General features: G+C 36.9%; 4 protein-coding genes across 4 annotated transcripts in view; all 4 read left to right on the top strand.

The window, feature by feature from the left end:
- The first annotated feature begins 27,353 nt into the window (after positions 1–27,353).
- Positions 27,354–27,827, top strand: LOC113279168. Its single transcript, XM_026527872.1, has one exon. The coding sequence runs from the start codon at positions 27,354–27,356 to the stop codon at positions 27,825–27,827; it is 474 nt and encodes a 157-aa protein (XP_026383657.1).
- A 7,805-nt stretch (positions 27,828–35,632) lies between these two features.
- Positions 35,633–38,043, top strand: LOC113281880 (F-box/kelch-repeat protein At5g15710-like). Its single transcript, XM_026530783.1, has one exon. The coding sequence runs from the start codon at positions 36,067–36,069 to the stop codon at positions 37,399–37,401; it is 1,335 nt and encodes a 444-aa protein (XP_026386568.1). The 5' UTR covers positions 35,633–36,066; the 3' UTR covers positions 37,402–38,043.
- A 29,843-nt stretch (positions 38,044–67,886) lies between these two features.
- LOC113281878 lies at positions 67,887–69,568 on the top strand. Its single transcript, XM_026530780.1, has 5 exons — positions 67,887–68,050; positions 68,144–68,208; positions 68,302–68,467; positions 69,052–69,116; positions 69,346–69,568. Exons 1-5 carry the CDS (start codon positions 67,957–67,959, stop codon positions 69,544–69,546), a joined length of 591 nt encoding a protein of 196 aa, XP_026386565.1. The 5' UTR covers positions 67,887–67,956; the 3' UTR covers positions 69,547–69,568.
- A 1,393-nt stretch (positions 69,569–70,961) lies between these two features.
- Positions 70,962–72,089, top strand: part of LOC113281879 — a 1,354-nt gene continuing 226 nt past the window's right edge. Inside the window, exons 1-3 of the mRNA XM_026530781.1 lie at positions 70,962–71,525; positions 71,615–71,688; positions 71,826–72,089. The exon at positions 71,826–72,089 is cut by the window's right edge and continues 226 nt beyond it. Of these exons, the coding sequence (XP_026386566.1) occupies positions 71,426–71,525; positions 71,615–71,688; positions 71,826–72,089 (438 nt within the window). The 5' untranslated portion in view covers positions 70,962–71,425. The remainder of the gene's footprint in view (positions 71,526–71,614; positions 71,689–71,825) is intronic.

Raw genomic sequence — 72,089 nt, 5'->3', positions numbered from 1 at the left:
AGAAAGATTTTTGCCGTGACTTGCACGGAAAGAAAAACAGAGATTAAATTGTCTTTTATAGGGTTGTTGTGGTGTATAAAAGCATGAGTCGAGTTCCAGGGAGGGACATAAGTTTTAGAGGAAGTTTAGAAGAGTACAGAACCAAGAGAAGGTAGAAAACATAGGTCAAAAATTTATTTCTACTGCTGTAAATACTAAAGAACAATTACGCCTCAGAACTATCGTTTAAAAACTATTACCTTTTCCTTTGAAAAATTGTTGCTTATGCGATACATATCTTGTATTGTTTTCTTCTGTAACATCGAGTTTGCAACACTTTACGAACTTCTGTGTTAGCACTTTTTTTCTTTTTCTTTTAATCAGTTTTTGAGTTATAAACCATTATTCTGAGTTGAAAGAACTTATTACCACTTTCTACAACAATTAAAATCATATCACTCTAGTTATCAAATCAAGCAACTTCAAGTTTTGTAACTAAAATATGGTAACCAAATTTGACATACGAATACCTGGTGCGTTCAACCGAGCAATCTCTGAGATCTCCCCCTTTGTTAGGTTTTAGTGATTTATATATGGAGAATACTATAATTGATAGACAAAGATATCACATTACATATCAATCTCTTAATTCTATCTTCATATGCTTGATTCCAAATTTCAACAGAACAAAGTCCTGCAAATATTCAAAGATAAATGTCGTTATTAAGATATTTGAATAACAAAAACTTTACCCCCCCTAAAGGTAAGATAGGTATATATCCAACCCGAACATATTTATTATTCAATTCTGTTGTATGATCAGAATTTCGCGACAACGATAAGCTCGCGAAATTCTTAACAACGCATTACAAAAATGTCGCAGAGCACTTTGAGAAACGACACAATAGGTGATATTAGCTTAAACATAAGAAAAATGTAATAACTTTGCGAAGATTAGAAGATCTGTGAAATTAACATTTGTAAGCTTGCGATATCATCGCAAGCCAGATCCGAAATTAGGGGAAATCTAATTTGTATATGAGCTATCATCCACTATATAAACATCTATATAAAGAGAAAGGTAGGAGAGAGAAAAGGGTACTGGTATTATGATTATCTTCTTATTATTCCCCAAAAACCAGAGAGAGAGAGAGAGCTCCAAATACTCATTAATGGAGTTTCAATGTAATTAATATGTAATTCAATGATCATAGTGAAACCTAACCCCGTGGATGTAGATCAAATTGATCGAACCATGTAAATCTTGTGTCTTATTTTCTATTTTCATTATCTTTATCTTTATTTTCATATCAAATAAGTTTAGGTCTAGAAATTATAGTTATGATAATACAAGGGGTGTGTTGTGGGACTTCCTATTGTCATGTTTCTTATCTGGATTGTAATTCGCAGGGTGATAAGGATGCCAACAAAACTCTCAAGAAATCTCGCCACCTTAAAACCGTTGAAACTTCTGTTCCATTCCACTTACTTGTCTCTTCTAAATCTCCTGCGACATCTTCGCAAGTTAAACCATTATCTCCAATTCGCGAAAAAGCTGCCTCAGATTTCATTTCTTCAACTGACCTTTCAATGATTGAAACCCCCCTTATTAATACTTTTGTGAATGAAACTTCTTCTCCTCATATTGATGATGTTTCTCAACCTTCTATCATTGCCAGTTCTCTACCTGAGCCTCTTCCTTTTTCGAAAGAAGTCGTGGAAGGAATATATATTGCTTTCAAAGTTTTGTCCGAGGTTCTGGATGATGGCAAGAAGTCTCCCATTGATCCTGTCAAGTCTAGTATTTGCGAAATTCTGAGTAAGTATTTTGGCTCTGAAAGAGTTGCTTCGCAAACAGCTTTGGAAAAAGAGTGTAATGCTCTTCGTCTCGAAAATAAAAGGCTTCAGAATGTTTTCCTGGATCGTGACAATCTTCGCAAGAAGAATGATGAATTGAGAGGTATGATTTCCTTATCTGTGTCTTCAATTTTCCTTTCTAATGATTTTATCCTTTCCCTATTTAATTATCCTTGAAATCCCTCTTTCGCATGTTAAGCCTTAAACCAAAAACGAATAATGAAGAGATATCAATTTGAATCTGTTGTTGAAGAAGCCCGTGTTGATAAAGAGATTTTGATGGATCAATATAACCAATTAGATAACCTCTATTCATACTTTGTTGATCAAATAAATAATCTTACCAACGAAAATACCCAATTAGTTCGGAGGCAAGATTTATTAAGTAATGAAATGTCTCGCCTCTCTTATTCTTTAACTAAGGCTAATCTTGGGATGGAATCTTTATCAGATGAGAATAAAACTCTATCTCAAGAGAAACGAATTTTTTTAAATAAGATGGCGATATCTTCGCAACAACTTAACATCCTTCAGAAAGTATGTGATGACCAAGAGCAATCTCTTCGCTCTTTGAGAAGTGAACTTAAAGAAGTAACAGAGTCATCTATCGCTGAAAGAGATACACTCATTTAAGGTAGAATAGCTTTAAGTGTAAAGGCGAACCAACTTAAAGAACAATATTCCAAATTAGAAGAATCTTATTATTCACTTGCGAAGAAAAATGCCTTTCTTATTTCTAAAGAGAGAAATCTTCAGTTTCGACTTAAAGGTTTAGTTGGTGATAAATTTGATGATGCGATGGACCATTGGGAGAATAGTTGTCTGACCTTGATTCAACACCTTATTTCGCAAAAGGAAGGTAGTCATAACAGTTTGACTGCCTTAACTATCTTTTCTTTGTCATACCTTTTTGAGTTCTTCATCTTACTGAAATTTTGTATTCTACTTTTCGCAGAGTCTGAGAAAAATCTTCATTCCTCCATTTCTGTTTTGGAGGCTAAATATGCCAAAATTCGCAAAGAAAATGCACTACTCGTCTCTGTCCTTACTGGTTCTCGCGACCGAGCAGAAAGAAGACTTGATTATCTTGCTTACTTTAAGGATATTCAAGATAGGAATCATCAGAGAACACTTCTTCGTCAAGTTCATCTCCGGGCTGAAGTTCTTGTGAATGATATTTTATTTTCCAAATCTCTTCCTCCTACATCAATCGAACCTTTGGAAGTAGATGATGATGAAATTCCTCGTCCTGCTGACAGTGATTATGATTATGAAAGTGGTGGATAGGATAATCTTTTGGAAGATGAAGAAGAGATCCCTTCTAAGGAAGCAACTGCTGGTACTATTCAAGATGGAAGCGAAAAAGAAATCCCTTCTAAAGAAGTAATTGCTGGCGATAATCAAGATGGCGGCGAAAAAGAAGTCCCTCTCAAAGAAATTATTGTTGATGAAGATCAGAATAAAAATGAAGAAAAGGCTGGCGATAATGAGAACATTGGCGAAGAGTTTCTTTTCTAGTTCTATCTTCTTGAACTGTTTCATCTTTATTATTTTTTGCGAATAATATTCTTCAACCAACTTTGGAATCAATTTTCTCTTTTAGTATTTTGCTGGAGAGAAAGATAATGCCTCTTGTTTACTGATTCCCATACTTGCCTCTCATTATCTTTCTTGCGAGAAATGATCTGTTATGAATACTTATAAATATTTGTTTTGTCATGTGATGACAAAATCGCAGGACGTTCTTGCACTTTCATGCAAGAACCCATTGATCTTGCCTTAACTTTTTCTTTTGTATTATGGCCTCTTCAGGAATGTTGCGACAATATGACAGGCCTAGATATTCTTGCGAAAATAAATCCCCATGACATTGCCGTATTGCGACGAAATCGCAGGACGTCTTCGCACTTTCATGCGAAAACCCATTGATATCGTCTTATCTTTTACTTTTGTATTATTGCCTCTTCAGGATTGTTGCACAAATATGACAAGCCTTAATACCCTTGCGAGTAAAAAGCCTCATGACATTTGCGTCTTAAGACACTTATCATCTCCCTAATGGAGGGTGCCGCCCTTATCTCCCCCCTGGTTGCCCCTTCAAGGAGGCGTACTTCTACCATACAAGGTTAGCTCCTCCCATCCATTCTTAACAACAACCAGTTGTTTTCGCAGGCTCTTATCCCTTTTACCTATAGGTTTTATGGTTACGAGACTGCACCCTAAGTGAGGTTTTCTTCGGGCCGGGTGCAGCATAAGCCAAGACTTGTCAAGAATGGCAAGGTACGCTTCAAACGCCCCTAGCACTCTTGACTCAACCGTGTACCTCGGCGCCTTGATCAGATTCTGCACTCCTTGAGAGAGTCCTTATTACCTTAGTCGCCCAACCTAAGTCATATACTTAAGCTGAGAATCCAAGGTGCCTATCCCGGATGGGCTTTATTGACCCCAAATCTCCATGACTCGGGTTCCGGTGGAGGTGTAGCCTTTCCCCGAGCCATGCAACAGGTACCCCCTTATATGACGTACTTTAGGTCTTACATTTGCCTCTTACGAAATTTTATTCGCGAACTAGGGTGTACGCCATAAAGGTTCGCCCCTTTCTTTTATGTCATTGTTCTATGATTATCTCTGCGAAAGTTTCGCACATCATGATCTTGTTTTTTATATGAATAATCTCGCAACTATTGTTTCAGAATCCATAACTTCTCAAAGCTTCTTACGGATAATATCTTTTTAAGTACAATCTGTTCCATGGTCTGTCAAGTCTATGACCAACATCTCTACCTTCTGGATCCATTAATTTATAAGCTCCTGTTCCAACTATCTCCTTAATGATGTAAGGTCCATCCCATTTTTTTGCTAATTTTCCACCATTTTCTCGCTGATATATTGGTGTCTCTCGCAGAACTAAATCTCCTGGTTGGAATTCGCATACTTTGACACGTTTATTATATTCTCGGGCAAATCTTCGTTGATAATTCTCCATATGTTGTAAAGCTCTTTCTCTTTTTTCTTCTAATTCATCAAGTTTTTTTAAGATCAAACCTGCACTAAGATTTTTCTCCCAAGCTTCTCTCTTTGTTGTCGGAATAACAACTTCTGTTGGTAACACCGCTTCAACTCTGTATGTTAAACAAAAAGGTGACATTCCAGTAGCTTCTCTTCTAGTTGTATTATAAGCCCATACTGCATTATGTACTTGTTCGCACCATGCTCTATGATGTCCTTCTAATTTCTTCTTTAATATATCTGTAATTGTTTTGTTTGTTGCCTCTACCTTCCCATTAGCTTGCGGATACAAAGGAGTAGACTTTCCACATTTTATCTTAAATGCATTAAGTAACATTTCTATGTTCTGTCCTTCAAACTGTTTCCCATTATCAGATACCAATTGCGCAGGAATTCCGAATCTGCAAATGATATTTTCGAGTATGAATGTAAAGATATCTTTGTCACGAATATGCTGTATTGCCTTCACTTCTGTCCATTTTGTGAAATAATCTGTTGCGACTAAGTATCTTCTTTGTCCAGAACCTGGTAAAAATGGTCCCACAATATCTAAGCCCCACTTTCCAAAAGGCCACACACTGGTTGAAGATGACAATGGTGCTCCAGGTGCATGTATTTTCTTTCCGTGCCGCTGACAATCTTCGCAACGTCTTGATATTTGTTTTGCATCTTCGTGCATGTATGGCCAGTAATAACCTTGCAATTTTCCTCTATGTGCCAAAGATCTTCCTCCTCTATGATTGCCAGCATCCCCACTATGTAACATTTTTAGTACTTTTTCTCCTTCTTCTCGTGTCAAACATCTGAGTGATGGTCCATTAAAGGATTTTCGGTATAGCAGCCCATCTCTTAATTCATAATTTGTTGCGCGGCTTTTTAACTTGTGTGCTTCCAATCAATTTCTTGGTGTTTCTCCTTTCTCTAAATATGCATGAAGTTCTGTTCTCCAATCTGCGATATTGTTCGTTTGTTCTTCTTCTTCACCGTCTATTATCATAACGTTCACTTCTTCTTCTTCTTTATTGATTGATGGTGACAGAAGTGTTTGTATTTTTATGCATCTCGCAGTTGGATCTGTCATCATGCTTGAGATGAAAGCAAAAGCGTCTGCGAGTCTGTTATCCTTCCTTGAAATGTGCCTCCATTTTATTTTTGGGATTTTCGCTGACAATTCTTCAACGAGCTTCTTGTATTTTTCAAGGATGGTTCATTTGTAGTACTCTCCCTTTATTTGGCGAATAACTAGGCGAATCACTACTGATCCTATCATTTTCTAGTTTCATTTCTATTGCGAACTTTAAGGCATGTATCACAGCTTCATATTCCGTTTCGTTATTAGTGGATGCGAATTCCAATCTGAATGAAAAAGCCATCTTCACTCCTTCTGGCGAAATTAAAATTCCAACTCCATTGCCTTCTCCATTTGATGATCCATCTACCAATATCTCCCATCTATTTGGTTCTGTTAATAAGTCTTTTGGATCTCCGTGTTCTTCTTCTATATCCATCATTTCTTCTACCGTTCTTCTTCTAAAGGAAATTCTGCCAAGAAATCTGCAACAACTTGTGATTTTGGTGAAGACAAAATTTCATATTTAATATCAAAGTGGCCTACTTGTGCATTCCATCTCTCCACTCTTCCTGATTTTGAATTCTTCATCACTGATTCAATTGGTACTTTTGTTAATACCTTTATCTTGTGCGCTTGAAAATATATGCGGAGCTTAAATGATGCATAAACTAATGCTAAGATTAGCTTCTCAATCTTTGAGTAATTCTTCTCGGCAGTATTAAAAGTTTTGCTAATGTAATAGATGGGTTTCTCCACTCCTGCGTCTATTCGCAATAACACGACACTTAATGCATGCGACGTCGTCGCAAGATAGATAATAATTCTTCTCCTGATTCTGCTTTTTGTAAAATAGTTGTATTCATAAGATGTTCTTTGATCCCTTGAAAAGATTTTTCGCATTCATCAGTCCATTTGAATTTCGCACCCTTCTTGAGTATATCGAAAAAATATTTGCATTTGTCTGATGATCGCGAAATGAATCTCCCCAGCGAAGTTAAAAGTCCATTCACCTTCTGTACATCTTTTATTGTTGCTGGTGTTGGCATGTCACGAACTGCTTGCACTTTTTCTGGATCAACCTGTATTCCTTCCTTTGATACAATGTAGCCTAAAAATTTTCCCGATGCAACTCTAATAGTACACTTCTCAGAATTCAGTTTAATGTTATACTGCCGCATTTGTTCAAAAATCTCCCTCAGGTCTTGTACATGGTCTTCGGCTTCTTTACTCTTTACTAACATGTCTTCCACGTATACTTCTAATGTTTTGTGTATCCATTTTGCGAACACCTTCTCTACCATTCTTTGGTATGTCGCTCCCGCATTTCGCAAACCAAATGGCATTTTCGTGTAGAAATATAAACCTCTAGGGGTGAAGAAAGAAGTATGCTCTTGATCTTCTTCAGCGAGTGGGATCTGGTTATATCCTTTGTACCCATCTAAAGACGATACCCTATCATTTCCCGTTGCGGATTCCACCATTTGAGGAATATCTGGTAACGGAAAGCTATCTTTAGGGCAAGCTTTGTTTAAATCAGTGAATTCTATGCAAATCCTTATTCCTTTGTTTTTCTTTGGAACAATGACCATATTCGCTATCCACTCTGGGTATTTAGATTCTCTTATGATTCCTGCATCAAGCATTTTCTGTGGTTCTTCTTCTATCTGGGAATGGTAAGCTGTTGTGATTTTTCTTATTCTTTGTTTAAATGGTCTCACATTCTTGTTAATCTCCAACTTGTGACATGCAATTGATGGATCTATTCCCGGTATCTCATCCATGCTCCCTGCGAAAACGTCTTTATATTCTCGCAAAAGGTTAACAGTTCTTTCTTCTTCTTCTACATCCATCTTGGTTCCAATTCTCAATATTAGAGGTTCTTCTATAGTCCCAACGTTTACTTCTTTTGTTGGTTCTGCGGCAGTGTAACTGGACTTGGGTTCTCCCATTGGTGTTGGTTCTTTTATTGTTTTCACAGGTCCTTCTCCTTCTTCCGAAATTTCGCTGGGTATTCCCCTGCCTTCTTTTGCCCTTATCATGTATACTCTAAATTCTTCTTCTTTCTTTGCCTCCTTTGCCAACTTTCTGCGAAATTGTTTCTTTTTTGCTCGTCCTTCAAAATGCTTTACTTCAATTTGACGACATAATTTTGCATTGTCAACATCTCCTATGATTTCACCTATTCCATTTGGTGTGGGGAATTTAATACATTGATGCAACATTGATACTACAACTTTTATCGCATGTATCCATGGTCTTCCTAACAACATATTATATGGCGATTCCATATCCACCACGCATAGTGTCACGTGTGTTTCGATCTCTCCTAGTGGAATTCGTACCACTATTTCTCCTTTAGGTTTTGTTGTGGATTTTCCAAAGCCATGAACAAGATATGTTGAACTGGACATTTCTTCATCTTTAAATCCCATTCCCCTGAACGCATGATAAAATATTATATCCACTGAACTTCCTGTATCGACTAAAGTTCTGTTCAATATCCATTCTTCCGTGGATTTTGTTGTTGTCCCCTTCTCTTTTCGCGTAATAGGCACTGTAATAACCAATGGAGATGTGTGGTTCAAATTTTCTTTTGGTATATTTGCCGCCATGAATATGATTTTTTGCTTTTCCCAATCTTTCAAGGGTGATGTCTTTTCTACCGCCATAACCTTCCTTCCTTAAAAATTTCGTTTATGTATCCTTCCTTTGATGTTTTCATGGAATTCGTTGACCATTGTTTTTGTTATCATATTATACTCCAATCTTTTGTCATCTTCATTGACTTTAATCATTTTTTATTTTAACTGGTTCACTGATTTGTTTAATCACTTTCTTGATTTAAACAATCTCAACAACAATCTTCAACTTTCAATCTTTAGCCTCCCTGTTTCTAGCGCCATTATGTAGTTGCAGGAAATCCTACACTACACCCCTCACAAGATTTCATTAACATCCAACTCATTTTAGATTAACAATCTTAATTTTATTGATGAATCTTTGAACAATCTTACAAAAAAAGATAAAGGAATCAAGAATAACCACTGCTCTAGATTTTCTCTCTCCTATTTACTTGCTTCTCACCCAGAAAAAGATCTCTCCTTCCATTACCATTGAGCGGCTATTTATAGGGAATTACATAGTGGATGACGGCTAGTCTGTCCTTTATTTTCGGATATGTCTTGCGACATTCTCGCATCCTTACAAATGTTATTCTCGCAAACTCTCTAATTTTCGCAGGACCATCACATTTTCCTCATGATTTTAGCTGACGTCGTTTATTATGTCATTTCTGAAATTGTTCTGCGACGCTGTTGTGTTGTGTTGTTGATGATTTCGCTGAGACATTATTGCTGCGAGATTCAGATCCTACAAATTTCGCATGAATAGAGGCAATACTTATTATTCGCAATCAAGGACGGATACTTATTATACTTCTCAAAGGATACTTCATACTTCTTATATATTTCGAGTATTGAGTACTTCCTAAACTTCTCAAAGGATACTTCATACTTCTTATATATTTCAAGGATTGAGTACTTCTTATACTTCTTCAAGGATACTTCATACTTCGCATACTTCAAAAAATGATACTTCTTATTTACTTCGCAACATTCCGGAACTTCACAAAAGAATAGAGGCAAGTACGTATTTTTAAAGTCCAGTATTCTTTCGCTCGTTCCTTCATCAACAAAGATCAAAGACTACTCCAACAATACGTATCTCTCTCCAACAACTACAACAACGGATTTTTTCCTGAAGATCGCTCTTCAAGCAATATTCAAGAAACAAGAGGCAAGATGTAGGATCAGAATTTCGCGACAATGATACGCTCGCGAAATTCTTCACAACGCATTACAAAAATGTCGCAGAGCACTTTGAGAAGCGACACAATAGGTGATATTAGCTTAAACATAAGAAAAATGTAATAACTTTGCGAAGATTAGAAGATCTGCGAAATTAACATTTGTAAGCTTGCGATATCATCGCAAGTCAGATCCGAAATTAGGGAAAATCTTAGCTGTATATGAGCTGTCATCCACTATGTAAACACCTATATAAAGAGAAAGGTAAGAGAGAGAAAAGGGGACTGGTATTATGATTATCTTCTTATTCTTCCCCAAAAACCAGAGAGAGAGAGCTCAAAATACTCATTAATGGAGTCTCTATGTAATTCATATGTAATTCAATGATCATAGTGAAACCTAACCCCGTGGATGTTGATGAGTGCCAAATAATGTATATATTTATCCCTTTTTGTTGGCATTTAACTCATCTTTTGTGCAGTAATTCTACATTTCATCCCATATTCTGTATTTTCATTGTTTTCAAGAATAAATATTTTTCTTACTTAATTTTGCATTTTTAGGTAATAAATAAAGTCTGGATGACTTGCGGAGCGGAAAAGAGCTGAAGAGTGGTGAAAAGCCGGAAGAAATTACGCAAGGAAGCCGCAAAGAATGGTGCGCACAAGTCCAAAAAGCTAGGAATGGGCTCAAGAAGGAAGAATTGTTCTTGAAGAAGATATGGGCTTGGCATACCCAAGGCCCAAAACCCTTACCCAAACCCATTTTCTATATCCATACCCGCCTCCATTCTCAGCCGTTAGATTGGATCCATCTCATCATTCAATGGTCGCATCTTCATCGTGCATCAAAATCTGAAGTCCCTGCAAAACACCATAGTGCCTAAATTCCAAGCCTTCAGATTAGATCACATTTAGATCCTACGGTCGCTTCTTTGCCTGCGCATCAAACCTAGATACTTTCGCTTAACACTACAACACCTAACTCCATCTTGCACCGTTAATTTTGATGTATTATACATCTAACGGTCGTTACATGCTCCGTTCAATCAAGCCGTTGGATCTATCTACCATCTTCACATCCCACGGCTTCGCATTGCTAGACATCAAAACTCTATGAACCCGCATCACACCGAAATAACCCTAGGATATATAACCAAAAAAAAAAAAAAAAAACCTAATCATTTCTTCTCCTCTTTCTTCACCTCTACCCGCACCACCACCTTCTCCACACCGTACACCACCAACTCCACTGCCACCACCGCCGTACCTCCATGTCCGCTACCACCAACTCTCCACCTGCTCAACTACCGAAACCCCTCTCACTCTAACATGCCTCTCAATTCTTTTCACTGTTTTCCCCTAGTCTAGGGTTTTGAAAATAGAGAAAAAGCATTGATAGACATGGTAGAGAATTAGGTGAGGCTAGAAAAGAAATCAAGGTATGGGAAAGGAGCAGGAGACTAAGGAGAAGCATGGGTCGAAGTCAGTAGCAGTTTTCAGAGATTAGGTATGAATTGATTTCATTTTTTTATCAAACCCTAATTTCATAAATTGGGGATTTTGGGGGGAAAGTGATTGAATGTATAATTAGAGGCATGGGTCGACGTATTAGGGCTGTTATCAGTAGGTTAGGTGAGTCTATTTCACTTTTTGGTGAAACCATAACTTCACTGATTTTTTGGGATTTCCATTGTATGTATAAATAGGGGACTGTGGTGTTGTTGTAAAAGTTATGCTGGAATAGCCAGTGTCCAGAACTTAGTTCTGTTAATGTTCAATTTCAGTTTCAAATCAATTTTAGTTAATTTTCAATTTCTGTTTCATTTCATGTTTAATTCCATGTTCATTTAGTTTATGTTCTTATAATTTCTGTTTGTTTCTAATTTCAATTTAGTTTTGTGTTTAATGTTAGTTCACTGTGATATTTAGTTTCTTCAATTTTCCTAGTGCATTTTCCTGTTGATGTTTGTGTTCCATGTAATGTTAATGTACCTGTTATGTGATACATGTTTAGTGGAATGTTAGGCTAGAAATCTCAGTGCACTGATTTGATTGAGCAATGGGAGAAATTAGTGCTCATAGCAAGCTAATTCTCTTTCCATTCCATTTGTATGCTTAGGATGCACTGATTTGATTGAGCAATGGGAGAAATTAGTGCTCATAGCAAGCTAATTCTCTTTCCATTCCATTTGTATGCCTAGAGCCACTGCCTTGGCCTTGCATTGTCATCACTGTTAGCTTCACCATCTCCCCTGCCCTTGGCTTAGGCCTTGGTTCACTTCCTTTGTTCTCTGCTTGTAGTTGCAGTGTTCTGTCACCTTTTCATAATGCTTTTGTGCTGTTGCTTTTGCCCTGTGTTGCTTCCATTGTAAATTTTCTCCATTGTCTTTGACTTAGGCTAACTGCCTCTGTATTATTGCCCCACTGTTTTCTTCCCCTTGGCTTGCTGCCTCCCTTCCACTGCTTGTGCTGCTCCACTGCTGCTGCCTTTTCCCTGTCTGCTGCTGCTCCAAAGCTCACTTCAACACTGAGCCCAAGTTCAGTTCATTGAAACCAAAGGCTAAAAGCCCAGGTTCAAAGCCCACTCACTGGTAATTCCAAAAGATGAGCCCAATTCACAGTTGAACTGTTGAGCCCAAAGCTCAAATTAGTTCACTGAAACCAAGCCCAGTTCAATTCACATCAGAAACCAACTGAACCCAAGTTCAGCCCATCAAAACCACTGAAAGCCCAACTCATTCCAAGGGTATTCATAACCCATTAGCACTCTAAGCCCATTGATTATTCATAGCCCAATAGCAAAATTTAGAACCCAAAATAGCTAGAAACTACAAAACACACCCAGTCTCTGTGGATCGACCCGTACTTGCACGAGCTACAACCGACGACCGTGCACTTGTGGTATTACTGTAGGCCCGCGTTTTTATTACGCTTAATTTTCACGCTTTCCCGGGCCCACCAGATGTAGATCAAATTGATCGAACCACGTAAATCTTGCATCTTATTTTCTATTTTCATTATCTTTATCTTTATTTTCATATCAAATAAGTTTAGATCTAGAAATTATTGTCATGATAATACAAGGGGTGTGTTGTGGGATTTCCTGCAACTACATCTGTAGTAAGTAATACTACACAACATGATATGTTTCTCCCCCGTAATCAATGCTTTAATCTTTTTTATATAGATACATATATTTTTCAACACATATATCCTTTTTCAAGTGATTATAAATTACCTGTATACTCCATATATTTCTTCCCCTTTTTGTCACGAAAATGACAAATGTATAAAAAAACATTTTTAAAGGACTCTCAAGTTTATAAGAACTCAATACTGAAGTGACGAGGGTTCCAAGTACACCACAATATTTTCGATATCAACATACACAACTACACCTTGTATAATCTTGTATAAACAAATATATGTCAAAAGATTATTCTAACAAGATGATTAGCGTAATAAGTTCGAAAGTGAACCAATTTATAAGATCAAACCAAGTATTAATTAACATACAAGTGTATATACTTTAATTATAAAGGCAAAGCAATATAATGCGAAAGTAAATTAAACCATACAACACATAAGATTTTTTGATGATGAAAACTGCAAAGCAGAATACCCCGCGACCTAGTCCAGTTTTGAGTACTCTCAGAATTAAGCAGCTATACAAATTAACTACCGCAACTTCGTATAGTTGTGGCCAAGTAAACTACTCCTAGTTACTCAGTTCCTTCAGTATCTCTGCACCTATAACCAATATGGGCTATGCATGTGATCCTAAGATATAGACAACTATTTTAAGTTGTTTCACCTGCTATGAAGACTTCAGCCACTCAAATCCTTTGGATCGTAAACCGAAATTGCAAAAGACTAGCATGTTTCAGTAAAAAGGCTCTATCAATCTCCCATATCAACAAGTTAATCAGAGATATATTTGAGTAAAAAGGCTCTTTCTTTTAATTAATATAAACTCTTATTACTTAATGTTCAAGTATTTTCCTTGACACTCAAGGTAAGATCTCTTATTACTTAAAGTTCAAGTACTTCCACCACAAACTCTGCTACCTGACCTAACTTACTGGCTATTAGTCCTAACATTTATTGATTTATATGTTCATGTTTAATATTAAACACACTTTCCCAGATAGGTATTTATTTAACGAGTCAATAGAGTGTAGATGAAAAAATATAACATCTTCCTGAGAACTGGCACCTGAAGATAATACAGCTGAGATACGAAATAATACTCAAGGTCAGGCGTAAAAGACCTGAACCAGATGTCCATTGACCAAGCCACAGGCGACCAAACAAGGCAGAGACACGAAGTTAGGCGCAGAAGACCTGAGTCCAGATGCTAAGCTAAAGAAGATTCTCGACGTTGACTGCTAAGGGAGGACCTGGGAACCAACCCCAGGTCGGTACAAGCACAAGGTGGGAAACTCTCGAAGTCCAGACTGTCATGTGCTTAGTCATCTACATGTAATTATCGTGTTCATGTAATTTATAAATAGCCGGAAAGGCTGATGATGGAAACATGTTGAATCTGATAATAAAAATAGAATTCAGACAATTCTCTCTCCTCTCTATGATTCTCTTCTAACCGCCATTAACCCTAACTGACTTAGAAGATAATCAGGAAATCCATATCTGAGACGACGGAATCCTGATTGGAGATCAGAAAATATAACACCTGTAGTGATCATATCCCGAACAAAGAACATCGGTAGAGGAATTTGTGAAGGTGCGAATTTCATGTATCTTCATAGAGATGTTCATACCAGGATAAACTTTAGCAGCAACAAGGATGTTTCCAAACTGGTACCATAGACCATTTGGTGTCTCACAAAGAAATCATCAAGGATCCGGAAGGATATTACGAAAATGTTAGGATCCACTTCCTTGATTTTGAAGTGGATATTTGGACCCCATAAGTAAGATAGTGCCCTCTAATTTCCCAAGGCTTACAAAGATCAGTCGAAAAGATTCTATCTAAGATACTATTATTTTTCGATACCATAGTCTGTAATAAACTCGTATGGTGTTGGTAGAAGACCAACAAAACTATGGTTAGAAACCCATATATCTAAGGATAAGCTACTAAGATGTTGATAAACATCACAATTTGTAACGATACTGGGAAGTAAAGGAAAACCAAACATATCAGAATAAAGGGAACACAAGAAAAGAATGTTATACAAAAGATGATGAAATAAAACAAGCAAGAGATATAAATCTTCAAAGAAAGGGAATCATATAGCCCATAATATATAAAGAATCAGGTTCGAATTAAACTAATTTAAATTTTTAGGTTCCAAATCTTGCGATTGTGTAGTCACACTGAATACAAGAAGGGAAATATTATTTTCTCCAATGAGCATGCAACGAAGCAAGCATAGGTATAAGAAAAAGGAAAAACAAATAGGTACGAGGTCAAGAGTGCCAGATCAAAAGAACTGACGTAAATGTGACAATACTAGGTTTTGCGAAACGAGAAATGAACAAAAATTGAGAAGACTTATTTACCATTTTGACTAAATGACCAAAAAATGATTAACTTTATCTTAAAGGATTGGAAAAGGATTGTTCTAAGTTGATTTAATTTTTGATTTCATGATACAAACAATGAGAATTAAAGAGGTTAGGAGAGATGAATGAAATCAATAAAGGAGAGAACTATCATGCTATAAAATCCATAAAAAGGAAAAAGTAGATAGACATGGGAAGAAGAGCATTTTAGAGAGAAAACATTGAGAGCTCAGAGCAAAGTATAGAAGCATTTTCCATTAAAGTAACATGTCATGCAAGCATGAAAAGGTTCCACGGTAGTAATTGTATCCTCTACCAAAGTTATGCAATGTAGAGAGGGTCAATTGCACCACATCCATTACTACATCTGTCCTAATTTTGGTAGAGAAGCAATTTTTGCATCTAAAACAAGGTAAGATATTATCCTTCTGCAACTTAGATCCCATACATAAGAAACAACTAGGTCGGGGGATCGTAAAGAGGATTCAGGTGAAACTGGAAAAGCTTGGTCCTGATGAGATAACAATTATCTATGAAGAAGTGCCTCCCGAATGGACTATACCTATGTCGAGGAGAATGTACTTTAAGTAAGAGTATGTTTATATTAACTTGAAGATGAAATGGTTTATTTTCCCGTATTTACTATTTTAAATTTCTTTTTATTGACTATCCATGGACTATAACTTTGAATTTTTTACTACTTTTTTTTAAAAACTGTGGAAAAGAAATCAAAGTTGAACCTATTATTCTTGTATTTTAGGGAGATGCTAGATTTTAAAGGATATGAAGTAATTCTAGTCGATAAAAGAAATTAATATCTATAGAGAATTAAAGGGTATTAGTGTAATACCCGACTCTGCAGGTAGGGTTTGCCGAATAAAATATAGGCAATAGTTTTTTTTTAATTATTTTATTTTTATCAATATATAGGTAATAGTTTGTCCTTTCTTAACACCGAGGCGTTTTCAGAACAGTTGGCAGAAAACTCCGCAGTTAAGCGTGCTCTGAGGGGAACAATCCAAAGATGGGTGACCTTTTGGGAAGCTGCTGCCGGTGCCTGTTGAAAATCCCGCACTGTCGGACGATCTTAGTAGCGAAATGGGGACAGTATCAGCGGATGGTCGGGTAATCAGAGCCGACGAAAGATAACATATCGATGATGAGAGAGCACGCTGGACGGGTTGGGTCAGATACTGGTCTTATGAGGGACAGTGAACGCCGGAGATCTTGGATTGAACTAGGTTTGAATATATTCTGGAGAGAGGACAACTCTAATTTAAGGTGGTGGTATTGTAACACCCTCATTCGGTAAGTAGGATTCGCCGAATGGAATATAGGTAATTGTTTGTCCTTTTCAGGCACCGAGGCCTTTTCAGGACATTTGACTCCAGAGTTGTCAGAAAAATCTACAGTTAAGCGTGCTAATACGGGAGTAATCTAGGGATGGGTGACCTTATGGGTGGTACCTCTGGATGACCGCAAAGGTTCCCACTGAAAATTCCACACTGACGGATAACCGCAATGGCTAAATGGGGAATAGTGTCGATGGATGGTCTTACAAATGATATAAGATCCAATGACAGACCACCAGTCGAGGGTGGGAAGGTACGTTGGACGGGATTCGTCCGGGTGCTTATCCCATGGGGGGCAGGGAACGTCGGAGGTCTGGGCTTAAACATATTCGGGAGCCGAGGACGGCTCCAATTTAAGGTGGTGATATTGTAACACCCGATTCGGAAGGTAGGGTTTGCCGAATAGAATATAGGTAATGATTGGGCCTTTCCTAACAACGAAGATTATGGGTATACATGGATGAGTTATGGAAAAATATTCTCAATTAAGCGCGCTAGGACGGGAATAGTCACAAGATGCGTGACCTCTCGGGAAGCTTCTGCTATACAACCGCAGCAGTAACGTTAAAAATCCCTGCTGGATAACCGCAGCAGGTAAGTGGGAACAATATCGATGTTAGTTGGGATACAAATAAGGATGGTTTGCTTGTGCTCGGGTGGGTGAGTATGCTAGGAGGTTAGGCTAGATACTGGTCTCACAAGAGTCAAGGAACGTCTACATTATACCGAGGCCTTTTCAACACAATTGTCTCCATAGTTGGTAGAAAACTATGTAGTTATGCGTCCTCAGACAAGAGTAGTCCAGGGATAGGTAGCCTCTCAGGAAGCTACTGCTGGATAACCATAGTGGTGCCCGTTAAAACTCCGCGCTTCCGTATAATCATAGTGGCTAAGCGGGGACAATCGGTGGAGGAAAGGGTCATTACAATTAGAAAAGAAAACTTCTAACGGAATTAAAAGTGAACCTTTGAAACCAACTACAGAGAGGCAGTGCCACTATATCTCTAATAAGAACTAGATAGAAAATAATATTTCTCAAGCACCTAAAATGATAAAATACAAATAAATTGAGATTAACTAGATAGAAAAGGGTTGCTTCATTAATTTTTGCCTATGAATGGAAAGAATGAACATAGACTCAAATTGAGTCTCTAGAATCAAATCAAGAGGAAAAAATAACACCAAAATAATCTAATAACGAGGGTCGCATACTTACAATCAACTTACTAGTTTGAAACAAACTAGGATGAGTAATAGTTAATCGAACGACGAATAAATGCCTAAACTAATTCGAAGGAATCAGTAAAAATAAGAGTTGTCTCTCCCAAAAATAAAAGAAAAACAAAGAGCAGAGGAATTTAAAAGAGATGAAAAACAAACTAGAGATTAGATAGAGTTTTCATCTCAAAGGGAAACCTAGATTTAATCTGAACGAGTAATGATTAAACACACAAGAAAATCAAGGAAACATGAAAGAAAGGAAATTAAAATGAAAAGAAATAAAATGGCATTATACTCAAATCCAAATTGACACGAAAAGTCAGATCGCCTCGAAATCTCAAAACAATTCGTGTATACATCTAACAGATTTTGATCAATCACCCCGTCGACTCAGTCATCGCATCAGAGCTAAAGATAAAATCACCTAGAAACTATGGAAGAATCGTCAAGATGAGGAGAGAGAAAGAGTTGTTGCTGCATGGAAGCTCTATTATTTACTTTCTCACTAAATCATTTATCGTAAATGAATTTGGGCTATTCATATTTTTGTAGTTGGCCCACCATTTTAGATCAATATCTAGGAATTATTGCGCTAAATAATTTAGCATAAAATTGCAAAATCAATTCACACTTCTGGTTTGAATCACTTCAAACCACTAGAACTAGTCCGCGATTCACAACGACTCGCATAGATAAGTTGAATCTTAAATTAGGATCGTAAGACTCAGCCTAAGACTTGCTCATGGAAAAAGATAGTCACGATCAAGGTTGTGAAATCGTGAATCACGGAACGAATATGAAAAAGTGGGGGTCTAACAACCACACCCAATATTACGTTCGACAATCCATATGAACTAACTCCAATATAATTCCAAGAGAATCAACTAGACAGTCAGACTCAATCAAGGAAATATATCCAAGAGTTATATCTCAATTTCTCAATACAATCTGCAATCGAACAGATAGATATTTGTGAGCCCGATTGATATGAGAAATAACTTGAACGATACCAAAGCAATTGTGTCTATTATAAAGATCTAAGCAATTGTGTCTATTATAAACCCTGGGACCTAGTCCAGTTTTGAACACCACGCTGTATTAAGATGCTATAGATACTAGCCTACCACAAGTTAACTTCGGACTGGAATGTATTTGATCCCCAACCAAGTCGCATACCGATCAAGGTACAGTCGCGTTCCTTACGCCTCTGAATCCCAGCAGGACTCTACACACTTGATTCCCTTAGCTGATCTCACCCATAACTAAGAGTTGCTAAACCCAAAGTTGAAGACTTTATAAACAAATCTGTCTCCCACAAAAAAGTCTATACTGATAGATAAACCTGTCTCCCACAGAAATACCTACGAAGTTTTTGTTACGTCTTTTGATAAATCAAGGTGAAAATGAACCAATTGATAATCCGGTCTTATATTCCCGAAGAACATACTAGAAATATCAATCACCTCACAATAAATTAACTATATGGTAGTAGAAAAAGTTATTGTAGAATCACAAAGAATGAGACGAAGAGCTTTGTGATTACTTTTTATATCTTACCTATCGGAGATAAATCTCGAGCAAATCTTAGAGAAGATAGTACTCAATACGATAGAACAAGTAAGATCAAAACACGCAATTACAGAGAAAATAGTTGGGTATGGCTTCAGAATCCCAGTGAAGCCTTCAAGTCGTTAACCTATAATGGTTTTAGGAAAAACCTAGGTTAAAGGAGAATCGACTCTAGTACGCAACTACTATCACACATAAGGTGTGGGTATTAGGTTTTCCAGTTGCTAGAGTTCTCCGTTATATAGTCTTCAAATCAGGGTTTGCACTACACCAAATTGAGTAATTTGTAACACTGAATTGTCACACTAATTAGTGTGACAAACGTTGTTACACATATAGGTGTGACACCTCAAATAAGTGTAACAATAAATCAAAATTATAATTCATTTATATATTTTTAAGTTTAAAGTGTAACAAATAATCCCCCATTATATTAAATATATTAAAATTATAAAGTAAATAAAATTTACAAAACATTATATATCTTCGATTCTCCTTTTTAACATTTGAAATCAATTTTCAGTTTCGCGTCTTCTTTTCCCCAATATTTCAGTTCTCGCTCCTCTGCCTCAATTTTTTTCAATTCCCTCTAAAAATCTTACCAAAATTCAGAATGAATTGAAACCAAATCTCTTTATTTTCCCCTGAATCTACTCGATCTATATTCTCGAAGAAATCGATTTTTCTTTCCAGGTCTATCTCTCTATCTTAACGAAGGAAACCAAATCTCTTTCGTTTAATCGTTTTAATTAATAGGTTTTTTTTCTTTTTCTTAATCTTTCCTGGTTCTGTTGAAGCAGTTGATGGTTTTTTTTTAGTTTGATTTCGGTATCTGATTTCGCATTAGGGTTTGTTTTTGTTTGATTTCGAGATCCGATTTGGTATTAGGATTTTCCTTTTGGTCGAAGATCCTAAATCTTTTCGTTATTAATGATAATCATAAAACTCAAGTATGGAAGAAGGGAATACTCTTGTCAACATAAGCAACATCAATTATTTCGAAGTATAAACAAAAATTTGTCTTTTTGGTGAAGTTCTTTTTTCTTCTGAATTTTTGGATAAGTGAAAGATTAAATTTGAGTATTATATATTTAAGGTTCTATTTTTTGTTGTTGATTTCTCCGATTATTTGAGGAAACACAGCAGGTCTATTCTATTGAGCTTGAAGAATATGTTTTGATAAGGTTTACTTGTGAATTTCTGATTTTTGTTTTGTTTGTTTTTGTTTTGTTTGTTTTTGTTTTTGATAAGGGGATGGGATAGAGATAAAAATCGTTGTTGTGCAACATCATTTCCTTCAATTAGCTTGAGCTGCGAATTTTTCAAGGTTTAGCAGAACTGAACTTTTGTGTGTTTTTATTGTTGGTTCCTTTTCACTATGTGATTCGCTTTTGGTAAATTAATTCATCACTCTAACAATGCTTACTGACGATAATGTTCCATGAAAATATTTTGAATTATAACCGATTCCAATTCAAACTGTTAGGAGAAGTTGGAAACAGGGCTGAGCATATCTTATCAAAAATCAATCCATTCTCGCTGGCTACATTTCCCCTTCTGTCTTGTGGATATTTTTGTAGTTCATATGAAGAGGTATGTCTAATTACATTCCTCATATCTTCTCCATTCCTCACAAAACTAAATATACCCATTGTTAAAATATATAAACTTGTCCAGGTAAAGTCTATTGTGTTGCTTATCAGACAAGATTTTATGTGGTTCTATACAAGTCCTAATAAAAGAAGTTACATATACAAGCCCTTGTTGATTTTATATGGTTGTGTACAAGTCCTTATATGGTTGTTTGCCTTTTTGTGTAACAAATCCATTTGTGTGTTTATATTTTCCTTCTTTGCAAAATTTGCAGTTTTGAGTTGTTGCTTTGCTTTATCTTTTACTGTGATCTCACAAGTCTTATGTTAATACTAAATTAATTGAGAAAATTAAAAAAATCGTAAAGCGGACACACTCGTTGAGGCAAGCTGGATAAAATTCTTGTGAAAATGGGTATATACGCATTCACCGGCAAGTCTTTTGTTTTTCACTCATAATCAGTGTATTGTGTTAATGTCCCTATATGTTTAAATGGTACAACAACAATATTTAAAGAATCTAGTTCTTAGGCCTCTTGCAGTTAGCGCGGATTGTTGAACTGTGCCTATTGTAGAAGCACAGTTCCTAACTATTTAAACAGACTAAACCACCCTTGGAACAATTTCTAGAACTAAATCACTTTTATAATTGTTGTCTCAGGTAACGGAACTTGTTGCTGGAGTTCAAAAGCATTTTTGGAAGCCTTCTCTATTTCAAAAGAAAGAAAGGAAGAGATTTGGTTTCCTATCACCATCCATAATTCACATCTTCTCTATATTTCTGTACACTCACACTAAAAATAATAACACGTGATTGCAGTTTATATTGCATTTTTAGTTGTATATCGTAGTTGCGTTCAAAACCTATGCATAAACCACTTAGATATATTAATGATTTTATCAATGCAGTAGATGCTCTACATAGTGATGCTAAGGGTGAACTTTGCATTTTTAGAGTCTCAAGTTCAAAACAGTGACATGAATAATCCCCCTTTACGAGCGTCAAGCACAACAGTGCTAACTACCATGCATCACCGGCAGACCTACGTATAACCAGAGTATGGATCAATGTCTCCATTATCGTTCCATTTTTATTTTATTTTTGAATTATAGTATCGATCAATTTCTGAGCTTTATCTATGTCTAGTTTTTTTTAGTTAGGTTTGTTACTTAATATTTTTGAAATTCGTTATTTTCAGCAAACAACACAACAAATGTGGACTTAAGCTCAGGGTGTTTTTTCTGGAAAAAAACTTGATTCTCGTCTGATGTTGCGTCGATCCCTATTTGTTCCCAGTCCGTTCTCATGTTCTTTTATGTCCTTTTACTTTGTATGCTCTGTGCAGGAAGACCTTCTTTAACATCTGCATATGTAGACCCCTCTGCTGCACTACATCCGATATAGTACATGGAGCCGTTAGTGATTCATTTTGCTGGGATCTAAAAGAATACAAGGAAAGTATATAGTCGTCTGGTTAGGTACATGCACTAATGGACCAGTTCATTATTAAGACACTGATAATCAAGTTAATTTTCATGGAGTGGTGATCTAAACCGCGTTGTTATGGTACGATTATTGTAAATTATAGTGCACATGCAATCTTCGTTTCCATTAGTTTTTAACAACTTGTATACTTGTAGCATATACACTGTCTTGACTTGTACACATTTTCAATGAATACAATGGTTTTTATGATAATTTCATGTGAATGTTTGAGTGGGGAAGCGCTGGTGCAGGCATCTCGAATTGGGGGAAAATAAAATCTATATTTTTTTTTTCTAATTTGATCATAAATTTGTTACACTAATATGTGGGAAAGCTTAGTAGCAGATTTTAGTGTGACTTTAATTAATTTGTGTCACTCTTGTAAGTGTAACAACTGATGTGTAACAAAAGAATAACACCATATTTATTACACTTATATGTGTGACAATAATAAAGAAGTCACACATATTTGTGTAACAAAATGTCTGTTTTGGTGTAGTGTTGATAGCTTTGAAACAAAGCAATCAATATTCACCATTAGATGAAATCCCGATTTAAGATTCAAGCTAAGTTTGCTTAAACCAAAGCAATAAATCTCCACCGCTAGATGGTCTTAGCTTGTTACACACATGAAATATACCTTCATTTAGATATGGGTAACCGTACCTAAACGTGTATATTGAGTTGGCTAAACAATAACTAACCGAAGTTAGCCATATAAACACTTTTGTATTAACCATATTCATCTAACACTTCTAGATCAAATGATAATCAAATGAATCTAACTGTGTTACTCATAGAGTTGTTCAATTGTTTATATTCTCATAGAAGTATACAAGACACAATTGAAACAAAATCGGATTGATTCAAGAGAATCAATTCATGAATATTAAGCCACGGTTTGCAAAGATTGCATTCCTTAATTTATAAATATATTTGTTCATGAGTATGAAATCATACTTAACCGATCTTAGAACTTAAACCAACTCAGTTTGTAAACGGGTACGCAAACTTAAGTTCCGGACTTTGGTCTTGTCCGAAAGTTCGCAAACGGGTACGCAAACTGTCGTCCCGGACCTAACTCAGGTAGAACCGTTCGCATATGCAAACTTGGTTCCCAGAATTTAACAGATAAAACCGTCCGCATACTGGTATGAAAACTTGGTTTCCGGACCTGAATCATACCAACACAGTTTGTACACTAAGTACGCGTACTGTGATGTTTTTCCACACACGGATTTTAGTTCTAAACTCCCATTTCAATCATTGAAACATTCTTAGAAGACGACAACGACTTCCTCACACAAACCATTAGCTTATAAGAAATTTTCAAGTGATCGAATGATCAATACGAAACATTCCGAGTCGACATCAAATGACTGTCTCACACAAATCACGTAAGATGTTTTAAAGCAATTTTCACATGATCATCTTTTGAATTATTATTTAGTTTCCAACAAATAAATTGTTTCCAACTAAACTTGTCAAGAATAATGATGAACGTATCTAAAGCAAAAAACTTCCAACATATATTTCGAGAAAGATATAAGCGAGTTTAACTCAGCTTGAAATATCAAATGTGTATAATGTAAAAGTCTATATAGCTATACGACTTAGTCTCAATAGGAGATATAATAGAATAAACTTCTGAGTGATAGATAAGTTTTAGTCTTCACATACCTTTTGTTGATGAAGGTCCTCCAAGATCTCCTCAATAGATCTTCGTCTTCAATCGATGAACGTCGTAAAGTCTACAACTCAATTACACATTTTATCCTAATCTGAGACATATCTATAAGTAGACTAGAAATCAAGACTTATAGTTTTGATCAACTAAACTTGACAAACAATCTTGAGATAGCAACGCTTGCGAGTTCGACCGAGTAGTTCTCTAACATAATCGTTTTTCAATATTGAGGGTCGAAAATATTTTGAATCGTATGTTTACCGATTAATAATATTGAATTATGTTCATTTTTAACAAAGACCATATATTTTTTCCAAGTTTGCTCTTATATCATTAATAAACATATATTATATACAATAAAGTTCATCATACATTAACAAAAATCAACATGAAACGGTTGCTAGAGGTCAACCTTGTGACGAAGGAGGTCCTGAGTTCGAGCGATTCTCATTTTTTGAGATCTCATATATTTTCATTTATCTAATATTTGGACCTTTCAATTTAGTCAAGAATCGGTCAAAGAAGTTTGACAAACACGAAAAAGAGGTCCTGAGCTCTAGCCTTAAGGTTCTCGATTCAATAGGACATACGATTCATACACCCGATTCGAAACAATTTAAAAAAAAAATTACAGTGAATCATACGATCCGAATCGTGAATTCTACGATTCTAAGGCTTATTCCTATGCACATATCAAACAACATAATTTTCCAATTTTACACCTGCTATGGGTATGGAAAAGTGGCACACATAAGTGGCTAAGTGGCAAATATACCACTTAGACATTCACGATGGAGTCTCTAGCGGGCGATAGAGACTCCATCGCTTGATAGTCTTAAGAACGCTCATTAGTCATTATAGCGTCAACGCTAGTCTTTCTATCGCTATTACTCACTTAAAATTCATTTTAAACCACACTATAATTTCTCAAACTCACACGTCTTCCATACTTTTCATCACTCTTCCAATTTTTTAAAATATGAACATGGCTGAGTTCATCGAAAGCCAATATGCTGCCGAAAATCAAAGAACTGTTAACCCAACCAATGCGCAAAACCAAATAAGAGGGAGGAGTCCAAAATTTACTATTGCGGAAGATGAATGTATTTGTGGGAATTATGTTTTTCTTAGTGAACATTTTATCATTAACAGTGTACTCCAAACCCAATCTTTTCGGGAAAACATATTTTGGAAATTTCAAGAAGAAACAATAAACCTCAACAATCACGATGCATACCAGTTGAGTCACCGTTTCACTGTACTCAATCAAGAAATTAATAAGTATGTTGCTTTGGTAATGCAAGCATGTTGAAACATGAGGCCTAGTGAAACCATGATGGACATTGAAAAAAGGTGTCGGGTGGAGTGGCTCTGCATTAACGGAATATACTTCCAATATGGAAGTTGTTTTGAGATTTTAAAAGTGTTGCCCAAGTATAATCCAATATTTATATTTTAGTTTCTTAATTAAGAACCTGGTTGGGAGCCTAATAACAAACTGAGCTCCAACACCGTTCCGTATGACTATCCCTAATATTTGAAAGAAAAAAAATACATTTCTTAACATTAATATCGTATCTAGACAAATGATCGTTCAGCCTTTACAAAAAACCCATTGTTTTAATTTCTTAATTGTAAATCTAAGCCTAATTATAAGCTTTGATATTTTCTTACCTTATTAGTTAAAATTAAAATGTAAGTCTAGTTAAAATGTAAAACTGAGTTAAGAATAGAATATAAGTTTAATTTTTAACAATACGAGTCAAATTTTCGAATTCATAAACAATTGTGTTTTTTTTTATATAAACTTCGAATAAATCATTAATAATCATTTTACAAGGCATAAAAAAAAGACAATTATGATTTAAAATATAGAGTTTAAAAATAAAAACCCGGGACAATGTTCTTCATCTTGTTTATCTTTTTCGTTTCACATAACTTCCAATCATTGCCCTCATGAAAGGAGCTTCCTTTTTTTTATCTTTTTCTTCGCCTTGATTTTCCTTGCATTGAGCTCTTCTTTGCCTTTTCTTAGCTGCAGGTTTAAGTTAGTTAATATCCAAAACTTAAAAACTTCTTTGTTTTTTACTTATTTCTTTATAACTATCACATATCTTCTTAACAACACCTTCAATTACTACTATAGAAATATCAAGTTGCATTGCAAAATCAAGTTTGAAATTTTGCCATTTAAAAAATTTAGATTGAGAAAGAGAAAAATAGAAAAAAAAAATTGTGTAACACAAAAGTTTTGGTGTAAATGTTTGAGTTAAGAATTACCTATTTATAAGTGGCAGAATTCAAGATTCGGGATTTAAAGAACTAGCCATTGTAACTAGACACTCCGTCAAACCATATTCAGAAAACTGTCGGCCATAGAATCTTGAACGTTAGCGCTATTACCAACATTGCTCGCTAAACTATTGCTCGGCTATTTTCCCATAATGGCGCAACAAATTATTATTATTATTTTTTTTGATATGGTGCACATGAATAGGCCTAAACGACCATGGCCACAATTGGTGGTAGGGTCCTATTCAGGATTAATACTCCAGACTTAATACTCATTTTGATGATGCTTCTATTAAGATGATCATCACCATTTCCTTAAGACAACTTTGCACTCCTGACAGGAGGGCTTGGGATCTTTCTAAAGATGGTAAGTTCTCTTCAAAATCTTCCTACATGGGTATCAGAGGCCTTAGGCTATCCCCGTGCAAAAATCTTTGGTTAAGAATTTGGAAAATTAGGGTTCCTCACAGGATCCAAGTTTTACCTGGAAAGCAGCTAGAAATGCTCTGCCTGCTAGAACTATTTTGCATACTAGAATGCCAATGCACAATACTGATTGTGCTAGATGCTTCCATCCTCAGGAGTCCATTATGCATGCTTTGGTCTTGTGTCCCTTTGCTAGCCGAGTTTGGTTTTTGTCTTATTTTTGCATTAATACACAGTATTTTCAAAACAAATATTTCACTGATTGGCTCATGTTCTGGCTAACTGACACTGTTTCTAAACTTTCTGATGATAATCAATGTCTCTTAGTTGACATCCTCTGGTCTACCTGGACTAGCAGGAATAACCTAGTTTTCCAAAAATTAAAGGAAAATCATCTTATTGTTATCCATAGAGCAAAGGCCATGCTTTTAACTAGGAAAACCAAACCTATCGTCTCCCCTTCTGCCTAAGTGAATGTCTCCTTTCTTTGGATGGATTAAATGTAATACTGATGGTGCTTATGATGAAATCACTGGAGCTAATGGTGTAGGATATGTGATGAGGGATTCCTCCTGTAAAGCCTCTTTCTGTGCCTCCCTGGTTTTTCAAGCGAAGTCGGTAGAAGAAGCTGAAGCAAGAGCAATCTGGGCGGTTATGAAGAAAGCGTTGGAGCAGAAGTTTAACCATGTTATCATAAAAAGTGATGCAAAAAATCTTATAGACAAGTTCTCTATAAGCTATTTTGATGGTGACACTAGTATTGATACCATCTTTAAAGACATCCAGTTCTTTTCTTTAAAATTTGTAGACTGTACTTTTAGTTTTCAACCTCGATTCTGTAATGCTGTGGCACATGAGCTTGCTCAATGGGTCACAAATAAACAATGTCTCTATGTACTGGTTTGTGCCTTCTGTTTGGCTAATCCCAACAATCGAGGGAATCATTAGCCTTTTTGAGGGTCGTTATCTTAAAAAACAAAATGAACATGGAAGGTAGAGTTATGAAACAGGCACCTAGCTCAGCTGGTCATCCTCGTTCCCGAAAGTTTCATGCGTTCCAGGAGGTCCCAGGTTCGAGCCCCTAATGGCGTAATATTGCAATAATTAACATGGAAGGTAGAGTTAGTTTGCCCCCCTTGTGACACAATCTCAGCCCCCCATCCGCTTCGGCTCCTTTGGCTAGGTTACCCATGAGGCTAGCTGGTAGGCTAGCACAACAACCTGTTCAATTAATGTAGTAGTATGTCATTGGAGCTTAGCTTGTTAGGTTTACAATTAGTTTCATGTAATAATTGTTATCCAATGATATAATAAAATTTAAAAAAAAATGGCCACGACTCTCTTTTGTCTTCAATTTTGCTATTTTTGTGTAGGCAGTGACTAAATGCAATCTAACAACCTAACATTTGAATATTTGCAACCCTCAAACTAGAAACAAATTAGTTATAAACCCAAGTTATGTTGGTAATTAGTACCCACCGCTAGACTGTTCTGGCCACGACCATTCTCATCTTCTCTCTTTTAATTCTGGAAACAAAATTTTCAGTGTCCTGCGATCACAAAAAAATATTAAAAGCAGATGTTGATTAGTAAAAAATACATATGATCGAAAGAAGAAAGCTCCATCAGTAGGTCTAATCACAAAAGAAAACATATGAACCATTGGTCCATTGCTATGGAATTTAAGATTGCCTCTAGAACAATTCACTGGATCCCAATTTGAATTGCACCTATAATAATGGTAATTGAGATCAAGGTCATGCCTAAGAAATGTATAGTAAGAACGGGTCCGTAATTACAACTGACTTTTATCTCATGATGGCGTTAATGTATAGTAAGATCCTAATAATGGTAATCAGCAATTGATGTGAGTTGAGCATTGTTGGTGCAAAAATTGATCACTCCAACAATCTTTGAGATGCGTGTGAGTTGATCCAATCGCTACCGTTGATGATAAATCTCCAAAGAATTGTTGAAAAGAGATGGGGTTCCTGCAAAAACACTCCGATGCTAAAGTCAGAAGATGTTCTATGCAAGTGTGTTGTGGTGAAAAGAATAGAATTCCGTACCTTTTGAGTTGAGATTTAGCCTCTATATATAGGCAGAAAGTAGATGTAGCTTTAGGATTTAATAGTTATCCAAATAACTTCCCTCATCTGTATAAACCCCAAATAACAACCAGATTCATGATAAATTTGTTATTTTGTCTAATACTTATCATAATCCTTATTTATCTTAAATAATTATTATCTTGAATAATAATTATAACCACTTAAGATAATTATCCTCTTTCTGTTAGGATTTTGTAATTATCTTAAATAATATTAATAATTATCTATAATAATTATCCCATGGAAATTTTAACCTCTTTTATTAGGATCTTATTACCCATGTACTTTTGGGCTTCAATAATAAGCCAAGTGAGTTTCTATAATAAACCGAATTGGGCTTCCATATTAAGCCAAGTGGGTTTCCATAATAAACCCACCGGTTTCCATAATAAACCAAATCCAGGCTTCCATAATAAGCCTCGTGGGTTTCCATAACAAACCCACCGGTTTCCATAATAAACCGAATCCAGGCTTCCATAATAATCATTGTGGGTTTTCATAACAAACCCACCGGTTTCCATAATAAACAGGACTTAGGATTCCATTATAAGCCTCGTGTGATACGCATGTACGCTATTTGAATAGGGTACAAACATCGCCCCCTCTTAACTCTCGACTTGTTGATGAATTAAGAAAAGTATAATCCCGACTGTTCGTCGCAGCGTGCTTACAATGACCCTCGTTACTTTTACGATCATCATGCCGCGAATTTAGCGTAGCTAACTTTTCGGAGTGCGCTCGGGTTTAAGTCAACATTTCTAAGTATAGGAATTATACTTAAAATTTTCATGCACCTACATACTGCAGATACCTAACACACTGGAAACACGTTCAAAGTACCAATAATGTACCAAAAAATTTCTAATATAAATATACGAACGTACCCGCATGTGAGGCTTGACGTGTCCATGCGCTCTATTATTAGACCCAAGACCAACGTGTTTATTTAGCTTTAATAGTTCTTCCGTCGGTCCCTTGGTGGGATCTTGCTAACTCCACCACTTGTGTCATAAGCCCACGTATTAATCACAAAAAGAACACGTCCTCTCCTGATCACAATCCTTGTCACTTCTTTTATAAGTGACCATCAGTATATGAAGCCTGACAAGTCCGTACGTATCATTATGAGACCCAAAGCTAATACGTCTTTCGAGTCCTTTTAGCTCTTTCATCGGTCTCATAGTGGAACTCTACCGCTTAGTCATAAGCCCACGTGCTTACCTCAGTCTCATATGAATCCCTCGGTCTCATAGTGGAACTCTATCGCTTAGTCATGACCTCAGTCCATATCACCTCTTTCATAAGTGACCAACTCGTTTACTGTCAGCATCCTTCAGTTTCCGCGTATTCCAGCTATGGTCTATTTTGAACTGTGTTCAACCAGCAACGGACTCTTTGGCCATTAAGAGTTTGATTCCTTGTACAATTATAGACCTGAATCCTTATGGCACTATGAATTCGATTCCCTTTGGTCTCCACTTTTTTTGTACTTTTCAAACTCCTAGCCAATACTGCATGCGCCTCTATCCGTCTTTTATATATATATATAAATATGAACTAATAGTCATCGCAATACCACATCTGCAGCAATCCTTCTTCTCTTGCTAGCTTCCTCGGGTAAGTACAGCCTTGTCCTTTTCCTATGTTATGCTCCCTTTTTAACAAGAGAAGTTAGCTGATTATCCTTTGATTTTGCGTCTTTTGTACAACATCATCACCTTTTCAAGGGCTCGCATTGATCAAGGTACGAACCACCACAGTTTCTCCCGTAACTGCTTTGCCTTGTACTGTATGATTTAAAAAACATGAAGTAATCCTCTAATTAGTTGTTTTCTTCCTTCTCTTAACCTCCCTGGACTCAATATACTTACATATATCCCTTTACTAAAAATATGTACGCACTTTTTACATCGTCCGTTAGGAAAGATTTAATCTTCACCTGTGAGAACTACTTCTCAAATTACACTTCGTTTTGTTGATCAACGTCTCTATAACTGGGTGGTCGACACGCCATTGAATTAACTTCTTGACCTTATAGGTGCAATCACTTATTTTTCATTCCAAGAAGCTACACCTGGAGTGCTTGGCTCGCAAGGAAATGGAGATTGCCAGACTTCAGTCACTGGTAACTGAGAAAATTGGTTATAGCAAAAATGAACACGTGGTTAGCTGATTTAACCATCAGGAATGACAAGATCGAGATGGAAAGGCTGGTCATTGCTTCCCTTCAAAAAAGTCTCAAGGTGACCCGGGGCACGCTCGATCGTGCCGAGGGATTCATGAGAGATGATAGGCCTATTGATAACGACTACGATCCGGAGGAATCCAATTCGAAGGATGAATAAGCTTGTCGTGTTCTCCATCCTTCCCTTTTTTGTGGACGCCCTGTTTCTCTTTCATTGTAGACGTTATCCTTACTAGGCGTCCGTCAAAATTTATCTATGCAACTATTCTCTTTAATAGAATCGTTTTCTTCTTTATTCCGACGAGCAGTCTCCTTATTTCTTCTATAATTGTACAGGACCTCACTTAATTTTTCTCATTAATAGAAAAATTTTCAATCCTTAATTCAATGTCTGGATCCAATCGATATCCTAACAAAAACAAACCCTTATCTGTACTAGGTAGCTCCCGAATTCAACTAGGCACGTCACCCGGCTGATACGGTCTTGCCTAAGCACACTTGCTTCCCTTCTGCTTCATTACCTAGGTACATACACTTTTATTGAAATATTTTCTAATCGTCTTTCTCTTTATTAGAAAAACATTGCACTTATTTCCAAAGTACTTCGTTTTTGCATGTCTTTCTCTTTATTAGAAAAACATTACAACTATTTCCTCTAATAACCAGAATGCTTCGTCTTTGTCTTTCTCTTTTATAGAAAAACATTGCACGTATTTCTTTAATAAACACATGCAAAAAAAGTGTTCTCAGTTGTGACTATAAACTCAATTTGTAATTGTGAAGACTTATCGCTCCTCGGTGTTCGTTCCTTCCACTCAAGTCGCCCCCATTACTTGCAATGATACTGAAAGGGATGTGTCTTATTGTTCGACTTCCTTAACCATATTGGTTTTGATTGCGTGCTAGGCGTCACTTTAGCCGCCCTCAATATCTGTAGAGATACTCCCAAATTGCAAAGACTCCCCCAAGTGAGACAAGAAATGGATCTACTATATCCAATCCTTATGCTAGATGGTTATGAGCTTATGATCAGGTGTGTTCTCCGTTTTCGTCTTTGTTCTGGGTCCATTATGGATTTTTCTCTTGGAATTACCATCAAATTGTTGTTTTGGTTTCGCGTGTCCCTTGCTTCGGACCCTTTCGTTTTACGTAACAACTTTGCTTTCTTTTCCTTCTCATCTTTCGCGTACCTATCACCCCTGTCATACAACTCCTTGAGGGTTTCGACTGGATGAACTGCTAATGAGTTGTAAATTCCAATCTCATCATAATCCATTGCATTTTTATATGCTTCTATTATGAATCCCTCGCCCACCTTTCCAATTTCATTAACTTCCTGACGAAACCTCCTATTAAAATCAAAAAGACTCTCGCCTAGCTCTTTGTGCAAGAGGAATAAATGACTGCTTTCTTTTTTGATTCCGAGGTTAATCTTGTATTGCTCGAAAAACACATCTGACAGCATTCCGAAACTTCTAATTGAATTTGACTCTAATTGTGAGAACCAAGTTAGAGCCTTACCCGTCAAGGTCATTGGAAAGGTTCTGCAGGGTAGCTCGTCGCTGAAGCTCCACAAACTCATTGAGGCTTGAAATCGTTGGACATGCTCCACTGGATTTCTATTGCGCCCATCAAAAAATTCCTTGAATTGAGGCTGGTTGAAATTCGAGGGTGGGCGGAAGCGCCTTATCTTTTCAACAAATGGGGAGTCCATTGATTTTTTCATCGATAAGATTTGTTGCTCTTCATCTTTGGATTACTTTTGGGCTAACAATTCACCAATCATTTCATCAAGCCTTCTTTTGCTGAGTTCTTCACCTCTCACTGAGTCTCCTTCAGTCTCTTTGCGAATCAGCTCATTCCTGACAGGATCCGTTCTCCTTTTAGAATGGTATTTATCACGTCTAGACCTCTTCGAGTGATCATCATTGATATGATCATCCCTTTGTCTATGTATTTTGTGACTTGGTCTGGTTCTCCTATCTTGCTCGACCGTGTAGTAATGATCATCAACGGGTATACAACGATCATAATAGCCATCATTATGGTGATCACGACTTTAATAATCGTTCCTGACATCCTCGCTTCTTCTTGCATCACTTCGATTGAGCCGACGATCGTCAAGAACTTCGTCCCCTCTGCGTGGGTTGTCTCGTTCTCGATGATCACGACGGTTTGACCTATCACTTTCGGAATGCGGAATAGCTGCTTCTTCAAACTCCTTTCTTTTCTCCAATGCAACCTTGAGTCGCTTGTTTTCCCTTTCCAATTCCTGGAAACGCTCACGTAACGTCAAGTCGATAGGAGTCACCTGCGGGTTGTTAACTTGTGCAGTTGGTGGGTTGGTAGCTTGCGCATGCAGTGGGTTATCCTGCCGAAGCTGCTGGATGCTAGGGTGTTGACCTTGAGTCCCTCTTTGACGATTGAGGTTTTCGTTAATGGTCCGGGGAGGCGATCTATGTAAGTGAACATTGTTTCCCCTGAGACTTGGAGTGGATCTCACAGAACGAGCGGCTGATGCTGTTGATGAAACCGATGCTTCCATTCTGTCCCTTTCGTCTTGATGAGTATGGATGACAACACTCCTTAAAGTTCGATTGTTGGCATGTTGACCTAAAGGATTTCCAGTAGGTGCATCAACATCCATATCAAGTCGATTTTCTCTTGAAGAATCCATAAGTTATTCTTTCTTTGTTAACTTCGCTTTTAACAACTTTTTCGGATCGTTCAACAACTTTTCTGGATCGTCTACAACTCTGGAAAAGTTCAGAAACTTTCTGCAATTCTGGATCTTCCGCAACTTTCTGAAAAGTTCAGAAACTTTCTGCAACTCTGGATCTTCCGCAACTTTCTGAAAAGTTCAGAAACTTTCTGCAACTCTGGATCTTCCGCAACTTTCTGTAAAGTTCAGACACTTTCTGCAACTCTGGATCTTTCACAACTTTCTGAAAAGTTCAGAAACTTTCCGCAACTCTGGATCTTCCGTAACTTTCTGAAAAGGTTCAGACTGCAACTTTTTGAGAAAGTTCAGAAACGTTCAGCAACGTTTTGCTCACAATGGTTTTGAAACCCTAGTTTAAAAATCGTGTGGGAACAATTTCTTTTACTCGGAGAACACGATCTTTACTCATAGTCCACTTAGTCGCCGCCAAAATATGTTGGTGCAAAAATTGATCACTCCAACAATCTTCGAGATGCGTGTGAGTTGATCCAATCGCTACCGTTGATGATAAATCTCCAAAGAATTGTTGAAAAGAGGTGGGGTACCTGCAAAAACACTCCGATGCTAAAGTCAGAGGATGTTCTATGCAAGTGTGTTGTGGTGAAAAGAATAGAATTCTGTACCTTTTGAGTTGAGATTTAGCCTCTATATATAGGCAGAAAGTAGATGTAGCTTTAGGGTTTAATAGTTATCCAAATAACTTCCCTCATCTGTATAAATCCCAAATAACAACCAGATTCATGATAAAATTTGTTATTCTATCTAATACTTATCATAATCCTTATTTATCTTAAATAATTATTCTCTTAAATAATAATTATAACCACTTAAGATAATTATCCTCTTTCTGTTAGGATTTTGCAATTATCTTAGATAATATTAATAATTATCTATAATAATTATCCCATGGAAATCTTAACCTCTTTTATTAGGATCTTATTACCCATGGACTTTTGGGCTTCAATATAGAAACCCAATTGGGTTTCCATATTAAGTCAAGTGGGTTTCCATAATAGACCCACCGGTTTCCATAATAAACAAAATCCGGGCTTTCATAATAAGCCTTGTGGGTTTCCATAACAAACCCACCGGTTTCCATAATAAACCGAATCCAGGCTTCCATAATAACCTTGTGGGTTTCCATAACAAACCCACCAGTTTCCATAATAAACCGGACTTAGGCTTCCATTATAAGCCTCGTGTGATACGCATGTACGCTATTTGAATAGGGTACAAACAAGCACCATGACTGACTTTTATCCCATCTAAATCTGTTTCCATCATTTTAAAAATGCAACAATCAATTCAGTTGTGTGAAAATTTTCCCCAAAAATCAAGAGTTAGAAAAGTAGTATTGGTTTCATTTTCCTGTAAAATTTGATCCCATAAAAAAGGAAAACGATGATGATAAGGATGGTTTTGTTTGCCCACGAAAAATTTGGTTTACAAACATTTAAACTTTTAGGAATCGGTCGTATTTAATTCAAGTGTGGATTATATTTAGTCACTGTCTTTACTTATTCAATAATTCAAAATACTATTTCATGATCGGCTGTTTGGACTTGGTGTTTTGTCTGCTGCCTACATAGTGGAACAGGTCCCACATTAGTGGTTCGCACGGTGTGAAAAGGTTTCCAAATTTAGACCACCAAGAAGATTTCTTTTAACATTGTCAACTGATAGAACAGTAACATAACTAAAACAAAACCCATCACCACCATATCACCGTTTCATGTCTCCATTTCGAAACTTGTGGTTACTCAAGCCAATGGTGGGTCTCATTTCATCATCACACCAATCTTAACAGCCACGATTTAATCTTTGTTTTCTTAGAGAAAATCGAAACACAAATCTCTATAAAATAATCCCCAATCCTTTCCTCCATTAATTAGAGAATTTTTTTTTCTGTTCCAATTTTTTGTGCAGAGAAGAAATTTGCTGGGGGCAATCCAAGTTGAAAGGTGCTAAAAGAATTGTAATTCCTGAATTTTGTCACAGATTTTATGAATTTTTTTTGATTTATGATTCCATATGTAGGTGTAAAAATTATAAATTTAGATCTATACTGTGTCGTGAATTAGGGTTCTATTTGTAGATTTTTGTTAAAGAATTTTGGGTTGATGAATTAAGGGGTTTAGATTGATTCATATAGAATGGGGTTTTGAGGTGATGGATAGAATTGGGGTAGTAAATGAATCAAAAACTGAAGAAATAGGGTCTGCAATCGTGAAACAAGAAGTTTTTGTCGAAGAACAACTAACATCTATGAGTATACACGGGTCAAGAAATACTAGTCCGTCGAGCCGAGCTGGATCGAGAAATACTAGTCCGTCGAGCCGAGCTGGATCGAGAAATACTAGTCCTTCAAGGCAAAAGGCTGTGAAGACGAAGCCTCGTGGGTTCGATGAGGAGACTGTTGCAACATTTGGTAAATTTATTCATCCTGATATCCAAATGGAAGATAATATATGGGCGATGTTACCTGAAGATTTGTTGAATGAGATTTTAGCTAGAGTACCTCCTTTTATGATTTTTCGGCTGCGTTCTGTGTGTAAAAGGTGGAATTCAATACTTCAAGATAATAGTTTCCTTAAGTTATATTCTCAATTGCCTTCCCATGGACCTTGTCTTCTCACATTTTCGAAAAATCCTCAAACATTGCAGTGTTCAATATTCAGCTTGCCACTGAAAACATGGTACAAAATACCGTTTACATTCTTACCACAATGGGCGTTTTGGTTAGTTGGTTCTTCAGGAGGTCTTGTTTGTTTCTCGGGATCAGATGGGGTTACTTTCAAAACTTTGGTTTGCAACCCTCTTACTCAAGCTTGGAGGACACTTCCTAGTATGCATTATAATCAGCAAAGACAGTTAATTTTGGTTGCTGATCGGACAGATAGGTCTTTCAAAGTCATAGCTACTAGTGATATTTATGGTGACAAGACAATGCCCACTGAGGTTTATGATTCAAAACTTAATTCTTGGTCTGTTCATCAGATAATGCCTGCTGTAAACCTTTGCTCATCGAAGATGGCGTTTTGTGACTCCAGGCTGTATCTTGAGACCCTTTCGCCACTTGGGTTGATGATGTATAGGCTGGATACTGGTTATTGGGAACACCTTGCAGCTAAATTTCCCCGTTCTTTGTTGGATGGTTATTTGGTTGCAGGGACACAAAAGCGTTTGTTCCTAGTGGGGCGTATTGGTCTTTATAGCACACTTCAGAGTATGCGAATTTGGGAATTGGATCATGCAAAGATTCTTTGGGTAGAGATAAGTAGGATGCCACCTAAGTATTTCAGGGCATTACTGAGGTTATCAGCAGAGAGATTTGAATGTTTCGGGCAAGATAATTTGATCTGTTTTACTTCTTGGAATCAAGGTAAGGGTCTATTATATGACGTCGATAAGAAAGTGTGGTCATGGATTGCTGGCTGTGCTCTCCAGTCTTACAACAGCCAAGTATGTTTCTATGAGCCAAGATTTGATGTTTCCATTCATTGAGGTGAATCTCTGCTCTGTGGATGGAGTTCCAATGCATATCTAGAGGTCTATGAGAGTTTATCCTTCGATGCATCTTCCCATTGCAGCATTTCTGCCTCCTCTTCACATGACACCTACACAAGCTGGAAGCTTGTTGAACTGGGAAAATGGTATGTTTGTTGCTCACTTTCATCTCTTGAGCCGCTGTCTTCCACATTTTAAAACCGCATTAGACACTCCAGCATTTGGCATTACACACCCCACCAGAAGAAGCATGTTTTTTTGACTGTTTTTTTTGTTTCACATAGCTAGTAATATATTGGCATCAGGATTAGGTATTATGATGTTGCAGAGATGGGGTCCTGGATGTGTTTAAATTCTTAGATAAGGACTTGAAATTTTTGGTTGATACACATTATGGCTGGCAATCTAAGAAGAAGATGGATATACGGCCTTTCTTCAGTTTATTAGTACGCTACCAGATGGTCAATTTCGTGCAAGTTCCCGACTTATTGGGCTTCAGTATATATGTACTCTCCTTGAATATTCAACATCATGTAAGTTCCCTGAATTATATGAATATTTTGCTTAATGTTTATGTGTACTGTCCAGAAAATGCTTAATAACACGAAAGTCCCCCGTCGATAGTTCATAACTTGATTTTGTTCATTTTCTCTGGCAGTTCATTATAAGCAATATATAGGTGGTTTACATATTTCAGTGTGACACTAACTGGCAATTCTATGTAACCGTAATCATCTTTGTTCGAGTCCACTGGTCCCCTGAGTCTGACTCCCCTCTGTTCCTACTGCTGTAATTTTCCCTTAAGGCTTATCTTAGTATTCGAGTGATATACTTGTAGATAGGAACTATTATTGAACTACTTAGATGAATGATTTAGTAATCTTGATCTATGGATAAACACATATCTGGAATTTTATACCGAGACCATGAACGACTGGTACTGACCGGGTGGATCTTTCTTTCCAATATTATGCTTTGTTGTACAATATTATATTAGACTGTAATCTACACCCTCTAGATCAGTGAGAATGATTCTTCCAGTTCCATAACCTTTGTTCTTTAAAGTTTAAACTGGACAGTGTTTGTCTAACAATGTTAATTTTGTTTTACTATGGAGGTAAATGCAGATTTATTTTTTTTTTTTTTTTAGAATCAACGGCCTTCAAAAAGGCTAATGATCCCTCAACAGTTAGCAGAAATCGAATTGGAGGAACAGATCAGTACATAGAGGAATTGTTTGATTTTTCTCATTGAGCTAGCTCATGAGCAACATAATTACAAATACGAGGTTGAAAGGTAAAAATACAAGCCACTAAATTAGAAGAGAAAAACTGAATATCTTTAAAAATAGCATCCGTTCTGGAATCTCCATCAAACACGCATGTTGAAAATTGGTCAATGAGATCCTTAACATCACTTTCAATGGTAATGTGAGTGAATTTCTGCTCCATAGCTTTCTTCAAGACTGCCCAAATAACTCTGGCTTCAGCTTCTTCAACAGAATTTACTTCAAAAACTAAGGATGGACGAAAGAAGCTTTGCTTTAGATATCCCTCATCACATAGCCTGCACCATTAGTTCCAAAGATATCATCAAAAGCTCCATCAGTGTTACATTTTATCCAGCCAAAAGAAGGGGACATCCACTTGTCACATAGGCCAACAGGAACATAGAGATATTTAAGTTAGGCTTCCTAGTTAGGAGCATTGCTCCGGCCCTGCCTAAGACAGTCATATGGGTTTATTTAAGATTTTGGAAAACCAGATTGTTTCTACTCCTCCAAAGGACCAAAGAACAACAACAAAAAGGCATTGAGCCTCATCAGGGAGTTCGGAAACATGATCAATAAGCCAAAACATCATCCAGTCAAGAAAGGATTTATTGTGAAAAGCATGAGTGTTAACACAAAGAGAGGATAGAAACCAGACACGGCTAGCAAAAGGACACATAACCAGGGCATGCATAATATACTCATGAGGATTATTACATCTGGAACACTCAACACTATGCATAGGCATCCTAGTGTGTAAAACAGTTCTAGTAGGCATAGCATTTCTAGTAGCTTTCCATGTAAAAACTTGGATTCTATAAGGAACCCTAATTTCCAAATGCGCTTCCAAAGATTGATACAAGGGGAGGGCCTAAGTCCTCTAAGTCCCATGTAAGCAGATTTAGAGGTAAATCTGCCATTCTTTGAAAGAACTCAAGCCCTCCTATCAGGAGCGCATAACTGGCTTAAGGGAATTGTGATAATTTTTTTAACAGAAACATCATCAAAATGGGTGTTTAATATAGTAACATCCCAAGATCTAGTAGTAGCATTAATAAAATAAGAAACCTTGATATTAGGATCAGGAGGAACAAGGGGGTTAGGTGTGGCAGATCCCAGTGATGGAGTCCATTTGTCACACCAAGGATCAATAAATTTACTATCCCCCACAATCTAAGAAATAAAAGGGTTAATTAATTCCCTTATAGCATGCAGACACTTCCAAGTCCAAGAGCACTTGTTAGAACACTTAAGATTTAAGAAATAAGTTCTGGGGAAGTATTTAGCTTTAAGGACATTGGCTAACATGCAATCAGGATTTTCAATAATCCTCCAAGCATTTCTGGCTAGCATAGCCAGGTTATTTTACTCAGCTTTCCTGAATCTTAGTCCACCTTATGATTTAGGGGAACATAAAATATCCCAACCAAGAAGGTGGAGCTTCCTATCTTTGGGATCAAGGGTTTCTACCCACCAAAACTTGCAGAGATGGGAATCCATTTTTTTGCAAAGATATCTGGGAATAAGAAAAGCTCCCATTTGAAAAAGGAGAATGACTTGACCAATATGTTTAATTAGAGTACTTCTAGCAGCTTGAGACATGAGCTTATGGAGCTAGACAGAAATCCTGGCATCAATAGCTTGGATAATACCCATATGGGTTTGAATTTTAGAGGCTTGAAACACAGTAGGTGTGCCAAGATATTTTTCTCATAAATCCCTGTTCTAAATATCAAGAATATTAGCAAGTTGATTTTTCCTATGCTCAGGAATTTTCCTACTAAAGAGAATGCTAGACTTATCAAAATTGATTTCTTGGCCAGAGGCCAAGAAGTATTTTTGAACATACTCTTTGACAGTCTGAAAATCCTTAACAGTCGCTTTAGAAAATAAAAGGGAATCATCAGCAAACAAAAGGTGTGTCATAACAGGAGCACCTTCACACACTTTTATGCCTTCAACCAAACCTTTCTTAGAAAAGACATATATATAGGAGGATAGAGCCTCAAAACAAATGATATAAATGTAAGGATATAAAGGATCTTCCTGTCTCAAACCTCTCTCTGGTTTGAAAAGGCCAATAAGTCTACCATTGAGGAGGATAGAGTAAAACACAGAAGAAACACACTGATTTATTAACTTAATCCAGTGGTCAGAAAGCCCCATTTTAGTTAAAACATTCTCAAGAAAGGACCATTCCAGCTTATCATAAGCTTTAAACATATCAAGTTTAATGGAAGCAATGCCTTCTGTTTTGTCATTGTGGTTGACAATAAATATAGCCTCATTAGCTAGAAGAATATTATCAGAGATACTCCTCTTATGAACAAAAGGCACTTTGATTTTGGGAAATTATATTATTCATGAAAGGTTTCAGTCTATTTGCTAGAGTTTTGGAAAGTATTTTATAGATAAAATTACAAAGCCATATTGGTCTATACTGGGAAACTAGTTCAGCAAGGGGAACTTTTGGGATGAGAGCAATATTAGTATGATTAAAGATTTTAGCTATATGCCTAGTTCTAAAGAAAGTCTGGGTCATATCAATGACAGCCTCTCCAACAATGTCCCAATGTTTCTGGTAAAACAGACCAGTGAATCCATCAAGTCCAGGTGCCTTTTCCCCCCATTTGAAATACAACATTCTCGATCTCCTCAGGAAAGAGAGGAGAATTCAGGTGAGAGTTATCAGCAGCTGAAAATTTCACAGGGAGGTCTTGAAGTATTTCATCTTGAAACTGTTGGGGGTGGGAGGAGTAAAGATTTAAAATAATATATAAAAGAGGTTCCAATATTATTTTTTATCCGTTAGAATAGTACCTGAGGAGTCCTTAATCCAACTAATGATTTATTTTTCTTCGAAAGAGAGTGACTCTATGAAAATAAGGAGAATTTCTATCACCTTTCATGAGTCAAACCTCTCTAGATTTGTCCTTCCAGTATGGTTTCTCTAGATTGTAGAGGTATTCCAATATGGCTCTCAGTCTGGCAATAGAGCCAGAGTCAGTTGGATTAGAAATATGAACTTCAACTAATTCCTTCCTCATGGTAGATATATTGGTTTGAATATTACCAAAAGAGAATTTATTCCGGTCTCGAAGACCTTTCTTAGTACGTAGAAGTTTAGCTTTGAGTTTATAAGAAGGGGATCCCATAACATTGACAAACCAAAAGTTAGCTATAATATCTCTACATGCAGGATTTTAAATCCACATAGCCATAAAATGAAAAGGACTAGGCATACAAATGTCCTCAAAGTTGAAACCAATATGCATAGGCAGTGGTCAGATGAGTTTCTAGGCAGATTATTTACACACAGTTTAGGAAAGAAAACTTCAGCAGATTGATTAATAAGACATCTATCCAATCTTTCAAGGATGAGGTCTGGACATGTTACATATTTGACCAAGTAAATCTAGGACCAGAAAAACCAGGATCATGCAAGTTAAACACAGAACAAAAATTCATAAGGTTTAAGAAATCAGAATCATCTACTTCCAGCCCACCGTTCTTATCCTCAGTACCTAAAAGAGCATTAAAGTCTCCTACAAAAAAAAAAACAGGTTCATCTGGAGGTGTATGAGGTAACTGACATTGGTTTCCCAGAAAGCTTGTCTTAGACTACTATTAGGTTCACCATATATGAAATGAACGTGGCAAAGTTTGGAATGGATAATATCAGTAGAAGTGACATAGATGCCCCTCGAGCTTGAGGTTAAAATGTTGAGTTGAATCTCCTTTTTCCAGGCCAGAACTAGACCTCCACTTCTTCCAATACTTGGAACATTAAAAGTGCACGAAAGCGCATATCTTTTAGTCTTCTAGCAGCCAAATCTTTGTTCATTTTAGTTTCCGACATGAAAATGATATCAGGGTTGATGATTCTACATAGCAGACTGAGTTCCTTATTGGCTGTTTTTTTTTACCCAAGCCTCTAATGTTCCAGCATAGCATGTTAACATTATTAACAGGAAAAGGATTCATAGGAATAGCAGCATTAAGAGGGTCATTTAAAGAGGGTGAAGGAATTGAATTTACCTGAGTGGTAGAGGCAGAACCGCCATCAAGATGAGAATCTTTTGAACCACCAACTTGAGAAGCATCTTGGGTAGAACTGAGACTCAGAGTAGCACCCGCATGAAGATAATTATTGCGGACACCATCATTACTTGTGGTATCGTCAGCAGGTACATTATAACTACTATAAGGATCAACCAAGGAATGGGTACTGAGGGTATAATTTGATAGATTGATAGCAGGGAGATCTCCCAATTTGGTGATTGGGGGGAAAAGTTTTGAATAATCTGGTTCAGAGACATCATTTTGGTTTGGGATGACCACAATATTAGCTAGAGTGAAAGTGCTGGCTCTAGTTCGTTTTCTTAAATCCGATATGGGATTGATCTTTCTTTTAAGGTTAGATAGAGCATCATGCTTAACAACTGATGAGATAACTTATTCTCTAGTAATAGTAGGATGTTGTGTCGGCATAACGACTGTTTCAAACCTTCTAGAAGAATTAGTGGTTCGATCGGGCCCCGATCGAGGACTCGGGATTGGCAGAAGATGCTTCAAATGTAACGTTCTGAGTAGTGACCTGCTTGAAAAAATCGGCAGACCATTGGTTAACTGAGTTGAGTTTTGCTGAATCGTCCCAACATCGAAAATATTTAGAGCAGTTGATCGATTAACAAAATGACCCATTTGTAGGTAACTTGCTAAGCCTTTTTGAACAATGTTATCAGCGTTTTGGGTTGAATCCTTGGATTTTCCTTTGGCCTTGACATGAGAATTAATAGTACCAATTTGAGTTTCTGGCACTGTTTCAGTTGGAGACATGATAGTATCATTTACCACTATGATAGGGATAGATGCAGGATGTTGAGCATCTGATTATTGTGGCATCATGAGCCTTGAAACAGCTGGGAGAGCATATTTTCGAGTTAGAAGAAGCTGCTCCTTGTAATAGCTTATGTTTAGATTTCCAAGCTGGAAAGATAACATCTTTATGATCTAACACACGACAGGAAGTACAGAAATAACGCGGAACCTTGTAGTATCCGCATTCAATGAGGAATGGTTGATATTTTCCTGAAGTAAAGAGAGGAATTCCAGTAGGTAAAGCCTTTTAAACAAAAACTCTGACACAAACTTTGATATTCTTCTTCAAAGGATGATTTCCATAGGGTGTTTGAGCCTCAATCAGTTCTCCGAGTTTGAAAGTGAGCTTTTGAAGATCCTCAAATTCAGTGCATTCCTTTGGGATGTTGCATAAAATCATCCAAATAAGTTCTTGTGTAAAGGAAACTTGATAATTTACTGGCCATCCAGTAAGAGGGACAACTCTAAGAACCATTAAATAACCACAAGCATACCAAGGTCGTTTCTCATTTACTCTATTAAAATCACTCTCTGCTAGAAATCTAATGAGGACTTTATTTCTCAACCCATTAGAGGTGGTAACAGTGTGGGTTTGAGCTAAATGCCATTGATTACCGATGTAGTAACGAATGGAAAATGTAGGAATCAGAGTTTCACAACAAATGTATCCAACCATACACCATTTCCAGTTATTATCATTTTCAGCTAGAATAATGTTTTGTCGATGAAGACTGGTTCAATAAGATAAGATGGTAGAGTTAGTTTCTCAGCCATTTGGGTTGTGAGATTTTGAATGTCAAGACTTTCAGGTTTAGTATTATCTTGAGAGGAAGAGGGTTCCATGTATCTTATAAAAGTGATGGTGATAAAAGGATTTTTATCAGAGAGGGAAGCTAGTTTAGAGATTAAAATATGAATTTGGATGCAAAAGATTCTAGTTTTGGTACTAGAATGGTGATATAGACCTATCAAACATATGTAAAGATGCAAACAAAAATTGCCATATGTGGTGTACTGAACCTTAAAATGGGAAGTGTGTGAGAGAGTTGAAAATAATCTGAAAGGTAAGTAGAAAGGAGAAAATATTACCACTTTCTTCAAAACTAATACTGATCCCACCCTTATATGTTTTTCATACTCAGGATGTTCAACCACTTTGCGATGGACGTTTGCTGACATTTTACCACTAGGATCCTGCAAGAATATAAAAAAATCCAACAATGAGTAATGGGTTGGATTTATTAATCACGAAATTTAACTGATTTACTAAATGGATAACCCATCATAAGTGAAGAATCACCTTCACTTTCAAAATATAGTCATCAAGATATTGTCTTTGCTCCTCGACCTGTACAACCAACCTTGCGATTCTTTGGTTTATTGTGTTTATAGATCCCAATGCGGTTCTCCCCTCTGCGTAAAATTGTTGTGCAAGAAACCAAGGGTTACTTTGGAAATGAATATCGTTAACACCTCCACTTTCATCCTTCGCTAATTGTTGGAGGCCTTGTATAGATACATCTTCCTCTCCCATTACTCTCCTTCTATGTCTGAGATCTTCGAACTCTTTGTGCTCTCCGGCCGGACCAGGATTTTGTTTTGGCTACTTGAGGCACCACGGGAGTTAGGGATGAAACGTGCTGATTGTTTTACTATTGGACATGGGATGAGGTCAACGACAACCGATTTATTGCGGTTATCATATGGGTTTGATGTGTTAGCCACAACCGGTGTGTTTGTTGAGAACTCGATTGAACTTTGTAGGCTGACCTCCGAGTAACTATCTATCACCGTTGCAAGCTCGTCTCATCAAAACCTTCCCAAGGGTCTGCGTCGGCCATATGTTGATGATTAATATGTCTGGAAATAAAAAAAAATTAGACTATTGGTTATCTGAAGCAATTGTGAACCTCATTGTCGACGAGTTTGGGTTTTTATAACCAAAAATAAGTGGGGTAATGTAAACACTAGTCTTTTGTGAAGATAAGAATCTTTATTGCATGATAAGATACTACCATCCACTTGTTCTAGACATTGATAGACAAGACAAGACTTGACAACACGATATTTGAAAACTCAAAATGGGTCGATGGTCTACATAAAGAGGCATCATCAGAAGTGAAATTTATTTAAATATAGTAACAATGTAGACACTTATTACAAATTTCTAGTAAAAAAACTTAAACCTAACTCATTGTCGTAGGCAACGCGACTGCACTTAGCATGTGCAGCAAGCATTTAAACCGTTAAATGGACGGATGAGTTATAGTCTCGTGAGGGTTTGTCAGAGAGGTGTGCCCACAAAACCAATTAATTGTTGGAATTAGTCTTCACCGACATCAGGTTTGTCAAGTGCTAACAGCTGTGGGTTCATATGAGTAAATTGTTGCCTCAAACTAAGGTAGCAATTATAGAACTTAAATTCCGTTCCTTTTTGTTGCAAGCATAACTCCCTCGCATGACCCTCCTGCAATAAATACACATATATTTTGTGAATAAATATTTCTCTTTTAAATATGATATAGTTTTACATCGGTTTAACTTACAATTCTCGCTTCATTCCATCCAGCAGCAACATTAGGATATAGTGGTATTTGTAGTGCTATTAATATTTTAACCTCATTTTTAATTATGGACACACGAGTTGATATTGTTTTCTTAGAATGTCCATTAATATTTCCTATTAGGTCGGTAAACTCTCGCAGTTGCAGCTCCCAAAACAAGCAAGCATGCTGGTTTCTTTGTTGATTTGAACGATTTGAAACAGAACAATAAGCCCTAATAAGAGCCTCATCTTCCTCCGGAGAGAACCTAAGCATGTTGAACCCAAAAAAAAGTAGGAAAGATAATAATAAAAAAAGGAGATTCGTTGTAGAAGTGTTCCAATTTTATGCCTATTTATATCCAAGCATCCACATTTTAAAATTAATTTAAAACTAAATTTTGTATTTCACTCCACGTGATTGATTATAAAGCAAAAGCATCTATAGAATATTCAATGTCATCGAAGTGATTTGAAGTATCACTTCTATTGGTGGACAACTCAATGGGACGATATTGAAAACTCACTGTCATCAGTCATTGATGTTTATTGAAAAGTGAATATGCCAGAGACTCCTGTTACACCCTGTACTTTGTCAATCCCGTGTTGAGTGTTTTTTCTTTATGTTGTGAGGCTAAATTTAATCGGTGGTGTATAGGTTTAGTCGATAAGTGACAAATATGCATAAATAAGATAATTTTATTTAAATACCTTTATGACGTAGTACAATACATCATAATTACATAAAATTAAACCTAACTCACTGTAGCAGGCAACGCGACTACACTTAGCCGGTGCAGCAAGCATTTAAACCGGTCAGTGTCCCTAACGTTCGAGTGTAGTCTCAGAAGGGTTTTATAGAGATGTACCCACAAAACCTATTTTTCATTTGTAGAACGGCTAATCTTCATCACCATTTTGAGGCGGATTCTGTGGTGGTTGTACCACGCTTAATTCCAGAAATGTAGTTTTCAAGATGACGTAGTGAAAAAGCGGGGGTCTAACAACACCACCCAATATTTCGCTTAGCAATCTGTATGGACTAACTCCAATATACTTTTTATGAGAATCAACTAGACAGTTAGATTCAATCAATAAAAAGATATATCAAAGAGTTTATATCTCAATCTCTCGATTTGATCTTTACTCGAGCAAATGGAAATCTGCGAGTCTTTATCAAATACAAGGAATAACTTGGACGGTACCAAAGATCAATGTCCAAGGATCAATCAATATCAATCAACAACCAAAGGTTGGATTTCCAATTGATGATCACGAACGCACAACCTGTATTATTTCAATTATTTAAAATATAATGTGGAAAAGAAACAACATAGACACCAGAAGTTTTGTTAACAAGGAAACCGCAAATGCAGAAAAATCCCGGGACCTAGTACAGATTGAATACACACCGTATTAAGCCTCTACAGACACTAGCCTACTCCAAGCTAACTTCGGACTGGACTATAGTTGAACCCCAATCAGTCTCCCACAGATCCAAGGTACAGTTGTACTCATACGCCTCTGATCCCAGCAGGATACTGCGCACTTGATTCCCCTAGCTGATCTCACCCACAACCAAGAGTTGTTGCAACCAAAAATCGCATACTTGATAATAAACAAATATGTCTCACAGAGAAAAGTCTATCAAAGGATAAATTTGTCTCCCACAGATAAACCCTAGGTTTTGTTCCGTCTTAAGATATGAAATCAAGGTGAACAGGAATCAATTGATAATCCGGTCTTATATTCCCGAAGAACAACCTAGATTAATCAATCACCTCTCTACAATCCTTCCTGACTACACAGGTGGTTTGTCGAGGAATCACAAACAGTGAGACGAAGATGTTTGTGACTTCTTTATCTTGCCTATCGGAGAACTCTCACGATCTCAAGCCAATCAAAGATTGTACTCGTACGATAGAAGATGCAAGATCAGATCACACAACTACGATAAAAGTAGTATCGGTCTGGCTTCACAATCCCAATGAAGTCTTTAAGTCGTTAACCTGGTTTTAGAGAAGAAAACCAAAGGTTAAAGGAGAATCGACTCTAGCGAGCGCACTAGTATCACACAGACGTGTGTGGATTAGTTTTGCACAATGCTAGATGTTTCCTTTATATAGTCTTCAAATCAGGGTTTTTCCTTAGTTACAAATAAATCCATATTCACCGTTAGATGAAAACCTGATTTAGATTCAAGCTAATATTTCTCAACCGTTAGTTCGAAAACTTAGCTTGTCACACACACTTGGGTAGACGTTTACTGGGTTTGTGAAAACCATTCCCAAACGTGTACGTGTATGTTGGTTCAACATAGTAACCCAAAAGGTTAACCATATGAGCATTTCATATTAACCTTGTTCTTCTTCACCATAACTAGTTCAATTGACTCAAATGAACTAGTTAGAGAGTTGTTCAATTTCTATGAGATCTTATGTAACTACACAAGACACAATCGAAACAAAGATGATTCGATTCGATTGCATCGGCTCATGAACTTTATAGCCACAGTTTGCATAAAGTATTCCTTTGTAATTTAAGTTTCATGTTCAGAGCACATCTTTAGATCATAACCTCTTAAGCTCACAAACAAGTTCGCGGATTTAAGACAACCGGTGGAGTTTTCCAAACTCAGCAGAAAATCTCGCAAAGAGACTTTCGCCAGTTTGCGGACTAGGTTCGCGGACTTACACGCAAACGAGTTTTTGGAAAATCCCAGAAAAATTCTCGGTACAAGAACTTCCGTCAGTTCGCGGACTGGGTTCCCGGACTTGTCAAAGTCAATTCCTCCGGTTTCTCTCAATCAACAAAGTTCGAAAACTTCAGATTAAGGAATACATGGTTATGTAATCTAAACTCTTATTCCAATCATTGAGACATTCTCAGAGGACGTTATATAGCCGTTATTCACAGACCGTTTCGCGTCAGATCAATTCTCAAAGTAATTGAAACTTTTCATGACTTTTGTCACTAGGTGAAGATAAACTTGATCAAAGCGAAACGCTTTACCAACACATGATTTCAAGGTATAGATAGGAGAGATATACTCGACTCGAAATATCAAACGTGTATGATCCAGTCTATATAGCAGACGAATTTTGTCTCATAAGAAGTAGGAGATAGAAGAGATATACTTTTGAGTGATATATAAGTTCAAGTCTCCACATACCTTTTTGTTGATGAAGTTCCACGGTTCCTTGAGTAGATCTTCGTCGTTGTATGATGAATCGCCATGAAGTCCTTGAGCTCAACTACACTTTTTTATCCTAGTCCGAGACTTAGCTATGTAGGCTAGAAATCAAGCCTCATAGTTTTGATCACTAACATTGACAAACATGCTTGAGATAACAACGCATGCGATGTCGACAGAGCTATGCTCTAACAATCTCCCCCTTTGTCAATTTTAGTGACAAAACTATTAATACATATGGAATACAAAAAAGGCTCCTATTCCGTAGTCTAATCTTCAACGTTCCCTGAAATCTTCGTCCTTCCAAGTACTCCAATGATCCCAAAGGTTGTAAGTTTAACATCACCGTTGTTGAAGATCCGTAGCTATAACAATGAGAGAAATCGAGGTTCTCGATCATTATTATACAGTGTCATAGTATCATTATGTAACATCAAAGTCCAATTGCATCACGACTTTAACAACAATACTATGGTGATATGTATCACTCCCCCTTAGTCAATACTCCATCTCGATCATGGAAACCACTCCCCCTTACACAATGATCTAAAAACCATATGTATTTGTAGTGTGAACTACAATATTTCTCCCCCTTTTTGTCAATAAAATTGGCAAAGGTACAAGAACGGGATCATAATGAAATTTCCACAAGAGACATTTCATAGACTAAAATAAAAATACATACCATCTTAATTTAGATGCAATCATAAAGCTGAAGCTAAATGCATTCATCAAGGAGTTTTAAGATATAAGATAACCCCTATAAAATTCAACAGCCGCACACCCCGCAAGATATTACCATTAAGCACAAGTTCAAAAGAACTCTCCCCCATTTGATGTCATTCCCGAAAGAACGACAAGAGCGACCTTAATTTCGAAAGAAAAGAAGGATTTTTAAATTGGACACCAAAAACCATAAAAATGATTTTTCTATATCCAAAACTCAATCAAATTAATCACAAGTAAACCCATGATTAATTTAATCGGAATACGCAACTAAATCAAACCATAAAAGTGATCAATTTAATTGATTGTGCTCAACATAAGAAAACTCACGGAGCTACGACTAAGATAACCACACGGATATGACTACCTTAATCATTCAAATACTCAACATAAGGAAAACCTTACGGAATATACGACTACATCAACCAATAAACATGATTAGTATAGCCGTTCATATACTCAATACAAGAACTTGTGGAATATATGAAAAACTCAACTAGATTAATTACAAGAGAACTTATAATTAATCTAATCGGAATACAAACACCAAACTAATCACAAAAGTAATCAATTTAATTGTCAAAGGATTTGCTCGACAAAAGAAGACTTTCGGAGCAAATAACTAAATAGCCAACCAAGATGATTAATTTAGTTCATAATGCTCAACATATAGTATCTTATGGAACAATCAACAAAGCCAATAAGAATAATCGACTTAATTGTATCGTTCTCAACATAAGACACACAATGGAGCCTTCACGGTAAAACATGAAGATAAATACCGTGGATAACATACAAGGATCTATTTTATTTTCCATCATAACGATATAATAGACTTTATCCTTGTCAAACAAAAGATTTCATCCTATTTTCCATCAAATAAATGACTGCATAGGCATAACTTTTGTAATTGTCAAAAGTCCATTCCTCCTTTCATCAATACGAATATCAATTTATGAACGACTTTACTTTTGACAACATATGGGACCTTCAAGTTCACGGACGCAAACAATACATATCCCATAATCAAATTTCAATATCACAAAATCATAACGATCAATACTGCAATAACATCATCCTCCAAATATTTTTAGAATTTAAAAAACAATAAACCTAAAAAATAACATAAGAAGATGAAAACAAAAATATCTATCTGTAGTCACAATCATCGCTATTCAAAGCACTAGTTATTCTTCCAACTAAACCAAAAAGAAGATGTACTAGGCAACAATTCCTTTGAGAAATTATTTATCATTCCCGAACTCCTTGTTATCGACAACCATCGAGATATAAGGTTCACGGAGATAAGTGTCAATACCCACGAACTTTCTTGGCTGAAGAGGTCGAATTAGGGTCCTCTGAATTTCCAAAGATTTAGACACGAATGTCTTTATTTCATAAATCTCCCTTCTTATTTCCTTTAACTCATAAAGAACATCGGAAAACTTCTGAGAGTTAGAAGGAACAACCCTGGGTTTTCTTGTATTCCTTCTTTTTCTTCTCAGGGACTTAGAAACATGAGATTTTTCTTTTTCCTTGATTGAAGACTTAACAATCATGTTGACATCCTTTCCATCTGACGATATAGTGCTTTGAGAACAGTTATAAACAACTGGATTTGTGTGATTGAATCACTTAACTCAACAAGCAGTCTTATATAGGATGTCAAGAGGAAAAAGGAATGTAGGGTTCGAAACCTATTGACAGGTTCGTATACGCCCAACTCTAAAACCATATAAAGAGTAGAATTGTCGATAATAACCCTTTCTTTTATTTGATAGACAAAAAAATAACAAAACTAAGAAAATAAGGAAAAACTCTTCTGAAGCCTGGATCAACACTCAATCTTGTCTCTTTTCGAACAGGCACATGAGACAAGATTTTCCCAACAACACAATCAAGTTGTGTTGCGATGAACAACAATTTGTCCATCTTTTTCTTCATGGGAGGAATCTCTAATCTTTGTCTATCAAAACGATTTGACCATATTTTCTTTTCAAATGGTCTTATTCTATCCTTGGAAACCAACTTCTTAGACGAAGATAAGATCCTACATACCTCGGCGGTCTTCTGAGCAAGTTTCAGCTTCCTTGCTAATCGATCTGCTATTCGTTGAAGTTTGCTGGCATGCCTTATTTGGTGCTTGTATTTGTAACACCTTGATAGTTTGTGTCCCTTCATCGAACAAAACGAGCACGCCAAACTTGGATAGTATTTAGGCATCTGAGATGTGCAAGCAGACAGACATACAGTTGATCCTGAAACATCACTAAAAGGGTTTCCAGTTATCGGATTCAAAGAATCTTCCAGCTTGATTGGGTTTCCCTCTTCTCCGAACCCATTGAGGTTGATATATGTATTGCTACAAGTATCAAAATCGATGTTTTCACAAAGAAGTCCTACACTTGATTTCTTATCTTCATCGGAATCATAGGTTTCAGACATTTCATCAAGTGTTACAGCTAGACCTTTGTTCCCAGTGTATTTTCTACGATTTGGGCAGTCGTCAGCAAAATGGCCAAAACCCTTACACTTAAAGCACTGAGGCATGTCCTCGTCATCAGCCTCGTCAACATCCCTGTTTTTAGGAGGTACACGACCGTGAGGTTTGTCTGATGACTTAGGTTTGTCTCTTGAAAACCGTTTACTTCTCTTCAACAGAAGATCCCTAAACTGTCTTGTGATCAAGGAGACTGATTTGTCAAGATCTTCATCCGAAAAATCATCCTCAGACTGATCATCCTCAGAGACATGAACACTCTTACCTTTGACCAGTAATTTAGTGTTCTTCTATGCTTTAAAGGCAACATCCTTACCGACTTTGGATGTATGCTCATGGTCAAAGATCTTAAGCTTTCCAACCAAGGTGTTTCTGGAAAGATTATCGAGGTTATTCCCCTCAACGATGGCATGCTTCTTAGACTCGTATCTAGATGGCAGCGATCTGAGAATTTTCATCACAATGTCCTTTCAGGAATAGTCTTACCCAATCCAAAAGATGCATTAACAATTTTAGACACTTTGTGATTAAACTCATCAAATGTTTCTTCATCTGCCATACGAAGGTTCTCCCAATCAGGATTAAGGTTTTGAAGCCTAGCATCCTTTTCACTGGAGTTGCCTTCAAATACGGTTTCTAAGATATCCCAAGCATCTTTAGATATGGTGCAGTTTGTCACATGATGATGAAGATTTGGGGTAATGGCATGTATGATAGCATTCAAACCGTCGGAATTTTGCTTTGCAGCAGTTATCTCAACAACGGAGTATTCACCAATAGGTTTGGGAACGTTTACATCACCGACTGCCACAACGGGAGCATCATAGCCATTAACCACATATACCCATGATTGAAAATCACGCGATTGAAGAAAAGCTCGCATAGCAATTTTCCACCATAAGTAATTGGAGCCATCGAAGACTGGTGTTACGTTAATAGAGATAACACCTTTGTCCATAGAGTCAGATCGCTACAAACACGGACTTGTTAGGTCTTAAACGTGTTTTCCTGCTCTGATACCAATTGAAAAAGCGGGGGTCTAACAACACCACCCAATATTTCGCTTAGCAATCTGTATGGACTAACTCCAATATACTTTTTATGAGAATCAACTAGACAGTTAGACTCAATGAATAAAAAGATATATCAAAGAGTTTATATCTCAATCTCTCGATTTGATATTTACTCAAGCAAATGGAAATCTGCGAGTCTTTATAAAATACAAGGAATAACTTGGACGGTACCAAAGACCAATGTCCAAGGATCAATCAATCTCAATCAACAACCAAAGGTTGGATTTCCAATTGATGATCACGAACGCACAACCTGTATTATTTCAATTATATAAAATATAATGCGGAAAAGAAATAACACAAACAACAGAAGTTTTGTTAATGAGGAAACCGCAAATGCAGAAAAACCCCGGGACCTAGTCTAGATTGAATACACACTGTATTAAGCCTCTACAGACACTATCCTACTCCAAGCTAACTTCGGACTGGACTATAGTTGAACCCCAATCAGTCTCCCACCGATTCAAGGTACAGTTGTACTCCTACGCCTCTGATCCCAGCAGGATACTGCGCACTTGATTCCCTTAGATGATCTCACCCACAGCCAAGAGTTGTTGCAACCCAAAATCGCATACTTGATAATAAACAAATTTGTCTCACACAGAAAAGTCTATCAAAGGATAAATCTATCTCCCATAGATAAACCCTAGGTTTTTTTTCGTCTTAAGATATGAAATCAAGGTCAACAGGAACCAATTGATAATCCGGTCTTATATTCCCGAAGAACAGCCTAGATTAATCAATCACCTCTCTACACTCCTTCCTGACTACACAGGCGGTTTCTCGAGGAATCACAAACAGTGAGACGAAGATGTTTGTGACTTCTTTATCTTGCCTATCGGAGAACTCTCACGATCTTAAGCCAATCAAATATTGTACTCGTACGATAGAAGATGCAAGATTAGATCACACAACTATGATAAAAGTAGTATCGGTCTGGCTTCACAATCCCAATGAAGTCGTTAAGTCGTTAACCTGGTTTTAGATAAGAAAACCAAAGTTTAAAGTAGAATCGACGCTGGCGAGCGCACTAGTATCACACAGATGTGTGGGGATTATTTTTTCACAATGCTAGATGTCTCCTTTATATAGTCTTCAAATCAGGGTTTTTCCTTAGTTACAAAGCAATCCCTATTCACCGTTAGATGAAAACCTGATTTAGATTCAAGCAAATATTTCTCAACCGTTAGATCGAAAACTTAGCTTGTCGCACACACTTGGGTAGACGTTTACTGGGTTTGTGAAAACCATGCCCAAACGTGTACGTATATGTTGGTTCAACATAGTAACCCAAAAGGTTAACCATATGAGCATTTCATATTAACCTTGTTCTTCTTCACCATAACTAGTTCAATTGACTCAAATGAACTAGTTAGAGAGTTTTTCAATTTCTATGAGATCTTATGTAACTACACAAGACACGATTGAAACAAAGATGATTCGATTCGATTGAATCGGCTTATGAACTTTATAGCCACGGTTTACATAAAGCATTCCTTAGTAATTTAAGTTTCATGTTCAGAGCACATCTTTAGATCATAACCTCTTAAGCTCACAAACAAGTTCGCGGACTTAAGACAACCGGTGGAGTTTTCCAAACTCAGCAGAAAATTTCGGCAAAGAGACTTTCGCCAGTTCGCGGACTTACACGCAAATGAGTTTTTGGAAAATCCCAGCAGAAATTCTCGGTACAAGAACTTCCGTCAGTTCGCGGACTGAGTTCGCGGACTGGGTTCGCGGACTTGGAAAAGTCAATTCCTCCGGTTTCTCTCAATCAACAAAGTTCGAAAACTTCAGATTGAGGAATACATGGTTATGTAATCTAAACTCTCATTCCAATCATTGAGACATTCTCAGAGGACGTTGTATAGCCGTTATTCACAGACCGTTTCGCGTCAGAGCAATTCTCAAAGTAATTGAAAGTTTTCATGACTTTCGTCACTAGGTTAAGATAAACTTGATCAAAGTGAAATGCTTTACCAACACATGATTTCGAGATATAGATAGGCGAGATATACTCGGCTCGAAATATCAAATGTGTATGATCCAGTCTATATAGCATACGACTTTTGTCTCATAAGAAGTATGAGATAGAAAAGATAGACTTTTGAGTGATAGAGAAGTTCAAGTCTCCACATACCTTTTTGTTGATGAAGTTCCACGGTTCCTTGAGTAGATCTTCGTCGTTGTATGATGAATCTCCATGATGTCCTTGAGCTCAACTACACTTTTCTATCCTAGTCCGAGACTTAGCTATGTAGGCTAGAAATCAAGACTCATAGTTTTGATCACTAACATTGACAAACATGCTTGAGATAGCAACGCATGCGAGGTCGACCGAGCTATGCTCTAACACATAGCATTCGTAATACTTGAACTCTCTCCTTGTATTTATAGCGTACATAGTAGTCGCAAGAGTTTCCTATAATCAAAAAATATTTAGGTAAGTAAAGAAATAAAAACGGTTATGAAGTGGATAGATGCACAAGATACACTTACAAGTCTTTCAACGGTCAATAAAGGAGATCTATTATGTTGCTCATAAATATTTTTTTGGATGCGTATGTATTGGCTCACTCCTTTTTTTATTACACCACCCTACTTTTTATATTTGCTTTTGTTCTTCGATGAATGTTTATGAATACATCTCTGTAGTTATTGAAAACCTGTCTCCAAACTCTAATTTCCGGCACCAAATGACGATGAACCTTCGGGAGATTAACAACATCTACCCAAGCATTTATTATACCAATATCTTCTTCTGTGGTATACAAAGGCATTATGGATTCTTTTGAAATACTTAAAGAAATGCTAATACAAGAGGATCAAGATATTTTTTGAGGAGATTCAATTTACAGGAGAAGAAAATATATTGTTGGGTGTGTGTTGATTGGTGTATGGACAAACTGAATTTATAAGGTTTGAATACATTGTTAAATAATGGTCTTGTCATTCAATTGACTGTGGAAAAACACATGCGCCAGCTAAGGATCAGGGGAAAGATACTAAAGGACCTATAAACACAAAGGTATGGCAATAATCCTTACCTCCGCAGGTGTTGGCATAGCTGCTTCATCCGAAGCCTTTCTCTTCCTAGTCCTGGTGGCTACGAAATTACCAGTAGAGCCCAGAGCAGTCCTAGCAGCAGAATTTGAGCAGTTCCAGCAGAAAAAGCAGGGGCAGACTACAAAAGAAAGTCATCAGAATACCAAACAAAGATATTAAAACAAAAGCCTTCAAACAGAAACGAAGGTTACCTCATGAGAAGCAGCAGGGTTGAAAATCCAAGGATGATATCCATCATACTTCTCAGGCAAGGAAAGAGTTGTACGAGAGATGTGGGGATCTGTGGAAGTAAAACCATATGCCCAAGAACCCACCACACGAAGAGGAGTACGATCCCAGCGATCATCATGATCAAGACGGATGCGGTTATACTTTGGAAAAGGTAGCCTAGCAGAATAAGGGATAACAGTCAAACCAGTCTTATCGATCTCCTCCAGCAGACGAAGGATGTTACCTTCCATGATTTGCTTAGCAGTAACATGGATACGACGAGGGTCTACACTCCAAGGATGAAGATTACTCTTCTGAATAGCATCAGCGTATGTAGCATTGAAGTTGGCGGGGGTATAATCCTCCTGCTTAGACCTTTCGTCAGCAAAAGGGTCATAAGACTTCACAGTGGTCTTTACCTTACTACGGTACCAACTCTCAAGAAAAGCACGCCAGTAGTTACCAGTATATTGCATAACTCCTTGGACCTGAGTTTTGTTCACCGGGTCATCCCTGGTAGACAAAACGTCATAGTAGAAGGGATCATTTCTACTGAACAAAGGGAAGAGAATACCTGCGGCCAAATGACCAACACTAATCAGGAGGTTATTCTCATCATAAGGAAAACTCCGGATCAGGGATTCGGTGAGCACATCGGGTCCATTGACAAAGGAGATCTCGAACTTTTGGAGGCGGAAAGACTTGGTGATCTCAGCCAAGGACAGATGGGCGTAGCTATCTTTGTCACGAAGTTTCAGCCTTTGAAGTTCATAATGAGGAGGAGGAGGTTGAAGATCCTCAACGACAACTTCTTCTACCTCTGGGTCCGCAGCAGCCTCAGGGACAACATCCATCTCAGTACCAGCAGGTACCTCAGTGCCACCAGGTATCTCAGTGTCCTCAGGGGGTGGAGATGGCGTAGCATCAGGATGGTCCATCCGCGGAGGAGGGTCAGTAGACGAAGAGGTTCTTTGCCCCTTACGCGCAGGCTTTTTCGGAAGCCTCATAGTTCCTAACACTAGCAGGAAGAATGGCTCATCAACAATGGCGGACAAAAAATCACAGTCGACTTGAAAGCAAATTTGGGGAAAAAACAAGCATACTTTGGGCATGGGTTTTACTAAACCAACCAAGGGAAGCGGTTTAAACTCGTCACGAGGCAAAATCAAAGATCATTCATCACCATAAGCAAAGTTGCAGACAAGGAACAATCATGGCAGACTCGTCATCATAATACGAAATGGGATCAAACCCAAGTTCTCATATAACTTGAACGAGTAAAAGAGAACTAGGATTATCACATGCAAGTACAACAGCGACATCAACAATCTCCTAATCAAAAAAGGAAAGACAGAATCAAGCATGGAGAAATGTGAAGAACAACAGTAAAGAGTAAGTACCACTTACTTGTGCAATCAAATTTTGAACCATAGCCTTGAAGAATCGAAAGGGAAATTGAGCAGTTAGCAGCAAAAGAAAAATCTTTATGAAAGAGAAGGAGAGCGACATTTCCGGAAAAAAGAAAAGGAGTTAATGAAAATTCCTTCTCTTTATTCTCTTCTTATAGGCAGCTGGAGAATCCAAAATTTGGATGTCCCGAAATTCAAGGGGAATTTATTGCATGAAAGGAAATGTAGGGACCACCCAATCGATACGTGCAAAAATGGCGGCGTAACGGAAGTTTTCTTCCAATCCTACCAAACGGTAGAATATGAAAGAAAAGGGGCAAAATGTGAATACCAATATTCTGCCGAGCACGTGTCACGATCTTAGTGGCCGCATACAAGATAACTGTGTAGCCATCGCTATGCAGATAAATCCAAGTGACAGAGGATACCTTCGCAAATCTACTTTATCTCGTCCCAAGAAAGGATACCTCGACGGTTGAGATGAGAAGAGTAAAAGCCTAGTCTATAAGGAGGCAGCTGGCGAAGGGACAAAGGTAGATGGCATATCTAATCAGCATTAAATGCACAAATCTCTTATCTACACGCATAATCAAGGCACGTGGAGAGAGACGATGTGGCAGAACCCGATTGGCAGAGGCTGGCGGTGAACGAAGGTACAACCTATACTAAGGTTGGGAAGTTCCCGAAGGAACGTGGGTCAGTTGAGGTGGCAGGGTTCGACTGGATAAAGCACGCGGCGAACAAAGGTACCATTTGTACGAAAGGTATATCATCAAACGATGGACCCAGAGGAAGCAAAGAGATACCTGGAGCAGAAGGGGGTATAAATACCAAGCCTCACCAACAAACAAAGGGCATTCAATATCTAGGAGAGAAGATCTAGTCTTAAGCTTATACCTCTTTAATGTTTAGAACTTAAGTATTTAACTCAACTTGAGTTCTCTCTATTACTTTGGGAAGCATTTAAGATCTTTGTAACCACCATAACTTAATACAAAACAATCACTCATTACCCCGTGGACGTAGAAGAAAGTCAAACCACGTAATCTCTTGTGTCTCATGATAACTTAGCAACTTTTATATTATCTTTGCATTCTTAGTTGTTATTGTGATCTTGAGTACCCTTTATTACTTAGCACTATCAATTCAACAGAGGCATCATTACTACTTAGTATTTGATTCTCTGAGCTGTACACATTACGTAGACTACGGGAAAACGAGTAGTCACATGATTGTTTATCTATTACAATGAAACATTAATAAATTTTTATATTTACAATAATTTGAGTTGTTATGGATTTGGGATCGCGGCAACCTACGACAACTTCAGCTTGGTAGGCATAATATAATTGCATTTCCTCCTGAATTACTCCATATATCTCCTTTATGTTTTTAATGGTTCTTTGACGGGAATTTCCAAACTCTAGCTTGTAATTCTCCCACACCAACCCCCAAAAGGTTTCAGTAGGTAATAAATCAAGCACAACTTCATGTCAGGAGATGATTTTCACCTAAGATTTCATGATCACCAAATCTTCATATGAGTCAAACGCAACCATTTTCAAAATAGCTTTTTCATGGGAGGGATATTTCAAACAAAGGAAGAACAAAAAATCAGTTTTTGGGTGTGAATTATTTAGAGGCTACCTAGTCTTTTAAAGGATTCTGCGTAGTGAAAAGGTCGCTACGGATAAGTATGAGTCATTCTTTTTTAAAGAAAAATAAAATAAATGTTACTGATATAGACAAACTATGTCAGAAGTCATTATTCATGGATACTATAGATTTGAAAAGAAATGCCACTGCACATGAAATTACAAATCTATTTTAACAAAGAAATATAGAAGTTTAATACATATTAAAACAGACTTTCACACATATTTAAATAGAGTTTCATACATATTAAAACAAAGTTTCATACATATTAAAACAATTAAGCCGTACAATTATGTTCCCGGGAAGAAACCAAACTACCGTTGTTGTTGGTTCACATCCTGGGTTTCAACAACAAACTTCGTATCTGTATTTAAATCCACGCTATTGTTCAAGTAAGGATTTTCTTCTTGACTCAAACCAGGGATTGGGTACTGAGGACTAATACCGGCGTCCGTCACAACTTGGTGATACCATGTACTTTGATCATCCAAACTAGAAGTAGCTTGACGCTTACGACTACACTCACCAGATCCACCTAAGCCCAACATACGAAATGTCCCGTGCAAAGAAGCTTCTTCTTGGGATGACTCAGTGCTAAAAGCACTAGGAGATGTAAGGCGAGTATTGGAAGGGCCATACGTAAAACGGGCGTACAATAGGTTCTCTAATGCCTAATTATTTTCACAACTTAGCAGGGCCAACCATTTCCACTGCTCCTGTAACATTATTGATTGGTAATAACGTTATATCTATTGGTAAATAAATAAAACAATAATAAATTAAATTTACACTAATAAATTTTACAAAATAAAGGTGTATTCACTAACCTCGGTGCCATGGCTGTTACTCCAATCATATAGATGACTGATATCTGGAAGGTGATGTATTTCACGTACTCCATCCGAGTTGACATACGGAAATGACCACTCTATCCTAGGAAATGTTGATGGCAGCTCCGGTTGGATATAAACAAAGCTTTCTGCAAACTGACTTGGAGTAGGTACATTAGGAACGAAACAAGAGCTTCATATGTTACCAACACCTACCTCATCGTGCTTGTGAACACGACTCAAATCTGGCAACAAAGGGCCCATGTTCATAGATTTCCAAAAGGCAACATATTATGTCTCATTTCTTAACAGTTAATGCCCCCCTTCAACAATATCCTCCGTTTTAGTGTTCAGAAAATCAGGAGGCGGACAAGGAATAGTAATCAAACCTAACACCTGCCTCAAACATCTCTCCCCAAGATAAAGGGCCTCATCTTTCTCTTCGACTACTCCCTTGAAATATATTCTCTTTCGACTAACCTCTCTTGCTAAAACTACCTCCTCGTCTTCATAGTGGACATTGTTTACCCATGGTTGCCAAACAACTGCTCCAGGTGGCACTCTCAAATCCATTTGTCTTTTAGCGTTGTTCACGAAATGTTTCCCGGCATCGGTTTGTTGCACACCCTCTTTATGGGTTGATTGAAACATATTAATCGCAGGGTATATTTCTTCCGGTACAAATGATCCCATTTTCAGTAATGGATGAGAATTACGAAAGTAAACATAGTACCAATACTCTAATATCATCCACATTGCTGCCATGTTATTATCAACACCACTACAATCCTTGTCCAAGTTGTTTAACAATCTACCATAAATAAATGAACCCTAATCATACCTATTAAGGTTTTGTAAACTTTCAAAATCTCCCAAAACAACCAACCATGCTTTTGAAACGTTAGACGAAGTCGTTCCAGTGAATACTTCACCAATAACCCAAAGAAGATAAATCCTACTCAATTCCTCCCAGTTCTCAGTGTTGTCTAAGTTTTTCCTAGTGTTTATATAGGATGAAAGGTGAGATAAACATACAACTGTGGATTTACTATCCCAAGGTTTTTTTAGAAGTACTCGCTTCTCCAGGGGGCGTTGGGCATCATCTTCAGAATTTGTTGATGGACTATTTAGGTTGGCGATCACACCGCTAAGTACAAATCATCTAAACTTTTAAAATATTGTCTGGATAACCTCCCCGAGAAAGTGATAGGCTCACCTTTACATATAGGAATTCCAGTTAACATTACAAAGTCTAAAAGTGTCAATCCTATCTCAAAGCCTGGGAAATGGAAAGTCTTGGTTGTATGCCACCATCTAGCTACTAGAGCATTCGTGAGTTGCATATCTGAATTCTTAAAATTAAATGAAAATATCTTGGAAAAGCCACAATTATCTAGTACCTGAAGTGCGCGTGGATTATTCTTTACAACGATATCATAATAATCCTTAATTTTTCCCCAACCAGTCCTCATTTTTATCTTCGGTGTGTCTTTACCCGATATATGGCCATCTCTACCTTTTTCAGACAATTTTTGGTCCGTCGGGTACTCCATATCATTATCTAAATGCACCAAACAAACAAATATTAACGTATGAATATAATTGTTTGAAAAACACCAAACAAATGTGAAAATCTTGGAGGAAAAACTTAACTTGATACTCAAAACCATATCTTACTAACAAATTAGGATTCCCACATTTCTATGAATTGTGTATTATCAAAATTAGAAGACATGTAACATCATTTAGGATTATTTAAAATCAAATGTCACTACAAATCAACCATGTTCATCAATGACTAACCAATCAACCATCATCAATAACTAACCAAAATTAATCATGTTAAATAAATTTTTAACAAACACAAAACACTAACTAGTAGTTGTGGCATTCAATTTGTGTTAATAACCTATCAATTTTACAAAATTAATCTTAATTGAAAAGAAAAATGGAAACTAGGGTTTAAGATTACAATGGTTTACCTTTAAAAATTGAGTTGATAAAACACCTTCAAATCAACTGCAACTTCGAATTCACATTTTTTTCCACAAACCCAAACAAAAAAGGGTAGAAAGCAATGGTTTTTGATTTTTACAGAGGGGAAGAAGAAGAACTGTGAAGGGAAAAAAAAAGAGGAAGAAAATAACTCTGTCGAGTTCTCTGGAACTTTTAAAGTGAAATTATAGAACGGGCAATGGTTAGCCGGTTCAATTGGGTTGGACTGATCAAGATAAGAAGAACGGATAATCAACAACCGTTTCCAGTGAAACATGTGATGTCTGACCGTTATTAGCCGTCTCTGAATATTTCTGAGAAAAACCGCAAGAGTTAGACCCTTCCTAAACTGAAGTATAAAGGCATTTGGGAAGAGGTTGGGCATCTCCACCAGACCCCATCTACCATCAGGTTAGAACTGGCGTCATATTTTTTCTCATGGCCTCAAAACTAAGTAGAAGCTAATTTTTTTTTTGGTGAAACATACGTTCTCACGAAAATTAGCATATTCCATCCCTGTGGCGGAATTTTGAATGAGTGGGGCACAAGGGTAGTTACATCATGACTTTTTTTTGTTTTTGCAACTAGGACAACCCAAGTCATTGTATGTTTGTTTATTCAAGGGCAACCCTTCACCTTTGGTACTATTTGTGGACACCACTTTGATATCACGTCACGTGTGATATCCTTCACGTGATAGGGGGCCGCTCGCCCTCTCTGGCCTCTCAACTTATAAGACAACTATGGGATTGCACGTGTGCCTTCGGAAGCTAAGATTAAAGGTATGAGTAGAAAGAAGATTTGTGCCTGCAGGAGCAGGATTAAAGGTATAAGTAGGAAAAAGATTCACATAGTAAAAGTAATGTATGATTAAAAAGACGATTCTTAAAGGGAATTTTATGAAAATATCTGATAGACTTTGGAGCCGGTTGGTAAGTAGTGACTCTTACATGGCTCCGCACATTCGGCAGCACTAGTCCTTAGCAGTCTTAGTTTAGCTGGTAAAGCCAGTCGTTTGGTCATTGTGTATTCCAAGAGACAGTATTTCAAACAATTCAAGACATCCTGAATTCCTCTTAAAAAAAGAACCTGGTTTCCAATCTTAGATGCATCTCTAATCTTAAAGCTAAAAGGTCTATGCAGCAAAACCTTATATCTTTCTTCTTTCAACAGAACACAGCTACATTTTTTTGGGAGAGGAACCCCATTAATCTGCCCAAACAAGTGGGGGAAAACAGAAGAAATAGTGAAAGAAAAAAGTTAGAGATTTACCAAATATGCATATCTAGCTAGTTGGTAAAAAGAGGGAGACAAATGTATCTTGCCAAGGATATAAAGTGTAGGAATTATCAAAAACAAGTTTGACTGATGCATGAGTAGGTTAAAACCAAAAAGTAAACCCCGACAAAAGGCACTCTACATGTTTACTATGATCATGATTAAATCAGATCAAAGTTTTTGGAAATCTTCATTTACATACTTATGAAAATGAGTTCATATTTTCATTACCATTCCATTAGTAAAAGAAACAACTGTAAAACGTTTTTCTTTTTGTTTGTTTATGGTTATGTTTGTGGGAGGCATGTGATGATGCTCTTAAAAGGCAACCCGAAACTTTGATTATAGTTTCTTTTGAAATTTGAAGTGTTAGAAGATCACCAAACTTCCATATACACACCAACATAACGTTCTCTTTGATCAATGAATTAAACAAAGAACAAGTTTCAGTTTAGTACACACTAATACTACATACTTTTATGTAGTATATTCAAAGTTGTAAGGAACTCATCCAGAAACTTAGAATCCCCAAACTAAAAGTACCTAAAAAACTAAAACTTCAACTGGCCGTACAACATGTGAGTACAAACACCAATAAGCTTATACTTAGTTTGCACCAAAAACCAATAAGAAGAACATGACAATTGTTGGTCCAGTCCAGTCCAACAGAAGTGTGCATGTATGTTCTTCTAAGGTACCTTAAATTTGCAACCGTAGCTAGTTAGTAGGTTAGAAACATGGTCTACATTTAGTCAAACCTAGCCCACCCTCACAAATTTTAGCTATTATTTTTAGTGATGACAGGCAATCTTAAAAGTTAAAGCAGGTCTCAGCTTCCATGTTGTCTGCAATCACAATATCAATAGGTTGCTTGATCTTCTCTGTCTTTTATACAAGCCTTGCAAACTTCGAAACTGTTTCTGCGATAACAACTGATCTGAACACATAGCAAGCACAACGCGCACGTGCCCATCTTTTTGTTTGGTTAATGTCAGATATTTCTCTTATAGAGATTGTGGATAATCTGAATCTCGTCAGCACCATAATTTCTATATATGCATTAAAAAAAAAAATACACCCTACAAGTAAGATTTAGCTTAGGAGACTGCTTGTCATGGATGTATTATCAAACCACTTGATAGAAATGCCAAAACCACTTTTAAGCTAATGTCACTTAGATATCAAATCTTAATTACCTAATTAGTTAAAGCTTATTAAGAGGACAACAAGAATATTAATTTTTTCAAAACCAGATAGTCAGGGTAACTGTATTTAACTATCTTTTGACGTAAAATGTCAGAAATCTCACTCTAGATTCGAGGAAATCAAAGATCATCAATTGAGCTTTTTCTTTTTTCCTTTGACAGAAGTTAGTGGTCAAGGAGGTAACTTTAACAGCACATTTCACTCCCCAAGCAGGAAAATAGTCCATGCCTTGAGTACACAGTAGTTGAAAATGCATGGTAAAACAACTGGGTAATTCGTCAATATTCACGTCTCTAGTTGCCCGACGAGAAAATTGAACAGTAATTAGAATATTTTGGAGTTAAATACTCTGATGAAAACAAGGTATGAATGCACCTTGCATACATACATATATATATACACACACCGAATGCGTTCCACAACATGGTGGAATCATATATGCAGCCCAATGTCCGATTACCCAATGCATACAACAAGACAATCACCCACAACGGAACGAAAAAGGTTAAGATGAATAACTAATTTTTTTTGTGGTGCAAGTTAATGATCTTAACCTTTTCGCCATTAAGAGATTAACCGACTTAGTTATGGTTAAGAGTTCACACGCTGTTCTCAAGAGACACCCACTAGAACGAAGTTGGAGGACTCCCCCTCGTGTTCATAAATGAAAACCCTTATTAAACTCAGACTTCTATGAATGAATAAGCCTCATCTTCTGTTTGTTGTCAATGATGGTGATGATGGGGTTAGTGATTCTATGCAGCAATAATCACTTTCCCATGTTCTTCAAGCTCTTAATTTTATGCTTAAAATGTTTCTTAACTATGTTTAGATATCAAAGCATAACTCAAATTTTGTATTGCTTAGCATGCCAAGTTCAAAGCCACTAATATAGCTCAACTCTCTAGGAGGTTGAGGTCTGTCTAGAGTAGTTCCCGTGAGTACTAACAAGACTTATCATCAAATGACACCTACCAGTCTAAATCTCGACCCCATCCTCATCAGTGGTACAGCAGCAAAACTGCCTGCTATTTCACTAGGTATACACTGCACTAGGAATATGGGCCGACTCACCGATGCCATTTGAAATCAAAGGCGTTGCAGCAAATTTTGCAAGGGAGCATGTGGTGTATTTCATTGCGATTTCCGACATATATGTAAGGCAAAAGGGACTACTTTTTAGCCCCTTGCAAACCTAACCAGTTCGTCTGGCCTCAACATAGAGTGGAAACTGCAGTCAAGTTCCAGTGTAGCTATAAAATCAAATCATTTCGCCTGACTAGCATGGATCTGCATTATGCAAAATTTTACCGGAAAAGAAGGGTGCCTGGGCACCAAAAGCTTATTGAATATGCATGTAACCACTGCTATGACAAAATGATATCTAATCATCTAATTGGAGCAATGATTATAGAAAATAACTCAATTCCAGAATAACAAAATAGGACTCATCATTATCAAAGCCCCCCAATCATGATCATGAGTCAGAGCAGCAGCATAAAGTAATGGTTCATCATAAGGGAGCCGTTAGCTTCAACAACTGAAAACTGTTCTCTCTTATTTTTATTTTCCTCTGACTCTGAGATATATGCCTCCGAGTCTGAGTTCTAAATTAACTTCCATTCTTAAGATGCATCTTTCTTAAAAAAGATTAATAATTTCTTTAGATTCCATTAGCAAAAATGTATCTCTTAACCAAAGGAATCCAAAGGATGATACAAGTTAAACCTTGTTTAATATTTTTCTTTGTTCAGAATATGCGACTCAGACCGTGTTTTTCATACTGCAGTGACACGAGGCTTGACTGTGTTTTCGCCAGATATTTTAACTACATTTCTGTATCACGCGGATATACATTAAAAGGTTTAATTAGCTCAATGAAGCTTAACTAAAGTATGCCCAAGCCAGATACGGTGTATTCTTTTTATTACTTTTTTCTAACTTGTACATTTGGAATTTGAACTGATTCCTAATCAGGGAGACGGTGCAATCAACAAACAACTTTCTTTACTTTTACCAAACTACCAATTTTTAAGTGACATCTAGTTAAGTTAAGTAAGATTGAACAGCTATTAACCTAGATTGACAATAAAGAGTGTGCTAATAGCAAGTTGAGATCAAATTAAAATACGAACAACAGAATCTTAGTTATGTTTTTCCTTAGACTACATGTTTATAACATAAATATGGGGACTAGAGTAACCCAACAAGGCAACTATATATTATATAACTCAAACCCAAGTTGTATGGGTGATGACAAAAGGTATGAACAACACCCCTAATATGTACTTCTCCTAGTTGAATGCATGGCAACAGACAAACACAAAACATTCATATCTTCTATTCGAGGCTATCATACGCCTCTCTCGCAATTGCGTGCACACACAAAGTCCTAACATGCACACTTTCAACCTCCAAAAAAAACCACATTCAACTTCACAAGCTTTATGCACTGTTTTTTTTCTTTTCTTTTGATTTGTGTTTCCTAAGTCCTACTTACATACCCAAGAATTAAAATGTTAAACAATTTGAATATAATATATGTTGGAACCCTAGGTTTGACTTGGGTTTGGAATCCAAACTGCTACTCCTCTCTATAAATCCCTCACTGAGTTTTTCATTTCTCTTCTCTTTTGTTGTTCAACAACAAGCTACTACTACTAAATAAGAACAAAGCCTGAAAGAAAAGAAAGAAACGAAAGAAAAGAAGTAACAAGATGATGCTAAATTTAAGGTTGAATAGTAGTTTTATACTTGGGATTCTCTTCATTTTGCTTGCAATTAGAGGGTCTATTGCTCATACCCAAGAAGGTATATATAAATTGATCCCACCTATTTTTATCTCTATTTCTATATTTTCTTCTTCTTTGAAGTAGTACTAATCGTTTGTTTTGTTTTGTGAAGCTCTTGAGAAAAAGCAGATGGGAATTGAAAACGGATTTTCGACTAATGGAAGGAATGTGGACCAGGTTGGGTTACTAAACATATCAAAAGAGTCTTATAAGGCTTCTTAATTTGTAAACTATAGAAAATTGTTGTCCTAAACAGAATCACTTAAGCAGGAATTTTTCGACGGTGTTCCAACTGCTGCTGTGACATCTAAAAGCAGTAAAAAGCTTGGAGGAAGAAAAATGTTGCTGGATGCTGATAACGAGAAAGAGATGAAGACGAAACACGAAAATGCGCAGCTAAAGGACGGAGAAGAAAAGTCTGCTGCAAAGATTTCAGGTGCAAAACATTCTTCTATTGAAAAATGTGATGATGAACAAAAAGGGAATAAAGAGGATGAAATGATGAATGTATTAGAGTGTAATAAATTGATGACTACTGATGATAGAAGTATAACGCCAGTGAAAGTTAATGTGGCTGGAATTATATCCCTCAGTGCTGATTATCATGTCCCTAAACCTCATCCACCTAAGAATAACTGATCAGAATGTTGTGTAGCAGTTTAGTTCTAGATATAGCTCTTTATTCTTCTTTCTCTGTTTTTCTTTTTTTTTTCTCTATATAGATTTCCTAGTCCAAAAAAGAAGTGCGAAATATCATACATGTATGTATGCAATATATTGAATTTTGATATATTTAAAGAAAAATCCATACTTATAAAGGCTCCAAGTTCTTATGGTTTCCAAGTTGGATGCACTTGTTGCTTTCTTTTTCTTCTGTTGTTGTCTAGAATTTCTAAATTTTAGCGACGTTTAACAAAAATCAATATTGTGTAGTACAACTTATATCAAGTTATGGTTGAGAGTAATAGCTGCAGGACAGAATGGATCTTATAGCTTATAGTGTTTGGTTTGGCCTTGCAGGAATAAATAGCAAAAATGCTCCTGCCAGATCACTAGGAAATCCTCAAGAGGGTATAGCTGATCAGGTCTGTTGATCTGTCCCCCTCTTTTTCTCTCATAAAAGAGCACAAATTTATACTAACGTAACGTTTACTGTTTTGGTTACATTGATTGTACCAGTGTAAGTACTGGACCAATAAATGTTTTACAATGCCAGTTTGCGTAGAAGTTATAGAACTACAAAATTTTCATTTCTAATGTACAGACATTGATCTTGCTAAAATCTGATCATGCCTTTCTGTGTTGACACCCTAGAATAATAGAAGCAAATTGAAGCCAGAGAAACTAACCTCTACAAGCTGGATGAAAAAGCATATCAAGGCTGATGCAGATGAGGAACTCGCAACTTTGATGCAGAAGGATTATCCAGTGAATCCTGGAAGGGACAGGCCTCGTCGAAAACCTCCGATCAACAATGGACATAACCCCCTGCGTACAGATCACACCAGACCATAGTTGTGTTTTAGCTTATGTTTAGCTAGCTTTGTTATAAACTCACAAGTTTTGCTGCATTAGACAGTACACAAACAGAAAGTAGCCTGTTAGATGACTAGATTTAATGTCATAGTAGGAACTATTGTTTTTTAGCAAATTCAGAGAAAGACGAGCATGATAGCCAGATTTTATTTTCTTGATCAAAGCTGCTAATCTCTAGACTAAAAAAGAAGTAGAAAAATTGCTAATAACTATTATTATTATGGCAGAGCACTTTTATAACCTTTACTCAATGGAAGACTATTTTGGATTGACTACAGGTGAATATTGGATTTTTGTGGCTGAACTATTATTGCTCTCTTATAAGTTCACCAGAATTCAGGTTGTGACTCATCAAGTACTTGCAGTAACAAAAAGACCTACATGTGTATGTGAACTTTTACTAAGCTGAATTAGATTGATATATCAATTCATATTCACTGGACTACATGTTTGTTGGTATCATGCAAAACGGTGTTGTTCAAATGCAATTAAGTTGCATTGAAATGTAGCTGTGTTTGGTAAAAATCCGTTCGTGACATGGAACAGATATGCTTCCTTGCCCATCCTAAGAAATGCCTTCCACTCTTCTGGCTGAAAGGCTGAAACTGTACATGTTTGTGCTGGAATATGTTTCCGCGCAATCAAAAACTGATCTGCTCCTCAAAACAAAAAAATTAAAGGAAGAGAAAACGATGAGAGTCAAATGAGTAAGAAATAAGGATACTACTGAAGCATGCCATACCAAAAAACAAATGCCGTCAAATATTGAACAACAAAATGATTCATCCATTTTCAGAAACAACTCCTCAATAATTAACATTCGGGAGCGTACAGTATCTGAAGAATTCAATTAAAGCAGGGTCTCAACGCCAATGAGTCTCTGAAGCGAGACGAAGTTGGCACCATTGGACAAGGTTAAATAGGTGAATCAAGAATATCAAAGAAAGAATAAAGTCAGCCCAGCTTCCCCAAAGCCTACTTGTCTATATTTACTTCTAGTTTTTCAACTTTAAAGAAATCTGACAAACAAAAAAATGCAGTTTTAATTTTGGAAACAAAGATGGCAGTGGCATTCCTATCTCAGATTACTTCTTTTTCTTAAGCATGAACTGTATACCAAAATTTTCATGAAGACCAAATTAAATCAATAAACAAGATTAGACAGCTGTTAACCTCCATCAACTATAGGAAAGAGTGTTCTAAAATCCAAATTCAAGGAGGGTAGAATCTCTTTCATGCCCATCGGCTGTAGCTGATCTCTCTAGTTGACTACACAATATCTATCACATTTGCATATCATGATTATATTATATTACAAAAAGAAACAAAATGTTTACTACATATACATGGGGACTAGAGTAACCCAACAATATTATGTAAACCAAAACCCCTAGGATTTGTTAGTGACTACAAAAGATAAAACAGTAACCCCTGATTCAATTTGGTCCTTCTTCGAAGTTGCATGCATGGCAGCAGACAAGCGCAAAACACCCGCCATATATCTTCTATTGTTCGAGGCCATATCTCTCTCTACATGCACTACTTTTAACCTCCAAACAAAAAAACCGCATTCACCTTTTCATGCTTTTCTTAATACTACTGTTTCTTTCTTTCTTCTTCTTTTTTCTTATGATTTGCGTTTCCCAAATCCTACTTACATACCCAAGAAACATAAATGTTAAAAAATCTCTGATATAACAGATGTTGGGTTTGGGATTTGAACTTTGAAATACTATTCTCTATAAAACCCTTACTGTTCAGAACACAATTTTCTTCTCTTTTGTTGTTCATCAACAAGTTAGATTTCGTTAGTACTAATCTAACAGAACCAAAGAAAACAAAGAAATTAAAAAGATCGATGGTGCTGCTTATTATAAGGTTTAAGAGTAGTTTTGTGCTTGGAATTCTCTTCATTCTAGTAGCATTTAGAGATTCTATTAATGCGCATACCCAACAAGGTATAAACTGATCTAACCTTTCTTTCTCTAATTCTATTCCTTTTTGTAACTATTTGAAGAAGTACCAATGTTGCTTCTCTCTTTTGAAGCTCTTGAGAAAAAGCCGGCGGGAACAGAGAATGGGTTTTGGATGAATAGAAGGAATGTTGTGTCAGTTGATCAGGTTAGATTGTTGTGTACACATATCGTAAAATATAAAACTCTCCATCATCGTACTTGCATCATTCTTCTAGTATGGAAATCATCATTTGCATTACTATCCTAAAGAAACTCTTCAGCTGAACCAATAAAGTTAAGCAGGAATTTTTCGATGGTGTTCCAACAGCGGCTGATATGACATCGGAAAACAACAAAAAGCTCGGAGGAAGAAAAATGTTGGTGACCGCTGATAACGATAGAAAGACCACGATAAAACACGAAAATGCAGGACAATTTATTGGAGAGGCTACTACTAAGATTTCAGGTGCTGAACATTCTTCTGTTGGAAACACTGACAAGTCTCAAAAAGGGAATAATGAAGGGGGTGAGCTGAATGTAGAATCTAACAAATTCATGAGTAACACT

This window comes from Papaver somniferum, chromosome 5, assembly GCF_003573695.1.
Source record: "Papaver somniferum cultivar HN1 chromosome 5, ASM357369v1, whole genome shotgun sequence".
Taxonomy (NCBI): Eukaryota; Viridiplantae; Streptophyta; class Magnoliopsida; order Ranunculales; family Papaveraceae; genus Papaver; species Papaver somniferum.
This window is presented reverse-complemented; position numbering and strand designations above follow the sequence as displayed.

Coding starts and splice junctions, on each gene's coding strand:
- LOC113279168 (XM_026527872.1), top strand. CDS start 27,354: ATGTCTCCTTTCTTTGGATGGATTAAATGTAATACTGATGGTGCTTAT.
- LOC113281880 (XM_026530783.1), top strand. CDS start 36,067: ATGGATAGAATTGGGGTAGTAAATGAATCAAAAACTGAAGAAATAGGG.
- LOC113281878 (XM_026530780.1), top strand. CDS start 67,957: ATGATGCTAAATTTAAGGTTGAATAGTAGTTTTATACTTGGGATTCTC. Junction 68,209..68,301: donor ATGGAAGGAATGTGGACCAG/GTTGGGTTACTA, acceptor TCACTTAAGCAG/GAATTTTTCGACGGTGTTCC. Junction 69,117..69,345: donor AAGAGGGTATAGCTGATCAG/GTCTGTTGATCT, acceptor TTGACACCCTAG/AATAATAGAAGCAAATTGAA.